This window comes from Protomyctophum parallelum (assembly GCF_964188405.1).
Source record: "Protomyctophum parallelum genome assembly, chromosome: 19".
NCBI classification, from domain to species: Eukaryota; Metazoa; Chordata; class Actinopteri; order Myctophiformes; family Myctophidae; genus Protomyctophum; species Protomyctophum parallelum.
In genome coordinates, this window is record NC_139717.1 from 8808664 (window position 1) to 8880752 (window position 72089).

Here is a 72089-nt window from a genome sequence, read left to right on the forward strand (position 1 = left end):
GGGTCTGCACCAGGTCACACCTGGGTCTGAGCTTCAGTAGGGGCTCACTGAGTCTGATGGAGCACAGTCCACCAGGACCTTCATAAGTACAGATACCTGCACATTGTGTCATTTTGTGGCTCCATTTCACCTCAATCCCGTTGAGTTTCCCCCAGAAGAACATGTCATTGAACGCCAGGAACATAGCTCGGATGTCAGGGTTGGGGTCCAGCATCTCCCACGTCTCGTCCACGATGGATAACGGCCTCTCTGGGTCTTCTGTGTTTGGTGGTGAGTGAGGTCCAGGGACACTGCTGTGACCAGCTCTTGACTGCACTGTGGGGTTCTTACTAAGGCTACTTTGACCGGAGTCAGTCGACGACTCTGCCTTGTGTTCAGCATCGAACTGCTCCTGAAGCTGGACGGCGAGGATATAATCTTCATCCATGTTCAACAGAACCGGAGGTGTATATGGGTGTGTTGTGTTGGAAATATGCAAAGTAGCCGTTAGCTAACTACAGTAGCTAGATTGTAGGGGTGGTTTAGTTTCAAACATTGAAAGACACCACATAACTAAATTAAACAAAACCAAACTACATAAAACACCTGAACCGACTAGCAGCACCTCTCTCCATTTGTGATCGAAACACAAACCCTGTCATTATCAGTGTTCTGATGTATCAGTATTGATGATGTAACTATTCCCAAATGTGGAGATGGCTTGTCTATAGCTCTCTTTCTCTCTTTTTCTCAAAAGGGGTACACAGTATTGTATTTTACTTGTATTATGTTTAATGATAAAACATTATGACAAACTTTATGTAAGTTTTAAATCAAATAAAGTACAATTATAAATTTACTAGCACAACAATGAATAGAGAACAGTATTTAATTATTGTTATACTGTTAGGTCGGACATCAAAACAAGACCTACTGAAATCTTATGTCACAGTTTAAAATAAATCTGCTCAGGGGGATCACTAATTGCAACTCTTTCACTACATTTTGAAGTTGTGATGTTATATTCTTCAAAATGTGGATTATAACTCATTCATCCATACAAACTATAGTTTCCTCCTGTGGTTTTCTAAACAAAAAGTTGTTGTCGGCTGAAGGGTATTAGGGGCACTTGGCTTCAGAACTCAGGGAAGGGCATACTGAAGCCAGAAAGGGTTTAGATTAGAACCACTGCTCTACTTACTGTACAGTATTACTGCAGAATATCAATGGCAACCAGTCTGTACAGTACAAAAGCATACCAGCATACCAGTAGATGCAGGATAAGGGGGCCTTCTACCATGGCTAACGCTAAAGCTGCAATCAATCCAAATCTTATTTTAACAAATACAATGATATTTCAACTGAGCTGTATGGTAGATTTAATATACAATAACATAATCTGCAGTGGTTGCATCTGATAACATTTCTCCCCATCTGATCACTCAACTGGTAACACCCTGTGTACTCACCTGATTTTAATCTGACCTAATAACGGATCCTTACCTCGCTCATATGTCGCCAGTCCCTCTTCCATCCGATAACAACTCCATCCATCGCTCACCTGCTGCCTTTCCTACTCCCCTCTTGTTAATCAGTGAGGTGTATTCCGTTACTTGTTCCTCCTCACCATTGTTGTCGTCCCACATCCTCCCTTCCCGTTCCACCTCTCCTCTGCCCACCCTCCCTCCATTGTTCCCCCACACCCCTTCTTCCTCTACTCTCATCATTCTTCCCTCTCTTCATACACTCCTCACCTCACCCCTTTATCCCCTCAAGGCCTATACCCAGCAAGCCAAATGATGTCATGATGACAGTTATGATGACGTCCTCCGATTCAGGATGTTCAGGACTAGGCCAGATCCCAGCTCATATGGCGATGATCTTTACATCATTTTCAGGGCCGTCTCCACCAGTTTAAATAATATAGTTTATTCTGGGACAGATTTGACTAGTTGACTAGTAGACCAGATTTGACTAGTATATGACTTAAGTTTATTTGTCCTCGTTAGGACTTTCTCTCATCCAGGACGTCCGTCTTAGTGGGCAGAACTTCTGTTGAAATCAGGTGATATTCTGGGCCAGATATGACTTGTCTTGGTTTCAATTGATCTGGCCCCCAGACACCACCAGGTCCTGACCGTGCTTGCTGGGTACTGCTACAGTAGAACATATGCCATAAGACTTCAATAGCAATTAGCAACCATGTAAATCACAATCATACAGGTGCACAAACTGCACATCCAGCTGGTTCCACAGCCCCTCTCTTTGCAAAGCTATACAATAATGGCTAAAGAATGCTTCTGCCACACACTCCCCCAACCCCCCCCCCCCACACACACACACACACACACACACACACACACCTGGCTCTGAGTGCTCTGCCTTAGAAGACCTGAGTGTTTCTCCAGAGAAGAAGCAACTCTTGGGGGAATGTTTTTCTTCACAGTGACTGCACAGCCGTGTGTGTGTGTGTGTGTGTGTGTGTGTGTGTGTGTGTGTGTGTGTGTGTGTGTGTGTGTGTGTGTGTGTGTGTGTGTGTGTGTGTGTGTGTATTGGGGGTGTGTATGAAAGAAGGAGGCATATTGAAAGAGGAACTGGGGGGCATCTGGGGAGAGAGAGAGACAGAGGGATTTTACTTGAGATGTGCGTGTGTGGGCGGCACTGTGGCTGTGTGCATTTTTGTGGATCTCAGTGCACCTATATGCACTCTAGTGACAGTGTGGGGGCGCCCTCCTGTTCAATGCATGCACCTCATGCATAATTCTCCAGTGTCCGCGTGGACGTATATATATATATATATATGGATATATATATATATGCATATATATGGCGGTATATATATATATATATATAATAATAATAATAAAACTTTATTTGTATAGCACCTTTCATGACATGAAATGCAGCTCAAAGTGCTTTACAGAACAATGGAGAATAAAAGAAAAGCAAGGCAACGACATTAAAAAACAAGCAGTAATGCAGTACAGTGAGGACATGAAAAATAAAAAATAAAAGATCAATTAAAGGCAATGTTGTAGAAGTGGGTCTTGAGCTGGGCTCTGATTCGTGCAATATTTCTAAGGTGAAAAAAGGCAATCTTGGTGACATGATTAATGTGTGAATTAAAGTTCAATTCAGAATCAATAATAACCCCCAGGTTCTTTACTGTACTGTTAGTTTCTACAGTTAGGTTGCCAAGTCTGCTTATTATTGATTATTGATTGATATATATATATATATATATATAGCCTACCTGTGTATATATTTATTTATATTAATATTATATTAGGGTGACCATATATTCAGCTTCTCAGACAGGACCCTTAATCATATTCAGACAGTAGTTCAAGGTTCAAATACAGAAACCTTGAACCACTGCATTTTCATGTTTTCTGATTGGTTAGGTGAGCATACATGAAAAGAACGTGATAAACGTCTATGCAACCACTAGAAAAATCACACTTGTGTGAAGTGAGTGGCACCCAGATGTTTTGGAGTATGATGACATTCTCACGTTCGTAAAAATGAAAAATTACATAAATGTATTAGCTACAAAAATATATCAGCCAGATGACGTCTTATGTTGTCCTTATGTTGCCCTAAACAAACATTGCAGTCCACAGACTTGGCTGGCCTATGACATCATTTTGGAAAGCCGTGCATTGGAGGGCTATAGTGCCCCTCAAAATAACGTATTATTTAAATTATGGCGAAAACCGGGACATTTGTGGGACATATTAGTGTTTTAAAAATAGTTTGTTGGGACTCGGGACATGTAAGAAAGCTTGACATTGGGACAATCTGGTCACTTTGGTCATTTACTTGACTTTTTGCAACAAAACATTTGTCATCATCCGTTATGCTCTCTTTTGTTTCACTTCAGGTAATGAAACTAATAAACTATGAATGTGTAAACAATTATTACAACACAGTGTTTTATTTGAAGAGCTGTTCCCAAAATGCTATACAGTGTACAAACCCATCCCCACTGAATATCTTCATGAGGAATAGCCCTTACGCTGTAATGAATCAATATGAAAAACCAAAATCAAATCAATTGTATTCATTTAATATCACAGAAAGCACAAGTGCAAACTTTAACAATGTATCTATGTCTACACTTATTTAATTTCAAAGACTCCTCTCACCTAATTGCCACCCAGACAGGTCAGTGTGGTGAACAATATCAACAGAGTCTGGAGAAACCTCTGCTATTATTCTGCTGAAAAAGTTCCCCCTCTATGCCCTCCTTAGAGTCAACAATGTAATGGGATTTGGCATGGCAAATAACTCTACCTAATCACTGTGGACAGATGCTATACCTCACGCTAATGCACAACGTGTGCAAGAGTGAGAGGACAGAGATTTTTTTTTTGTGTTTCTGTGTGTGGCCGAAGAATAAATCCCACCCTTTTCACATTGGCCTGTTATAGCGCCACCAGCAGGTGGATTCTTTCACAATACATTTTTGGAACAAAATGCTACAAATTGTGAATTTGAATGTCCAATTGCCATAAGAAGAAATGGCATACCCTTTTCACATTGGCCTATTATAGCACCACCAGGAGGCCACAATAACCTACACTACTAGTATACCTGACCTGGCGGAGACCTGCGCTCCGAGAAACACTTTCTCTAGTTTATGCTCTGTCGTACGACAGTGTCGCACACCGGAAATGGCAGATATGCAGGCACTCAACACATCGCATCTGTGATGCGTTGAGTGCTTGTAGATCTGCCATTTCAGATTAGACAGTGTTAAAGGGACAAAGGGAGAGTGAGCTTGCGTGTTGTGTGTTCCTGGCATCTACGGGTCGAAGAACAAAGTGAGATAGATAGGGTAAATTTTTGTCCTAGTGACATTTTAAGACACTTTGGTTTCACAATTTCCGTGGGCTTTGTTCAAGAGTGTGCTTGTGTTTTACCACTTAACCCCTATATGTGCTTGGATCCCAGCTTTTTTCCCCTCTACGAAAAATCTACAAGCCCACAAACAATGCACGTGTGACTTAAGCTTTTAGATCTGCTATTTTTCCCAGGATGTTTGCCAAGTTCTGTTGAATTTTCACCCATTACGACATGCCCAGCATAGTGACACTAGGGCTCATGTGGTTTTAAAGCACTTTCCCCATAAAGGATCAATGTTGTTGTATTGTATCTATGGTCTTGGTACTGTGGCTCTGGCGTGGCTTGCTTGTAATGCTGGCTTAGGAATTCACGGTGGACATCAACATAAGTCTTGATTTGATATCAGATGTAGCTTGTACATTACGTACATTGTAACTTGAGAATGAGAATTACAGCATATCCTTTGACAAATTGACATGTTTTTGGCGCTATAGTCTGTTGTGATATACAACATGCTGTGTACTGATAACAGGTACTTGTACGTGAATATGCAATGTACTTATAGTATATATGTATGGTGCACTGAACTGTAACATACTTTAAGAGCTGCGTTAGGGCACGCTGAAGGCCGCGTGCTGGCAGGCAGTGATTGTGATGTCTAGTCAGTGACGTCAGTAGGACATGAAGTATCCAAGCTATATAGTATATATGATCCTGTATGTGTAATAAACCTTGTGAATGAATTAATGTGACCAAGTCTCTGTGTCATGTTAATCTCGTTCTCCCGGAGCAGGCCTGCCCGAATGTCCGTCTGTCCGAACCATGGAAATGTCAACCGGGTCGTCACACACCAGAACCAGACGAGGGTCCAATACTTAGAACAGAGTTTTATAACATAGTCTTTTATCCAACCGCTGTAATGAATTACTCTGCACGGTACAATGATAATGATCTTTGGGCTGGCAGACAGGTGGAGAGATAATAGACTTTTAAAACGATGTCGCAGCTGGCTGGCTATATTAAATAGTCCTCAACTCAGCATGTGAGTGAGACCTTGATACAACACTAATGCAGACTATAAGCGTACAGGATACATTCTCAGTGCTAGAGAACAAATCATGAATTCAGTTTCAAAAAGTCAAATCATGTGGATCTCGATATCCACAGACCCTCAGACTCCTGCAGTGCCATGCCTTGAAAGGGAAAAAAGGGGGGAAATAGATGCTATGTATGATTCTAATATCGCTATTCATCATGCATAATGTATAGGGCATAAGTGGCTAACATGCACCAATGCTTAGGATTTACAATTGATTACAATTTAGTATTTCTGGTTGTTTTGCAGCACAGTGTTGTTCCTGTAGTGTATACAGTCCATTCGTTGAATCATCAGTGGGTATTTGCAAAAGACGTCAAGCTGGAAGGGGAACTCAATGACATGCAGATGCTGGTCAATTACATCCACTTTGCATCAACATCCCTGCTTGAATGTCACACAGCAAGATAATCAATGGCATCTTCCCACACAGTATAGCCACGTGGTGCACTGGGACAGTAGAGCAAGGTAACATTCATCTACTATCATGACATCCACAACGGCATTAGAGCTATTTCTCTGAGGTGACCCCAATTTATTACCTTTATGTCCCCCAGGCGGGCAAGCATTTCATCAGATAAACAAAGTCAAGAGAGAGAAGTGAGTCATGCAGCTGCACAGATGCACTTTCACAAAACTATACTTCACTATTTTGGAATTAGGTATAACTTGGATTATGGACAGTTCACATGTTGATACTGTATCATTTGTAGTGATACAGTAGCTACCAGATATGTATGCTATGTACTGTATAGTATGTTTGAAAGTTAATCAGACTGCTGCTACTGGGATCTTGGACTAATTTTGAGATTCATTACACAGTGAATATTTAAACAGAGTACTGATACAATACAGTATGAACAACAATTCCTTTCTTACAAGCACTGTCTGCTGCAGGGGCACAAGGGATTTCCAGAGCTTCCCTCAGCTGGGGTTGCTATGGCAATCAGTTCGCCTAGGGGGATCAGATCAACAGTTATATGCGTCCCTGATTGGCCAACCCAACCCATCATGTTAATATAGGAGGTACTGAGCAGTGTGCTCAGTGATCCCAACTTACAGTAGCACCTAGTAACAGATGTAAATGACTTTTTTATGTATTTGGAACTTTTTGCAACTTTTGACAAGTGACCAATACGCTAGAATTAATGCATTTCCGATGACATGGAAACTATTACTTCTCAGTCACAACACATGGTCTGTTGTATGCCTCGCTGCAAGAGCGCATTGTTAGTGATGGCTCAGGCACAGGCACCAGCAATCACTGCTGACATACTGCAGCACCAGTAAAAGATGAATGTATTGTTTTTTTCCCCCTGTTTTCTGTTCAGAGTACAATTGTTTGGTTAGGAAGTCACATGGTCAAAAAGATGTGGAGCTTGGAATCCACATGGGAACGGCATGGCTCTCAGACTTAATGTGGCCAGAATGTGACATATCAGCCATCCATGACTTTAGTCATCTATGACATTTATTATGATGTACTAGAAGCAGGGCCCATACATACACGCCTAGAAAACCCCCAAATCTGTACATATGACACTGAAATCCTCCCCATAGACGATGATGGAGGGGCGCCGTCACGGCAACGCTCGACACGGCAAGTTGTGGCCCTTTGGGGCCGCTCGGTGGTGTCTCCTGTGGGGTAGAGCCAACTCAGCCCTGTCCAAGTTGTGGCCCTTTGGGGCCGCTCGGTGGTGTCTCCTGTGGGGTAGAGCCAACTCAGCCCTGTCCAAGTTGTGGCCCTGTGGGGCCGCTCGGTGGTGTCTCCTGTGGGGTAGAGCCAACTCAGCCCTGTCCAAGTTGTGGCCCTGTGGGGCCGCTCGGTGGTGTCTCCTGTGGGGTAGAGCCAACTCAGCCCTGTCCAAGTTGTGGCCCTGTGGGGCCGCTCGGTGGTGTCTCCTGTGGGGTAGAGCCAACTCAGCCCTGTCCAAGTTGTAACCTGATATGACTCACTCAGCCTGATGCCTCCGTCACGGTCAAAACAGTAGTCATGTAATTGGTTGCTTTTAATGGCAGACCTATACCCAGCAATAAACAACTAAGAGACTCCAGCAACAACAGACAAGAGGAAGTGGTGAGAGCGAGAAAAAGTGGGGCAAATAATCGTTTTAGTCTTGTGTTGGGGCCGCAGTGTTTGACACATGAGACAAACTGCCAGCTCCACATTTTGCTTGTATTGCTTGCATTGTGCTTTGTATGAATGTTGCTTGATTGCTTCCGTTCGCTTCCTTCACCCTTGACCATAGCTCTTAATGTCTGTCTTTATAGGGTTTAATGGCAGTGGTTTGTGTTACATTACCGACTCTTCCTCCCCTGTTATCCTCTCCTGCGCTAATTATCTTTTTTAAAGTCACCTTTAGCTCCCACCTCGATCAGCTCATCCACCATGCCATCTGGTGTTGAAGTAGAGTTCATAATAGCATATTCCACAGACTCATCCTCCTGGCAATGATCACATAAACCTATAGGGTGTTTGCCAATCAAATTCAATGTTTTATTAATACACTTTCCCAGTCTTAACCTTGTTATGATGACCTCCTCTCTCCTACTTTCCATATTGTAGCCTACTTCCTGCTGTCAACTTGATTTCTTTGAAAATGCCTTCCTTCTCCTCCATCCCAACATTAATGCCATCACATTCAGTGCCCTGTTTTGGGTTATGAGCACTGAAAGCGTTACCTTGCCATAGGAAATTAATGACAAAATAACATCAGTGCTACTTTGCTATTTTGTGGACGGTAGTGTCACTAGTGTGGCACTGGTCCGACTGCTCATTAGTCGGACCCCAAACCCTAACCATAACCGCATGTGGACGCCACAGGGTGAGTCTTAACCAGCTTAACCGGAGATTGGGCAACGGTTGGTGACTTCACAGCTTGTGACATTAGAGGAAAGGCCGTGTTCAGCAAAATCAGTAGGCCTAAGGTTCGTCAGCAAATTTGCCAGATTGATTCTGACATAATGTTATGGTCTGTTCTATTAGTCATCCAAGAGTTACAATTTTTAATCCCTATTTAAGTGGATCAGATATAAGGTAGTTCAAAATCAAAAAACATAATTGGGATCATTTTGATATCTGATCTGTGATCGTAGAATTATCTCAGCAAACATTACATACTACTAAGTATGTCATAAGAAATCAGATAATATCGTTAACACCCAAAATTCTAATTTGACACACTCGCGAAGGGATTCAAAGTTTTTAACTCTTCGGCCCATGCATGGATCATAAAGGTGCACAGCAACCCAACTGTAGATTTCGAGTTTGGGACCAAAGTTTGGGACTTGCTTGCTGTAGGCATTTTTTTCACAACTAGTGAAGCACAACAAAAACAAAAGATTTTCCAACAATGAGGGAAAGTCTGCTGTTTTCAACAACACTTAGAGCAAATAGAAGAGGGCCACTCTATGTCCCAGCAAATACTACATATGAACAATCCATTTGCTTTTAAAGAGTGACTTGTTTGAGTGGCTGAATTTGAAACAGGCCAATTCATGACCCCTTTAGGATGATTTAAACTACTCAGAGTAGGCTAAAGTCTGATGAATTGCCATGCCATCTGCAATTTGAAAGATGTTTTTAAGAAGCAACGGAGGCGCAAAGTTGATTTACGACCTGACACGGCGACCTTAAGAGACTTGCGAATGGCCTGGGCATTGTCCTCAGGTGAAAGGCAACATGGCCAGTAAAAGCCTAGTCATTCATTCAGTGAAGTGATCTACAGGAGATCAAAACATGGATTGTGCCAGCCAGACAGACAGACAGTCATGGACAAACATTTGGCACACAAACGGAGGGAAATGTTGGTGTCTAGCTGTGTCTCTCTGATGGCTCTATATATCACTGTCTAAATCACTGTCCCATGCTTCTCTCTCTCTCTCTCTCTCTCTCTCTCTCGCTCTCTCTCTTATCTCTCTCTCTCTTGGACTATTGTATCACTTGTTTAATCTCACTATCTCACTCTCTCATCTCTCTGTCTCCCATGTTGCTTACAACACTCTTTCTGTTGCCATCACTCTCTTATCTCCATCAGTTTCTCTTTATTTGTCTCCTACTCATTTTCTTACTTCTCTCTCCCCCATTCTCTCTCTCTCGTGTTCTCAGTCTCTAGTAACCACCTGTCGCCAAAGAATCTGCGTGATTGATTTATGATTTATGAGTCTTCCCACTGTGTTGCTTTTAATGGCAGACTTATACCCAGCAATAAACAACTAAGGGACTCGAAGAGGAAGTGATGAGAGAGAGAAAAAGTGGGGCAAATAGTCGTTTTCGTCTTGTGTTGAGGCCGATCTTATTTTAATGCAAATATACAGAGGTTCAGGCCTCCGTTTATTCAGGTTTATGTAAATTGTATAATTAGGCAGGGGTCTCATCTCGACAGGATCAGCTATTTCCACATTGGGATGTAATGGATGTTATCAGAGGCTGCAGGTGCCTGATAGGATGGAGAGAAAGCCGCCCAGCCTTTATCCAGAGATGAAAAACTGTTGAAAATGAAAGAAGAAATCATTTCAAAAAGTGTTTACTCCTGATCTGGTCTAAACTATTAGCAGCAGTCCTGCGAGGAGATATCAAGGCAGAGAGAGAGAGAGAGAGAGAGAGAGAGAGAGAGAGAGAGAGAGATACTCCCATGACCATAATTATGGTCATACATCCATGCACCTACCTACAGATATGTCTATCTACTCGTCCGTCCAGAACAGACACAATGTCTTTTTAAGTTACGTTTTTTGTGCTTTTTCTGCCTTTATTGATAGGTTGAAAGTAATCTGACAGGAAATGGGGGGGGGGGGGGAAGACACGCAGCAAAGGCCGTCGGGATCGGGAGTCGAGCCTAGGTGCCCAGACGGTTGAGCTAACCGTCCGGGCCTCAATGTCCACTTCTGTACACAGTAGTAATATGTGATTACATTTCTCCCTTTCCCCATAGATATTGTTTTTGTGATGTCTTTGTAGAGTTTTCTTGCTAATACACTTGTGACACAGTTTGTTCACCTCTTTAGAGATTTCCAGTAGGCGTCTCCTCTGTGATCGATAATCTCACAGCTAATTAACATACCATTCAATAAGGGGTGATCAAGGTGTGCACTACTAACCCTATATAATATGGTCCTAATTATCGGCTTGGAAATACAGCACACTTTTAATTACCCCAAGCTGATGTTACTAAACTAATCGCCATTAATTGTGTGAGTGTTATTGTTTTGTCCGCATGGAGTTGCACCACTTACTTCACACGGGTGTGCTTTTTCTACTACTCGTGCAAAACACTTTTCTATAAGCCATATCTCAAAAACTAGTGGGTCAAACTGCACAACCAGTATATCAATTTGAAGCTATGATTCTCTGCTTTCATATGAAATTAGCCCTGGTCAATTGGTCACATACTGTATACAGTCATTGACAAAACCTGTAGTATGAAATATAGGTGGGGGAAACAGTGAAAGGCTGTCTTCCTTCCTACAATAAACCACTCATAAAGCAAGAAACATCCGGTTACCCTTCGACACTGACTCATACCCAGTCAACATATAGGCTATTTGAGGCTCCTACAAACCAACCATTGCACAGACCTGGAGGCTCTGTAAACACAGAAAACACATTAGCCTAAGCAGGCCCTACCTATACTGATTACGGCAGTGTCCCAGGCAGCTCCTCCTCATAAATTGCCACACTTGCCGAACTCTGTAAAGGGGATATAAAATCCCACAAAAAAGTAATCATGTTGCCAAAATGAATTACAAAAGCAATAACACTTCACACATTTCTTTACCCAGTACTATTATTAGACTGAATAATCCCAAGCCTCCAACTCATTCCCCAAACACAGGCTTTGGGCCAAAAGGAAGACTGCAAACTTGGTCAACCCTTTTATGCCCTTCTAGTGCTACATGGATTTGCTCTGTGAGGTGCAACAGTAAGGGCTGCTTCCATCAAGGTGTATTTTTTCCCTCAGTGTGTGGGAAACAGCAATAACGTGACACATTGACAATTCACTGAGCATCAATTCTGCCCTGTGTGTTCATGTCTGCCATTTTGATCTGGTTGCCGACAATGCTGAGTGTTAAATGTTCAACTGTGGATGTTTGTATGAGAGTTCAAGAAGTGTAGTGTTTTCAGTTGTTGTCTTAGCCCCTAAAGCATTAGCAAGCGTGAAGTAAGTAAATCAGGGGCCTGTGCAGTACCCATACCCATATGTGTTATTTGCTACGTACATTTTAAAATGAGTAGGCCTACATATCCCTAATGTATGCTCCGTCAAACAACAGTGTCACATGCCAACAATAGTAGCTTATAAGCTTTAAGCTTAAAGGACTATAACATAAAATTCAACTTTTTCAATTTATTTTTTTGGGGCTCCCATGTGTGTTTTCTATTCCACAAATAACCAATTTTGAACAATCAGGCTTTCATATCATAATTATGGGTGCTTTAATGGAAATTGCTCTCAGGAACAGCTCAACTGATTTTGTCCTCATCATGATGTCATCAATGTCACCCTACTTTGTATAATTCCTCCTCTTCTTCAGTCTTCAGTTCCGAATTTGCATTTCCACTTTGTTTACAATGTCCGCCATTGTTGATTTTCCAGGCTGGCATGTAATGGAAACAAGCCTGGTTTTATCTAGCATCAGTATAATAATGACTCAAATATTAAATAATCTGCATATCAGCACCCCCGCCACCAGGACATTGTGGTATTGCAGCTAAAACTGCTTTCAAAGTCCAGAAAGAAATGACAAGGACTGGTTATACCAGAGTGGTGATTGAGGGTCAAACCATTAGAAATAAGTTTGAGGGACATAGACAATATGATATTAAATATTAAAAGCAGTATTAAAATGCATGTTATTTGCGCTTTAAGTTCACAATACTATGCAAGTTGTCAGGTTTTTATGCAGTTGGCTGTGATGGAGCCATGCGGGTTAAGTGTAAATGCATTCTTTTAGAGCCCGACATGAATACAAAGACGTGATCTTAACAGATGTTGTTTTCTGCGACAGAAGCAGAACACAGCTTGTCTATTATGTCCTCTCTAGCACTCATTAAAAAGCAACATGCTGTGAGACATGCACTGACTCCATCCCACCAAGAGAATGCAGTGACGATCCCTGACTGCTTAGGTACGGTATAGTAGTTTCGTAAGACAGTAAGCGCCACCAAATTAGAAACAGTAAGAGAAAGAAAATATCAAGCTCAAAGCATCACTTGTACAACCTGCTTGATTGTACAACCTGTCAGAATGAAAAATTCAACAAGATGAATTGTATGTCTAGAAAACAAAAACAAAATTAATTGAAATAGCACTGACCGACGCAGAAGATCAAATTAATGAGGGAGTGAGAGAAAGTGTATGCATGTGTGTGCGGGTGTTTTGCAAGCTGCAGTGATTACTTCATGTCATTCAGAAGGGTACTTCGACATACTGTAACTTTATACTTGCCACTTCCACATAGCGTAGTAGCGCTCCTTTATCCCTCCTGTAATGAAATATAGCTACAATTTCAGTTTTTAACAAGGTATAATAGATTGAAAATGATTGAGCAATAGTAATTATATTTTTTCCAAACAGAAGGAAAGTGTGACATGTCACTTCCCTGTGCTTCCCTGGGCTTTTGTCCCAGTTCAAGCATCACATGAATTGCACAGTCTTTCGGAGATGCTCTAAAGCGGCCAGTGGATCCTTCTGCTTGCATCCGAATGCTCTTCAGACTTTTAAGTCTAATGAGACAAGAAGGGAAGAGTGCACTTTTAAGAAAGGGGCGAGACAATTATCAATAATGAGAAGGAAGCATTTGCTGTGATGGGATTGTTTGCCAGTGAGAATCTGCTCAATATTGATGATGGCTTTTGTTCTTGCACAGATGACACATCTTTTGATTTGACATTTTTGTTTTGTTTTTTTCTCTCCCCCCCTTTTTATTGCTTCATGAGATACAGTCCTATCTCCGGCTATAGTCTCCGGCCGGAGACTATAGGGCTGTATTTTTGTCTTAAGTACCAGGTCGGTCTTATTACTAAACGTAAGACCTGGAGGAGTGATCAATGACATTTGGCTATTCTGAGTGGCCAAAGAGCATTGACCACGCCTCCAGGTCTTAAGTTAAGTAATAAGATCTGGTACTTAAGACACGCAAAATACAGCCCTATAGCTGTTATTACCGGCATGTTTGTGCATGTGTGCGTGCGTGCATGCGTGCGGCAGACAGACAGAGAACCTGCCGCTTTTAAGGCGACCGTGCGACCGTGACCACCCGTTTCGGATGTTATCACCTGATAATCAAGAGAATGTTCATTATCAGCACCTTAGAAATACCCCCAGTATGTGATAATCAACATAGCCTACTGGGAAATCCGGAACTGAAACTATGGGAGCGTTTGCTTTTTGTGTCAATGACGGAGGTGCGCCGTGTCTGGTGGCCTTGAGCCACGTGAGGCACCGCCGAGCGAGGCACTAGCCGAGCGAGTCGCCGTGCCGAGCGTTGCGAAGGCCACCAGACCCGACTCAGCGCCGTCCGAGTTACGTCCCGATAGGCAGAGAATAGTAAATTTTAGTAGCCCTAGTTTCCATGCCCCGACAATAGAGTTGGAAATGACACGTTCAGCAGGGGGAGTCCTTGACCAGGCTATGCATGCGTGCAGTCCGGGTGAACACAGCCAAACACCACATTGTCCAGTATGCCAGTATGGCCATATTTGAGATTTACAAATGCTAGCACTTTTGACACACTGATGGAGTATAGTACATTGTGGGTTGTATATTGAGATGGCAGGTATGTGACATTGAAAAGGACAAATCAAACATATGGGACACTTTATTAGAGCACAAAATCTCTACAGCCTCAGTACCAGTGAAATGAGGGTATTTTATAGGGATTGCATTGACAGCTCCAGTACACCGTTCTAATGGATGCGAATGAAATGTGCAGTCTGGAAAGAGATGGAGAGACAGGGAGACCCCTGTTACTACACACTATAACAATGATTAGGCTACTATGAATATAGTGATTTAACTTTTTAACAAAAACCTTTTGTTTTAAGCAAAACATATCACTTAAGGCTCATACAATAGTCTGGATTTTCGGTGGTTAGGTGACCACCGAACTACACCATGACGTCACGAGCCGCGGTGAAGAGCAAACCACCGCCACCGCTCCAGCCCTTCTCTCTGTTTTTACTCACCACCGCTCAACGTTATTTCAGCTCCGGTGGTCAGCTCACCACCGGAGCGGTGGTCACCTCACCACCGAAAATCCAGACTATGAATAGGCCTTTACACTACCTTTAAGTAGCTCTATGCACCTTGGGATTCTATAGTAAAGACTAAGTCTTCAAAATGTATTCAGTGGATTCAGTATTCTCTCTCTCAGATTTCTGGTAGTCTGTGGATCAGCACATCCTCTAGATGGCTCTAGAGCCTCGCCTTCTTACTGTACAGGTATGTGTTCACCACCTTTGTAGTTGACTGACATAATAATGGTGCTTTTACAGACAGACCTCCTCACCTCTGTGTATGTGTAGGCTATAACTTCTCTTTGACTTTGTGGAGTAGAACAGTGATCTAACTTCAAAGAGCCTCAAACCTAATGGCTCATATCCAGGCAAGCTATAAAATGCAGAGGCAGGAAGGAAATAAGGCAATAAAACGTGAGGTCGGGGGAAGAGAAAAATAATTAGAAGATACTTCAAGATAGGGAAGATGATGAAAGGGGTGTCAAAGAGTACTGAAAATACAGAGGTGTCAGAGTGGCATATAAGGACATTTTTCCTAGGAAGAAAACTGAAGAGGAGCGCTTAGTTTTGTTATTTCAGCAATCCAGGTGTGACTTTTGTTACTTCGGCAAGGCAACAGCACAGCCCGGTCGAAGGCCTTCGAGTGGCCACATGGCCCACATCGAGCAGCCTATGTTCGTCTGGGTTGGCAAGCTGTGGTAGACAGAATCGTGTAGCACGGTATGCAAAATGAGACACTTGTTTCCCGGTTCAAATCTGCTGTCGAGCCAATCAAACAAAGCTATACTGTCGGAAAATGAACCGTAACAGGAAACGGGGGGGCTATATGGTTATGTACAGAACTTATTGATTCAGTTCCTTTAATAATGATTTAAAGTAGGGATGTGCCGATGAGACATTTTGGCCGATATCGATATCCGATATAATTAATTGCTGTTATGGCCGATAACCGATATTACCGATGCCGATATGATTTTACTTTAATACCTTGTTTAATCGTCCGATTGATTAATCGAAACGATGCTGATTCATCTAAAAACAACTAGAATTGGCCGATACCGATGTGTTTTCCGATCAATCTCCCATCACTAATATAAAGTGTCACCACAAAATGTTTTTTGAATAAACGATTAAAACTCGTAAGCATGAATGTCCATAACAACCTTGAAAAGATCGTCTCTTTTTGGTTAAGATTTTTGGTGTTGAGGCAAACGAGGACAGGACCGCAAGTATAGACCCCTGGGGGGCACCATTCAATGAAGTATACAACGTTTTAAGTGGTTTAAGAATGTATCGCATGTCTATGGAAGGAGGCATAGGGACAACTTGCCGACTCGAGTTGGCAGAGAATGCATTTGTATCCCACTATAATCCCATACCCTTGGATAAAGGTGGGTTGTTCCAGTGGCAGTGGCACACATGGATTTGTTGAGAATGACAAATCCGGTTTTCAGGTCACTAACTTGAAGCAATGCACTTCTTCCTTTATTCCACTGTACAATGGATGGAGACAAATCCAATGCTGGGTATGTCTCCTTCAGTTTGCAAAGAACTCGGCATATCCTTTTTTATCGTGGGTGTTAGCTGTCACATTTATATAAAACCAAGACTGAAATTAGCTCTGTGTGAGTGCAACATGAATGTATGGTGCTCTGTCATTAGTATTTCCATGATAGATGTTGCTTTTCCTCAATTGCTCACTAAAAGAACAAATTATTGTCACTCCTAAGTGCAATTATTTGTATTTCAAAAACCAAATTATCACAGCTGAGACTTTCGGCCTCATTCAGTGTCTAGGTTTCAGATTTCTATCTGTATAGTTCAGGTCTAGTTATCTGCATCATGATCTGTCTGATCTGTCTGATCATGAATAAACAGACACATGCCTGGCTGAGTCTGTTTATTTATGAGGGTTCCCGTCTTTGTTTACCTGTGTCACCTGCATAATGAAGAATTACTTATATCAGTCTAGCCAATGCTTATCATTATTTGTCTTTTCTGCAGCTGTTGTGTCCCATTATATTTAAATGTAATATTAATGTTTTTTTGATCTATGAAAAAGTAATTCATCTTAATTTATTTGTTTGCATATGTTTATTTTTTAAATCTATTAGACAATTGTGCACTTTTTCCAACAGAAACTTGGTATTTAATGGTCTAGCACAGTGGTTCTCAAAGGGGGGTCCTGGGAGCCCCAGGAATAGGCTACTTGAGGGGGTTCCAGCCGGTCACCACCAAAATTAGTTAATATTATATTCAAAATCAGTTTTACCACTTTAACCCCACATCAGCTATTTGAAAGATGTGTTGCATCAATCTTGTATGGGGGTCTCTGGCACAATATTTTCAGATGGGGGTTTGCGTCCAAACACATTAATGTGCCCCTAATCCTTGACCACTGGTCTGGCTGAGCAGCTTATTTTGCCCATATTGTACCAATAATGTAATTATTTATATTTGCACAGCATGCACTCTAGTTATTTGCACAGTATATTTGCACACAAAGGAAAAGCAGTCATGATGTTAATTGGTTTATTGGAAGTTTGTAAGCACACACACACACACACACACACACACACACACACACACACACACACACACACACACACACACACACACACACACACACACACACACACACACACACACACACACACACACACACACACATGCGTGACTTTAACTTGAAGCGTACTTGAAGCCGCACACTAGCATCATTACCATCCACGGTGATCCACCAGAAAGAGACGCCTGTTCTAGGTGTTTTTTTGACACCTCATGATGCTACTGTTTGGTCATATACCCTCAGTCTTAGTTCAGTGATTGGACATGGTGGAGCTGCACACTAACATGTCACCTTTTTGCTGCTTTTGCCATGTCATTTTTCCATGCCCGTAACCTTTGGGAATGAATCACGGTTTGGTTGCATTTTGCTCTGACTCAGCTGTGCTGATTTCCAGCCGGGCCAGCCTCGATCAGCATTGGACCCTGATCTGGCACCTCTAATTAAAACACATCCATGCAGTCTTGGGTTTTAACCACGCAGCTCCTGCCTCACTGTCCTGCATTTGGTTCCTCTCCACACCATGGCAACACTGAAGCCCAAATATGCCTCCTCACCTATAATGAGGGCTGCACAGTGCACACATTAATGTTTTGTACATCCACTGAGGTATCAGAGAGCATAGCCATTTCTTCATTCCATGGTCTCCTGCTAGGACGTTTCGGCCACTAACAGCGCCTGTGGTGTCTGACCTGATTCCTGTGATGTGTCACTAATCCACACGGAGATGGCATAGCATTCCCCAAGCTTTGACAGGACGTAATACAAAGCATGCCGTTGCCTAGCAACCGGCTCATGGGACCTGCAAAGTACCAAGCTGCTTCGCAAGCCTGTCACTGTTTTCTTCCTCCTTATTTTTTATTATTATTTTCTTTATTTTACACAGAAGATACAGAATACAGGAAATATATACTGTATGCCCAAATGAGAGTTAAATATTTAATTCATCAGTGTGCTCTCGCAATAATATAAAGGACGTATACAAAATCATATTGATATATGCCATAGTGAGAACAGAGCCACATGAGATTTACTTTTAATAGTTTGTTCAGGAAATGTCATTTGGATATCCACTCACAGAAACAAATATAGAAATACAGCCAAGAATGATGTGCTAATCATCTTTTAATCTTCCACTGCCTTGATACACACTGATATACAGTCTAACATTTTGCTTTGTGATATTAAAACTAAATTGTATTGCATTGTACAAAGGCTTCAGGATTTAACACATTGTGATGATAATAACGGTGATTTGTTTTGCCACTGTTTTTGGATGAATACATATTTATTGGAAAAATATGTCCAGCATCCACAATCTTTTTTCCCCCCAGTTTAGTTAAAGGGTAATTGAGTTTATTCAACACAGCAAAATACCAACCAGCTGCTAGTGTTGAATTACATTCTTGTAATTGTAAGTGAGGTAATTGTTGTTTATGTCTGTAGCAGCGTATTGTAGCACCATCTAGTGTTGTAAAACACATTGTTGTAAAACAAAAGCATTTCATGAGCTAATAAAAGCTTCAATATTATTTTGTAATGTAAGGGTAATGTAAGGGTCTTAACCTCAATTAGTAGTAGTAAGGCTTGGAAGGACTAAACCAAAATGATAAATGTGAACTTGAGGGGTCCATTTATTTTAGGCTACTGCTTCCAGAAACGACACAGAACTGACGACTGAATTGCTAGAGTTGTGAGCTGCTTGTGGTCATACCTGAATAATCGATCAACAATCAATGGAAGTGATGTGAAGACACATGTTGTAGTAACATGTCGATTTGCTCAGACACATATGACTTAAATTCTCCATTCATTGTCAATGGGAATTTCATCTTTATAGGATGAAAATAGCCGATCTGCTCGTCTACATGACGTAAATTCTCCCATTCAATGTCAATTGCATTTAATGTTTGTGTTAGGACACAAATCTACACTATAGCTGTATATAGGGAAATACTCAAGTAGGTCAAAGTGCCTCAAAACTTCACTCAAGTAGGCTACAGTATAGGCTACTTGAGTAAAGAGAAGTATTTAGATGCTTTCCACCACTGCTGAGGTGGAACAATGAGAATAGTCACTCCATTTTGCCACTTATGGCAAATGAGATTTGAGATTTGCTATGTGGCCAAACTACGGATGAGTCTCTGTTGATTAGCCAGGGTCCTCCTCAGCTGTCTCTTTCAGTCAGCGAAGCATGAAGACTGCGATTGCCAATGTGCCTGTCAGCCATGTTGCCAAGTCTGCTTAATATAAGCGACTTTGGGCTTGTTTTACTGTAGTCGCTTGACGCTTGTACTGTAAATATTGACAGTATGAGGCCAATGACCCCATACAAGATATATGTATTGAAAAGGTATATTAACAATTTGTCCTTCCTTGTCTTTTGAGGGGCGCTGGGCATAGGGGGGCTAGCGCAATGATTTGATTGGCTGAGCACCCCATATCAATGATTTGATTGGCTGAGCAAAGTGAGGACGCAAATTGTGATTGGCCAGAATGAGATGAGATGATGTACTGTATGATGATGTATGATGATAAAAGTGCCTCTCACTTCACACAGGTGTGATTTTTGAGGGTTGATAGTCCCTCCTATGTCACAAAAACACAAACGCAAACATTGAAGACAAAGGTGAGGCCGCAAATTCTGTTTGGCCGGAATGAGATGATGTATGATGATAAGATCGCCCCTCACTTCACACGGGTGTGATTTTTGTATATACAAGCGCACAACGCGTCGTAAAGCATCGTGTTGTGAGCTTGTAGATCGGCTACTTTCAAATAGCCGTTTGTGTGTGTGCTCATGTGGCCTATAGTTAATTGCTCCTTTTTACTTTTGGGCTTGTTTTCGTAGACCTGACCGCTTGTTTCCCTTACAAAATCTGGCAACACTGCCTGACAGTTTGTGATTACATATGCACTCACTCACTGAAGGAGCTTTACATGTGTTTAGTGCTGCTGTAAATCCCCTCGTTTACAGAGAATTGGGTCTGTGTGAATCTTATGGTGAAGTGGAGATATTTTACAAAACTTGCATTTTCTACCATTGCTTAGCGATACAATACGATACGATATGACGAGAGCTGACCACTAGTTGCAGTTAACTAGAAATGCACTCTGTCGAGGTGCCAACTTGCACCTTGCACACAAGTAGGCCATACATGGCCTACTTGTGCGCAAGCAGAGCGTGCAAGTACTGCTTCTAACTAATGTATATTACAACTGCTGTTCTAAATCCTTTAGACCCATTATTGACCTTTATGTCAGACCACCATTCTTACCCAGACATACATACATGGTGGGTCTTTCATTACCTTCATGGTGCTCAGTGACATCATAGAAGGTAGGTTTGTTTCCCTGCCCAGTGTTAAGGGGCACTAGCCCCTTCTATAAACAGCTTTTGTCCCCACACACCTCAAGATTTGCCATTGACAATGAAAGGGGAATTCCGGTCAAATGTCCGCTAAATCTTGTCCCTGCCAGTCTCAATATTTGCCCTTGACAATGAACAGAGAAATGGCGTCAGAATTCCGCCAAATATGACATAAATTAAACATCAAAACATTAAACACCATTGACATTGAAGTCGAGCAAATTATTAAACATTAAACGAGCAAATCAGCCAACCAATCACAGGCAACAAGCATTCTGATTGGCCAGTATGAGATGATGTATGATGATAAGAAATGATAATTCTGCAAAAAATAACGTCACGTATATGTAAACGAACAAATCAGCTAACCAATCACATGTTGGTTGGAGCGCTTGGCCAATAAGGGACCACCTTATGTAGCAATGTCAAATGTCCGCTAACATAAATTGATGTACGATGACAAGAGTGCCCCTCATTTCGGGTGTGATTTTTTTTCTACAGGCAGGTGTTCGGATACATGCCTATGATGTGTTTTTGGAGACACCTTCCCCTGTCCGTGGAGATACAAACAGCTTCCAACCAACTTGTACAAAAAGCGCAATCATAATACAAATTCATATACACTTGAAGGAACTTGGTTGACATCAAAGAAGCGCTCCTCCTGGTGTTTGTCTGGTGATGGCCTATACATGATCTCTCTAATACCCAGGCTACATGCCAAATCATTGCTGAAAATAAAGGACAAATGAAGGTCCTAGGATTAAAATACACTATTAGTCTATTATAGAGACATTTAAATGTAATTTATTGTATATAATTAATTGTTGTGTTTATAAATGTTGCAGCTGCGTGAAACACGAGTTGTTCATTCTATAAATAGATAGATATTGTGACAAGTCAAGGGCCCTAACTATCAAACCTTGTAGGAGAGACATAATAGCCGTCTCTCCTTTTAAAGGTATATTCAGTGATTTCACTTAATTCAAATATCACTTATTTTTTTGTTTTGTTGTGATAATCCTCTCTACTATAGAGTGTGCTGACCATATAAGGAGTTCCTCCCTGTCCCCTGTTAACCCCTGGGGGTCAAAAAACCTTAGGTTTCGTTTTTGGCTCTCTATCCTGATTGGATGAAAGGCTTAGGTCCCAGCCAAAAACGAAACCTAAGGTTTTTTGAGTGAAATCACTAAATATAAAGGTGGACTTCCTTGAGAAGAGAGGCTCCATAATGCCCTTAGATAAATAGTTAAACACACAAAATGCCTATTATTATGCACATTGTGTCTTAACCTGTCTTCTCATCAAAGAGTGATTTCTGCTAAATTTTCACGTTTTAGTTGTTCATTACAATTTTTATTCATACATTTTAATTGTAACAACTCGTCAAATAGCCTACGCCCACTTGGTCAAGTGTGACAAGTTGTGGTGAGAATACAACACACTGAGTACCAGACAGTAAGACGCCTGAGGGCGAGAAGCGACCTCGTCCTGAAGGGCGAGGGCGAGTTCCCGTGCACACATCCGCCTAGGTGACAGCAGACTATGGGTGGGTGCGCCCATAGTCGCCCCCGCTTTTGCATGGGGGGGTCAGATCAACACATGGAATGAATTCTGTACTGGCCACATATGGAGTGTGTCTTGAGTGTACAGGGTTTGATGAGGTCGGATCAACATATGGAATGTCATAACAGGTCAGCTCCATATATGGAGATCTAAGGGTGACAGCGGGGGCAGTGTCTTGAGTGTACAGGGTTTGATCAAAGATGGTCTATTTATGAAGATGGGCCAACTTCATTGGAGCCACTATAGGCGAAATGGTACACAAAGCCTACTGGTCTCCTAAATATAGTAGGCGTGGTTTGCTGACCATAAAGTTGCGTATGTTCTGAGAGGCGTGGCTACCGTTACAGTCTATGAATGGGAGCCACCCCCCGTTCAGTCAAAATAAAAACCAACGAAGAGTAAGGGGGAAAGTCCCGCCTCGTTGTCTGGGCCAGCCAATGGCCAGCTGGGCCCAAACGGAGCCAGCCAATGGCCAGCTGGGCCCAAACGGATCTAAAAATATGGCGACTTACGTACAGTGCAAGGAATTACAGGCTTCATTTTACGTCCATGTTAGACCCGGGGAACGCTTTGTCCATATTTTTACAGTCTTATGTTCCGGACTCATCTCAAATCTCGCGAAAGTTTGTTGCTGGGATAAAGAAAGGTCGATAACAAAGTAGATTTTCTCCTGATTTGTCTCGCTAAAAGAAGCCATTTTACTATGAATATCTTGTAAATATTGTGTGCCTTGTGATGATTGGGTCCAGTATTTAGTTCAGTGACCATGGAGTTAAGGAATGGTTCAGAAGCTGTGTTCACTTTCATTCTCCCATTGGAAATGAATAGACTCCAACATTCTTCCCATCTCCAATAATGTTACCATGTGCACCCACCTCACGCAGCAAAGTTGGCCCCTCTTGTTAATTTTCCTCTTGGGTTTGATGAGGGCCCAGCTAGGGTCGGGCCTTATGATGTCACTTGATGTCACGAGCCCTGGGCACCATGGGCTTTCCCATGTATGGGGATTTTGAGTGATACACTGACGGACAGGAAATGCACGATTAGTTAACTGCGAACTTTGGTTGCAATAATATAGCCATTCTAGAGCTAGGCTTGATGACTGACTTTGTGGGAACAATGATGGGTGTACCTGTATGTACAGTATGTTAGATATTGACTTTCCATTTTTGTATGTATTCCATGAGTGTGAATGGGTGTCCTCTATGAGGATGGTATCTGGAGTAATGAAAACCCACAGCTCTGGTCAACATTGCCCTCTACTGGCCGGTCATGTGAAGTGCAAGCTGATTGAGCTCTTCCAGTTACTTTGTTCTCAAACACATATCCAGGCTTATATGAACAAATATACAATTCAGATACACCTCAATATCGATCTATATATATTTTTGTTTTGTTTCATCAAACAATTTGCATGGCAATAAGTATGGGCAAATGGGCCTAATATGAATACAATTATTTAGAGAGTGCACTTTTCTCATTCTAGTGATTGACTCAGTCCACTGCTGGCGTGGTAGGTCCTCTCCTTCAACACCATCACCCGGGTCAAGGATGTAGTGGTGCATACGGATTACGGGAGGGCCCAGCAGACTCCCACTCCTGCTTACAAAATGCCGCCAGCCATGCACTGGTGGATGAGTCCTCCGGGATGGAAGTGGAACGTAACATCTCTTGTGCCGCCTTGTTGTAAGGGTGGCAGGACTTGAGTCTGTTTCCACTGTAGTGTTGTGTAGGATCAAGGATGTGCCAGTCGTGTATTTTGGCTTTCCTTGCTAGCTTGATGGTAGCAGCCTCTTGTCGGAGGCCGGCCGGGGCAATTCCTGCAAGAACTGGCAGGTAGGAAACAGGAGTGGGCTTCAGGCAGCCAGTTATGGTTCGGAGAGAGTTGTTACTGTGTCCACCTTTTGGACATGTGGGCTCCTACACCAGACTGGGGCACAGAGTATTCAGCTGCAGAGAAGACCAGGGCTTGGGTGGAAATCCGCAATGTGTTGGCGGAAGCTCCCCAGGTCGTACCAGCGAGGCGACGGATAAGTGAGACCCTTGATGTGACCTTTGCCCTCACGTCTTCAAGGTGTTGATTGAATGACAGAGTTCTGTCCAAGCGCACACCGAGGTATTTTGGGGCTTGTTGGAAGGTAGGAAGCCAAGATGTCCATGTCCTGGTCTCTGGAAGGTCGTTGATGTATGTCTGTTTTAAATAGACACTAGTGCTTTCTAAGGTGTGATTTGGGGCCCTACAGATGAATACAAAGTCAATATCAATATTGTAATACTGTCCAATACTTAGAGGGAGGGGGTGAAATTATGACAGGCAGTTGTTGTTAAAAAAAATATGACTCCCCAGTCAAAAAACATTTTGTGTTTGAAGTAGACACTCATGCTTTCTATAAGGTGTGATTTGGGGCGCTAAGGATGAATACAAAATTAATATCAACATCCTAATACTATCCAATAATTAGATAGGGAGGGGGGGTGAAATTATGACAGGCAGTTTCTGCTGCCAAAATATGAAAAAAGATGTCTGTCTGTCTGTCTGTCTGTCTGTCTGTCTGTCTGTCTGTCTGTCGACAGATTATGCAGATATATTTAAATTGGTTATCTGGCGCCACCTGCTGGCGGAACTGAAGAAACAAAAACAAAACAAAAAACATGCATGCGCGTTCAAGTGGATTCTGACGAGAGTCAGAAGAGATACAACACTGGCTTCTTCGGGGAAGAGAAAAGCGGGGAAGAGAAAAGAAAGGAGGGATATGCATTTATGGTAAATGGTAATGCAATGAACACACACACACACACACACACACACACACACACACACACACACACACACACACACACACACACACACACACACACGTACAGACAGTCTGACACTCACACACACACACATAAATAATTTAGACTGTACTATATAGTGCTATCACTGCTATGATTTGTTTTTGTTTGTTTTCCATCCTCTTTTTTTTAGAAGGGATTAGGGGAACGTCTGGCTTTGAGATTAGGCATACTCATATTGCAGCCAAGTCGACTTTATGTTTGTTTAGAGCACTTTTCAAACAGAGTGGCAGCCACTGCCAGTCTATATATGAACTTTTAATGTTTGTTTAGCACTTTTCAAGCGGTGGCAACCCACTGCATGCCAAAAGTAGCCTTGGTCCAGTGCTTGACTCCAGAGAGACTCGCTGTAAGCACTGGACCAGGGCTAGCCAAATATGGACTTTTTATTAGAGCATTTTTAACAGTTGCAGCCAAGTCTATGGACTTGATAGTAGGCTGGGGTTCATGCCTGGTCATTAAAATCCCTTTTATTCGAACGGATATCCTGTGACCACTCCAACACACGACACAATGCATGTTTATATTGTTTATTATGTCCATGCACTAACATGTCGTCTGTCGCCTATGGCCTATATGCCTATGCCTATCTAATCCAGAAATTGACAATGATCGCATAGCCGTCGACCACATCTGAATGGACCCGAATGGACCCACCACGTGACCACAGTCAATGTTCTGTCCAATGTTTTTGCAGCAGACATTTAATTTCACAGGATAGACCCCATGCAATAGTAAGATAATATTCAGAGGCCAGTCCGTGTTATTATATTGTGTTGTCTTTGTATTGATCGAGTTGTGCTTTCATGTGAAATGTACCCATTCTGCAATCAGTCAGCCATGTTTATTTTTGAACGGAACTCTTCCCCCAGGTGGCAGTCTTGTATCATATCACAACAGGGCATGCATGCACATCCCCAGAGGTCCCCAGCATAATGAGGAACAGTTTAAACACTTGTTTTTGCCCTGTTTTATGTTATGGCTATTTGAAACAAACTTGGAACATGAGATATGCTATTTTTATCTGTTATTTTAGGAAAATATTGACACATTTTGAAAGATGTTCTCTTATGGAGTCACCTGGCACAAAACATTTTCAAACGGGGGTCCACGGCTAAGAAATACACATCAATTTGGGATCCACAACGTGAACATGCTTGAGAACTGCTGCCCTAACCTGTGTGTGGGGAATCCGTCTTCTTGCCCCTTCCCCTCTGTGATAAGCTGGAGAGCATGAGCGGCACGCTCAGTTCAGCCTCAGACTATCTCTCCTCTTCACACCATGAAGCCACTTGGCCAGTCCTTCTGATGCCAGCAACCATCAGGCTCCACAAACAAACTTGAGCTCAGATTTGACTGCCAATGTTGGCTATTGACTAGTAGTCAGGCAGCCGAGGTGGACGGCTTTTAGTAGCATGTGACATGTAAAACTAGGGGATTTTCCTTATTCTGAATCCATTCCAAGCATTAGTTTTGCACAAAATACACTCCTGGGGCTAAAAACAGCCATAGCCACTTGCCCAAATGTGCAAAACTAATGCTTTGAATGGATTCAGAATCATGAAAACCCCTAGTTTGACATGTCACATGCTACTTAAATCATAAGGAATGTTTGACATTTTTGACAATTTTGCCTGCCATAGGATGTTAATGGTAGGGTCACAAGAAACCCCTATAACTGCCCAATACTGACAGCCGGTCAGCAAGTGGATTCACAAATGTATGTATATAGGCAATATTTTAGGCCAATAAAAAATACTATATACAAAATTTCCCACTTTAAACAAAAGAAGCCTGTCTGCTGCCGGACTATAGTTGCTCTTGTACATGGCCAGTTGACAATGCACAGTCAATGCTCACTTTATTGCACTACTCATTGCTGTTATATTCACTTTACAATTATGGTTCATACTGCTACTATCTATCTATCTATCTATCTATCTATCTATCTATCTATCTATCTATCTATCTATCTATCTATCTATCTATCTATCTATCTATCTATCTATCTATCTATCTATCTATCTATCTATACCCATTCATGATGCTGTTAACTTGCTAGGTTCTACATCTTTCATATATTAACATACCGGTACTTATTAAATATAACTGTATAATATTAATTTAGAGACCCATTGCAGATATGTATCTTATCTTATTTTATTCTGGCAGACAGCCAAGGAAGACCTAAGCGAGATGGGTGTCAGCTGGCATGAGCAAGAAGGGTCGCCAGGGACTGGAGCAAATGGAGGGAAATCGTCGTCCAGTGTTCCAATAGGAACGGGAGGAACTAAGTTTAAGTGTGGTAAGTAAGTGTGCCTTCACTGTATTTCAACCTCATGTTACCCTTGTTGTCAAGGTGTTAATCATTCCAATTCCACACACATCTCAGTCATCAGTGCCTGATTATAGGCATTGGTGACCAACTACCTAAAATGCCTGTGTGATTACAAAGCCAAAGCCTGCGTCTCAGAATAAATCAGCAGTCTAGTAATTCATCAAGGTTTAAAACATGGGTTGTGTTTTGTGACAGCATCACTGTCCATGGTGCTGTAGGGCACCGTGCACTAAAAACAGTACCTACAGAGAGGAAATGAAAGCCCTGATTCCACAAGACAATATGCTGTCAAACATCATAAAGCTTATTTCCACTGTGGTTCTGGAAGTGTTCAGAATCAGAGAATGACAGCTCTTCAGCAGGTGTCCATATGAACAATAATAATTTTAATGCAGTGGTATCTTTTGACAGACCAACAAATATGCTCTCCTAACATAACAAAAATGTTTTAACAGGTATGTCAGTATACCACTACTACTCAGGAAAAAAATATTTTAAAGAAAAACTTGAAATGAATAACTTCTTCTCCCTTGTATGGGAATAATACGGCGTGTTCCCCTGATTATGTCTCTGCCCAGGAGGGGAACTTCATGTAGTTGTAGGATTTCTTTCAGAAGCTAGGACTTCACTTGTAGATGTTGCACATCACTTTGAAGATGGATTGGAGCTGTAACTAAGGCTTAAGAGGCTAGAGAGTCCTCAAACTAAAGCCTAAAAGCATGATTGTGGTGGTGAATAATTTTGTACCTTGAACTGGTGATGCTGTGAGGTGTGTAGTCTTTTGGCCAAGAAACGGGATTACCTTCAAAGCAAACATTTCCCACACCGAATCCATAGTCCCACAGTTGGCATGGAAGTCACTGCTTAGATATGGCATTCTACGTCTCTGAGAGGTAACACAGATTTGTGAAAGTGTCACTGAGTGTCTTTTTCTTTTGCTTCAGAAGGCTGGCCTGGGTTCTCTGTGAGGTTCCCATGAGCAGTGTGGACATGCGTGTTGTAGTGCATAATCAACTTCAGCCTCAGATATTTCCTTCACTTGTTTGCTTGTTTGAGACATCTACGTGTCAAGTCGCTGAAGGTCAGACATGTACTAAAGGACATTGGATGCATAGTTAGTAGAGCTGGCAGATGGGATTGGGGCCTGACTGGCGATTTCTTCATTTTCAGCTGAGACAGGAAAATCTGTCCAGCAGTGTCAGCTACTTAAAGGAATTGATTAAGATGTTGATGGTTCTTCGGATGTAGTTATGTTGAGCCATAGCACTTAACATACAACATTATTCATTTAAATGATGATCATAGTTTTGGTTGGTAATGGCAATGTTCTGCCTTTATTGTCATATCACACAAGGGGTTGAAATTACTTTTTGTACAATCTGCCAACATTAAATACTCAAAGAAATAGAATAGGGGGAGAATATAGAAGGAAAAACTAAACAAAACAAAAATAATAGCAAATGGCAACGGATACATAGCGTATCACTATGGAAGGCAGAAATGCTTCTTATGCAGGTGAAACATATCCAGAACAGCAGCAGGTATATCCAATCACAGTAGGGCCTATCAGGTACATCGTTGAAGCGACATGGTTCATTTTGCACCCATAACCCCCTTCAGTTGGCATTCGACCAGACCACCCATGACGGCATTCGAGGCCTTGCATGTGGCTTGTGTTCTGACTTATATTTACTCAGGCTGGGCCCTGGAAAGTGAGAAAGCCTATCTATTTTGGGGAAATCAAAGAACATGATCTCATTCTCATCACCATTGTGCTTTTGCTTGTGTGTCCCAAAGGAGATGTTATAATAGGCAAACATTTGGGAAAAATCACAGATCTACATGCTCACAACTCTTCACATCAGCTATTCCGGCAGAGATGTGGTGCTCAGGGAAAGGGGAGGGGACTAGGTATAGCTATATCCCAGTCAATTGTAGTTTAAGACAAGCGGTTAATATACCTGAGCTTCTACACATTAGTATTAGTGATCACAAAATAAGAAATAATATAATATTTCTCTCTCTCTTACAAGCAATGACTTCAGTGAGTGTGTGTGTGTGTGTGTGTGTGTGTGTGTGTGTGTGTGTGTGTGTGTGTGTGTGTGTGTGTGTGTGTGTGTGTGTGTGTGTGTGTGTGTGTGTGTGTGTGTGTGCGCGCGCATATCAAATTAATGAAAACAATGAATTGAAAGAAAACAACACATGAGAAATATATTCATAGAAATGTGTTGAAGGAATGGTAATGGAAACATGGCAAATGTTGGAACACAGATCTGTATCTACTATGATTTATTTCCAGATTATTATTGTGTATAATCTAACCCAGGGGTGCCCAGAAGGTAGATTGCGATCTACCACTAGATCACAAAGGCTTTGCAGGTAGACCACATAACATGGCCCAAAATATATATCATTAAAAAAAACTACTTGAATTAAGGTGACTGATTGAACACAAATGCAATACAAATACAAAGTCATATACAAATAACTACGAATTCCATTTTCCTCTCTCTATTTCCCATTCCAAGTGTGTTTGTCTTATAGTATGTAACGCCAGTGCTGCTGTTTTCAGCAATGGGATAATACTTTTTTGGGTGAGTAGATCTTGTTGAGCTGGTCATTGTGAAAGTAGCTCTCAAATCCAAAAAGTGTGGGCAACCCTGACTAACCCATCATCCTGCATTACACTTTGTATTTACCAGAACTACTTGTACATGTTACAATTTGAGTGATTGTTGATGTGCTGGAGCAGTTGGTCACAGTAGAAACGGCTGCGATGTTTGTCCACCATCACTAGCACTTCCCTCTTCAGCAGAGCCGGGCAGACCAAACTGCCTTTCTTCAGAACCTCTAGCACTTGTTCCTGCACTGCGGTGTGTGGGTCATCCAGATGTAGGAGGAGTTGCTGGAAAAGAAACTCCAGGTGCTGGGGGTTGTACTCTTTAGTCAGGCTGGACAGCCACACGTCTAGGGTCCGCAGCGCCATGGCACGCACCTCCTCATTGCTGTCATCCAGACGCTTAAGCACCTCTGGGTAGATCTTATTGAGTGTATCCGGATGCAGACCAGGCCCTATTAGTCTTAGCATGGTGTAGAGGGAGCGACAAGCAAACAGTCTTGCCATGTGAGAGTCCTCATCCAGGGCAGACAACATCTGGGGAGTCAGCTTCTCTTCCACACACAATAACTGCGTGGGCGTGATGGCCCCTCCATGCAGTAGGGCTAGCAAACAGCAGAGAGCAGCAGTGCGGATGGCTCCTAGCGTGCGGCCTCCACGCCACACCAGGTTAGGGAGAAGCGTCTCGTGCAGAAATGTCTCTGCCTCAGCACTGAAACACTTATGTGAGTCCAGTGTGTTGGCTGCATCCAGCAACAGTTTGGCCAACATGGTGAAGATCACCAGTCTCATCTCTGGGTCTCTGTCTGGATGCAGACAGCTCTGGAGCAGTGGCATCAGCTGGGGGACAAACTCGCCTATCACTGGTCCTGACTGCGTGGCTATGACCTGCAGCTGTAGCCTCTGAGGGGAGTAACTGGACCAGTTGCTGACGGTGGCAGCAAGCCAGGCCAGCAGTCGGTCCATGTGACACTTGTACAGCTCTGGCACAGATGCCAGGTTCTGCACCTTACACAGACACTGAACACTCTCTAAGGCCTTATCACTAAGCAGTGGCTCAGTCGACAGGCTCTGTACTGTGACCAGTACCTGTAGCAGCTGTAGACTGACTGGGCCACAGTCTGGCCCACATTGATACAGCAACACATCCACACAGGACAACAACTGCTTCAAATGCTCCACCCGTTGATACACCTGGCAGACATTGGGTTGGGACAGTGTGTCAGCAATCTGTTGAAGGTGAGGTCTGAGGAGGGGTCCAGAACAGCCCCCCAGCACTGCAGACAGCACCGCCAGAGCGGCCCAAGTGCAGGAGAACGAATTGTTCTCCACCTGCTCCAGCAGTAGCTTAAGGAAGGCCTCGGGAGGTATGAAGGTGCCCAGCAGCTTAGCAGCTTCCAGGCAGTTGGTGGCCACCTCTCTCTCTGTGTGGGAGCAGGCCTGGTACAGGGTGGCAAGGAGGCGCTGGAGGTGCTCGGTGCATCGGTCCTCAGCATGGAGCAGCACCACGGACAGCAGCTGGGAGGCCTTGATTTGCGGGCCTACCAGCCAGTCGGTCATGTCGCGGGTGATCCCTGCCACCATCCAGCTCATGTTCCTGACTACCAGCTCCCTGCAGCCCAACCCTGGACGCTCCACACCTGCAGGGTAGAGGGGAGGAGGGGAGAGGAGGAAGTCCATCTTGTCCTTAATATTGTCTTCGTTCTCCTTCTCCCACTGAGCACCTGTCTGTCTCCAAAGGTCAGCTGCCAGCAGTCTTATCTCTGGGATCTCATCGCTGAGACCGCACAGCAGGAGGGGGAGGAGTTTGTTGAAGTATGAGTATCTGTCGCCCATGTGCAGCAACCAATCACCAACCACTACGGTCACTGCTTTTCTCACTTGTGGTGAGTCATCAAGTAGTCTCTCTGCCAGGCAAGGCAGCACATCATCCAGGCTCTTTGCAGGGCCATACTGAATCACAGTCCCGGTGGCTTCAATGACAGACACCCGCACTGTAAAGCGTTGATGATTAATCGTTTGCATAAGGGGCTTAACTAGACTGTCGGCCTGTGTGTGGAAATTCTCCGGTACGCACTTTGCTAAGTTAACAGTGCATTTGCAACTTTCCCTTTTGACGTCCGGGAAAGGGTCGACAATTGTTCTCTGCAAGATGTTGATCATGTCATCCAAATATGGCACTAGATGGCTCCCGCATACCTCCACAGTTAGAGTCAGAACGTCCATGATAGATAAACGGAGTTCCTCTGCTGGCTCCACAGTCTCTTCTCTCCCAAGTCGTTGTGCTAAACAGGGAATAATATATGGTAACGATTCTTCTGGGCGAGGAACACAACAAATAAACTCTCCTAGTAGGCGAATAGCAGTCTCCCTGCATCTTTCCATTGGGTCTGAAAGGCATTTCAGCAAAGACTTAAGAACACAAGAGAAAACCTCCTGCAACACTGCACTGGAAAGCCCTTTATCAATAGTTTCCTTTTTGATGGCTTCAAGGGCCATTTTTCTTTTAGTCTTGGTGTCTTCATTGAGACAATTGAAATGTCTAGCTAGACTTTTCAAAACTTCAGCAGAGACACATTCGTCAGGTGTCATCGCTTCCATTGAGGCCATCTCTCTCTCTTTTCTATTTAGAAGGATAAATAACCTGTTATGTTGATTTCAACAAATCAATTAGGTCATTCAAAAGACACTGATTATATACTGTATGGTGTTGAACGATTACGTCACCAAGAGTGCTACGACAGTTTTATTGAATCCCAATGCTCGTGTTATAAATGACTCAGTTTCTAACAATCAGGAAGCCCACACATGCTACAGATGAGTTGACTTGGTCTCAATCAAATATGGACAAAGCGTTCCCCGGGTCTAACATGAACGTAAAATGAAGCCTGTCAGTCCTTGAATTGTAAATCGCCATCTTTCTAGATCCGTTTTGGCCCAGCTGGCCATTGGCTGGCCCCGACAACGAGGCGGGACTTCCCCCTTCTTCTTAGTTGGTTTTTATTTTGACTCGAGTGGGTGGGGAATCCCGATCATGGACTTTTTTAAATAAATGGGACCATAATTTTGCAAAAAGAATATTATGACATTAGAAATGAGACTTTAAACTAGTGACTGGAAGCAGAAAGTATTCATGACCATGTTTATTAAGGTAATACAGTCTAGGTGAAGTTGGGCCCAAATACATGGACTTCTATGGGGCTATGGGTTTTTTTGGGCCCAATGACAGCGCCACAACAGCCACAACATATGAACTTTCAGGAAATCCCGATTTCCTTAGTGGCTTCACAAAATATCTGTCTGACTGCCCCCCTCGTCTCAATGAGGTAATGGAAAGTATGTCCAGCGCAGTCACTGGGACGATATTATGTAAGAGCCCATGAGCAGAAAGTTACAGACTGTGTTGCATCACAACACAAGAGCTTGTAGATGGCTATATTCACCATTGTACAGCAAACAAAGTATAATCTCAGTTTAGAGTTAAGTGGTTAATCCGATTCATATTTATTTCGTGTCAATGACCATCGATGATGCTAGACAGGAGGTGTGCAGGACAGCAATCCAGGAGTTCCGAATATGTGTTGTGTTCCACACATGGGATTTCAGAATGTCTGTCCCTTTTATGCACATATCTCAATGGGGATATACTGATGTCATCAATGTGACATCATGTCATAATTAACGTCATACACTGGCCTCCAAGTTCTGAAAATGTCTGGGTCTGTCTGTCTGTCTGTACGTACGTACTAGCAGGAGGTTCCTACAGAGCCAGATACTGCACAGCTAGAACTGCACATACCCTAATTCTAACCTCACGTCACCAGGTTTCCACCACAGAGAGAAAGAAGCCTGGTTTACATTCTAAAACTGGAGCCGTGTGATCCGGTTTGGAAAAATTAAAAACAAATTTGTTTCGGGTCGTAGGCTACTAGGCTGCACATTGCATTATATTGGTTCCCCACCAGTGGTGTAAATATTGACGGTGCACTGCAACCGATGCGCTGCACCAGGGCCCAGACTCTGTGGGGGCCCATGTAGCTCTGGTCCATAGCCTTACTGCTGCAGTAAGGCTCTGCTACTTTCGCTTTTAAATCTCACATGGAACTCAGACCAGCCTCTCCTCTTTAGCGTAAATAAAAATAACTGCTATACTCACCAAAACAAAGGCGGGTTGTGTCATTAGAAAGCCTACTTTCATTAGTGGGAGCACTCTGCCCCCCACCACACGTATAAACGATACTTTTTGGCCAAAAAGGGATTTTGTTTCCACCGGAAAAAAATTACTTTTAGTTACTCCAATGCGCCCTCTACCGATATTGCCCAGAGAATTGCCTCATAGAGAAGATCTTTCCTCCAGTGAATAAAAATCCCTTTCTGGCCAAAAAGTACCATTTATACGTGTGGTGGGGGGCTCAGAGTGCATCCACTAAGGAAATTAGGCTTTCTAATGACACAACCCGTCTTTGTATTGGTGAGTAGGTCAAACGTTCTTGAGATTTCCACTAAAGAGAGGAGTTCCATGTGAGATTTAAAAGCGAAAGTAGCAGAGCCTTACTGCAGCAGGCTGTGGACCAGAGCTAGGGCCCATGAAGGAATAAGTCAAGGCGATCCAATTTTCTCAGATGAAAACCTGTGTGCGTCCTGGAGTTGCATCATGCGTGCCCATGTGGATCTGCTCATGCAGCCCCTCCTCACCGCCCCTTCTGGCAGTGAGTTTAAGTGTTATTTAGCACCAACATTAGGACAAATCAAACGGCGAAAGTAGCCAATCTACATGAAACGCACTCTTCCGTCCCACGATACACTATTTGCGAGCTCACACGCGAGTCACTTTGTGCCTTCGGAGGAATGCGACTCAATTAGTTTAGTTTTGCTGGTCAAGCTAAGACGCTCTTAGGTTCCGCCGTGGGCTATATCCACTCTAGACTGGATCAGAAGAACAAAAAAGGAGTAGATCCCAGCCTGGCCTACCCTAAACCTAATCCTTAACTTCAACGTTAACTCTGACCCGAATGCCTAACCCTAAACCCTGAGCCCAACCTAATCCTAATTTCAAACATGAATTAAACTACATTGCTGTGCAGATTCAGGCATCAATTGCAGTTCTCCGGCTCTGCAGGTACTGCTCTGTATGGCTCTTGTCTCCAGTGCTGGATTCACAGGAGTTGAGGCCCCTGGGCTAGAGTAATTTATTAGCCCCACAAGCCCCTTACGGCTGTACGGCATTGCTGCGTGGGCGTCCTTTTTTGCCGAAAAGGTTTGGGGGGAGCGGCAGTCTAAACACTAACTGACTAAACACAAATCTCACTTGAATTGGATTGCAATCATTCATTCATTCCTTCCTTCCTTCCTTCCTTCCTTCCTTCCTTCCTTCCTTCCTTCCTTCCTTCCTTCCTTCCTTCCTTCCTTCATTCATTCATTCCTTCCTTCCCCTGGCCTGCAGCACACCCTAGCCCAGTGGTAAATCTGTCCCTGTTTGTCTCCATGTGCATGCATGTGTCAGGCGGCAACAGGAAGGGGTAGGCGGAGGATGATGAGAGAGGAAATAAGAGGAGGGGATTTGTAGTCAAAACTATTAGGGAGACAGAAGTAGTATAACAAGTAATAAGGAGTGGGTGTGGAGTGACTGTCTATTTAATCCATTTCCTGTGAAAAAGAAAAACAAACACAACACACTAAGCCATTACAGATCAATTTGTTTCGCATTGAAGCAGTATCTGATTTTTGAATTGCTTAAAAGCACTGGTAAATTGGTAATGTATTTCTCTTTTTCAAAAACACTGCAATCTTTTTCACAGTAGCCATATTGGCATATTAATCTGACAGGGAAATGTAATGTTACTTATCCTTCAATCCGTTCAGGTCAAACAGTCATTTTTGCATAGCAACTTCCTTGTTTGTGCAGGCAGTGCACTTTCTTATTATTTGTTTAGCTAGGGATTCCATGGGGTATTTACTATTTAGCTGAACTAAAATCACTGTAAACCACGGCTTCTTGTGGCTTATTACTTTTATTTCTTTCTGTTGTGCCTACACAACAGTGGTTCTTTTCATGTCAAGATATTTGGCCGCGGAACCACATCTGAAAATATTTAGTGCCAGTGACCCCCTTTCAAGATTTCATTTAGGCTATCAATCATTTAGCTGGGGACCCCCTGGAATCCCCTCAAGGATCTCTTGAGGGTCTCCGGACCCCACTTGGTGGTGTTGTAAATGAATCCTCCGGGTAATTACTCAATGGGCATATACATATATCCTTTATATAAACAGTTATCTGTTTCCTGCCCGGTGGAAGCCTGGCCTTGTGGTCTTCTGATGCGGACTCTTGATGTGGGACAAAATGACATTTGAAAACTGTAGCCTGGCAACCAGGTGCATAACTGAAATGACACAGGAACTGTAGGTTTGTTAGTTTGCTAGTCTGGTCTCCATATGAAAGTGACTCTTATGCAAGGGAGCTAGTATTGATTGTCTGTCAAACTGAAAGGTTTGGATACACAGAACACACACACACACACACACACACACACACACACACACACACACACACACACACACACACACACACACACACACACACACACACACACACACACACACACACACACACACACACACACACAGTATATTACTACACTTGTGAGGACATCAACATTTTAGGATTCATTTTATTAATGCCATTTGTTTTCCTGACGCTCAAACCTGAGTTGGATTGCAGGCTCGTGTCGCACAGGTCCACGAGCTCACTGCATGTTGTGGCGCATGTCTACTATTTTGTCTCTAAATCTAGCATTTTTATAAGCATTTATTTGTCTTCTGAGGACCAGGGAAATGGTTCTCCCAATATTTTTGTGGGGGGAAAAAAGAGAAAAGGAATTTTCATATGTTAATTTGGTCCTCACGAGTCACAAGTATAGTAATACGCACACACACAATTAATTTCCCCATGTTTTGCTCACATTTCCTCTATTCCCCTACTCCTCTGACAAGAGGCATGTCATGCTTCTCAGTCTAAAGGGAACTTTGTGTTTGTAGTGTCAGACGGCAACACAGGGAGGTGTGCTGTTTGCCTTCGTCTGGCAATGTAAGCAACTGTGTAGTGTAGTGTGACTGTACCTTCATGCACATACGGTATGCAATATAGCTGTACCAAAAAACTAGTGTTGATGGGTACATTGATAGATGAATAGATAGTACTGCTGATTAACGCAAGTGAAATGGACCACGTTTGGAGCACCAGTATTTTAAACGTTTGTATCATATGCCGTTTTTGTTTGTTTTGTCATATTGAATTTCAGCAGGAAAGTAAATAATAGTAAATAATATGAACAAAAAAGGATATGCATTCATGAAACACATTTCATAACTAGATGATGTTACATTATCACCTGCAGGTGGCAGTAGACACCAACATCTAAAGGCTAACTGGCAGTCATAGCTCTCTCTCTGTGTGTGTGTGTGTGTGTGTGTGTGTGTGTGTGTGTGTGTGTGTGTGTGTGTGTGTGTGTGTGTGTGTGTGTGTGTGTGTGTGTGTGTGTGTGTGTGTGTGTGTGTGTGTGTGCGTGTGTGCGTGCGTGCGCGTGCGCGCGCGTCCGCTTGACTGTCTGTCTCTCACTCACGATGCACAATTATACATAATATCTTAAGGGCTTCTTATTTTTGTAATATGCATGTTTAACCTTGGTTGCTCAGCTATGGAAAGTAACGCCTCTGTCATAGTCACGCATCATGTGGGGTGCGTGAGTGGTGAACCGTGAATATTTGACACACATTTGAATAGTTTGCATACGCCCACCACAGCATGGTACATGACCCTCCCCCTAGCACTCCTCCACCCACTCCATCTCTGAGGATATAAAACCACCATGAAGTCGTCCTCCTCTGGTGGGTTTTATAGCTGCTCAGCGCTGTGAGGCAGAGGTGTGTGTGTGTGTGTGTGTGTGTGTGTGTGTGTGTGTGTGTGTGGCTATACTTGTGCGGGCCAAACGTCTCCACGTTACAAGTATACTGAAATTTGAGAAGCATTGTAGAAGACATTGTGAGTGCTATTTTCCTGGTCATCATAAGATAAATGATGGTTTAATGGTCGAGACAATTCTTTTTAGAGTTTGTTTCACCGATTAGGAAAGATTCAGGTTGGGGTTAATAGGATTAGGCATTTAGAAGTTAGGTTTCAGGGTTTGGGATGGGATTTTGCCTCATATATATTTAGTTGCCTGCCAGTGAAAATAGGTTACAAGTTCACTTGAAACTTGAAAATGACTCGATACCACTTTCATCCATATTTAACATCAACCCTGAAGCTAAAAATGTCAGATTAATAAATAGGCATTCATAAAAATACCATCCTAAAAAAAACATTATGTTGATGTCCTCCTGTAGTATAGCAATTCATTGAATACAAACTGTGTGTGTGTGTGTGTGTGTGTGTGTGTGTGTGTGTGTGTGTGTGTGTGTGTGTGTGTGTGTGTGTGTGTTAGTGGCGTTCATGAGTAAAAGTAGGCCGAACGGCACTCAGTGAGGCGTGCTGCCACGGTGTCTGACATGCAGCATGTGTGTTCTCAGCTGGAACGATGATGCTCACGTGTATCCCACTCCTAAAGGCCAGTGGTGATTGTGGTTGGCATTGAATCAGGAGCGGCGGAGTGGGGTTGGGGGACATATCTTACAACCATCTTCCCTCGCTATAGTTTTCTCTCCGCTTTGGTTCAAATCTATGCTAAGCAAGGAGAACTGGTCCCTGAGGGATGATGGGCTAATCAATGATCACTTTGAAGCCCTGGACATAACGTAATATATTCACATAAATTTGACATGTTTTACTCCTTTTGCCCCATGTGGATTTGTAAACCTTGGTCAGTAGAGGATGGAATTAACACTTGAAGCGTTAGAGGTTGATTCCCGCTGAGGCCATCTGTATTTTGCAAAGGAATGCGTTTTAGTCCTGTGCGTATGGCCTCTTGGATAACGTATACCAGATGGCTTATAATATAGTCGTGAATATGCACATGCCTTGACTGTTTTGGCATCTGAAACATATCCATTTCAGTTAACTTCGGTGGGGCTATAATAGCAGGGCACCATCAACGCCATTACACATGCAACACTTGCAAATGGATTCATATGTGCAAAAAAAAAGAAGAAAAAAAACCCCATACTTGTTTATTTCACAGATAATAGGTTGGAAGCCAGGGCAATGGTTGTGCTTTACTTAATGTCCAGTCCTCATCATGCAAACACTATTCACCACGGATGAATATGCATGGTTAGTCTACTACACATCATAATGTCTCAGCCTAAGCCATTTGGCTGTTTGCTACGTCAATAAAGAGGTCTACCCGCCCACCAGTTATGAATACTTATAAACCAGCTGATTAATGAGCAGAACTCTTGCCGTACTGTGTCTTTAACCCATTCTGACCGGGCACCCATTTTGGTGTCAGCATCATGTCGTGCTTTAGCTATTGAAAAATAGCAGATCTACAAGCTCATATCGCGCCACCGAGTGGCGCGATACGAGCTTGTAGGTCTGCTATTTTTGAAAAGTCGAAGAGCGACTGACATTTTTAGAATCTGATCTCAGGTCAGAATGGGTTTAATCAGACCAGTGTGTGTCCATGTGGAAACCTCGCATGAATCTGATCTCAGGTCAGAATGGGTTAACTTTGACTTAAACCAGGCAATGCGTTCAGAGTTGATAGCCTTCTGCATTCAGCACTGGAATGCTAGTCAGAATGATTACATAATCACCCAAACATAATAATTTGAGCTAATCCCAATTGTTTTTGCATAATTGTTTCCATTCATCCATTGAAAACAGCTGGATGAAATTAACAGAAATGTCATATTTGCATTATTCATCCCACATTGTCCCCGCTCTTTTAACCACTTTCAACCTGCCATCCCTATATGTTTAATTATTTGTCATCAAACAGGCGAAGGGCGCACACCAGCTTACAAATTACGATGTTTACAAAGCCTAAAAGGCAAACCGAAACATCATGTTATTTATATGTTCCAGTGTTCTATGCCAAAAACAAGTTGCATACTCTGATTTACCCAGTCTGCCACGGATTCAACATTCAGTTTCCGAAACTTTTCACTTTCGACAGACGGCAACAACTGCATTTCAACAACTGCCTACAGCTCCGGGACTACGGCGGATTTATCAGTATCTCACTCTCCAGAGAACCACCAGAAAGTACAAGAACAGCGCAATACCATAACCAGGAGTGTGAGGAGTGTTTGCCGGGGTTTACCGACGATAACAGATTTTAGAGAGAGAACCATGCTGTGTAGAGAGCCCCTCTACTTCTCTCTCAGGTCAGCTGAATACCATTTATTTGGATGGTTTGAGGTAAACAGACTCACCAAAGGGAGATCTAGGCCCGCCACTAAATAGCTGATGTGTACATAGCCTTCAAGCGGGTGAAGATCTGTAAGGCTGCATTGCCCCGATTCCAAGGCCATGTCCTCAGAGCATACGCGGACCAGCTGGCGGGTATGTTTGCGTTTTAAACCTGTTCTTCTCTCAGGTTGCTGTTCCTGCAGGCTTCAAGATGTCTACTATTGTGAGTGTCGTGAGTGTCGTAACATGTCTGAATTGTCTCCCTCGCCTATCTTGTCACTAAAGTGCTTTGAGAGATTACTTGGGGGACTTAATTTGTTTCGTGTTACCTGCCTCGCTGGACCCATGGTGGTTTGCATATCATTAAAACATAATCTACTGACGATGTGATTGCCGTGGCTCATCACAACTGCCATTTCTCGCCTGGATGGGGGATAACTGTTGTGCAAACGCTATTGATGAACTGCAGCTCGGTGTTCAACACAAGAACTCCTGCCAAGCTGGACACCTCGCTCATGGATCTGGACTTTCACCTGACCAGGTGAGGCAGGATGCTGACCAGGTGGTGACACTGAGCGGCGTCCCATGTACAGTATACTGGCCGGAAAGAGGGGCGAACCGGTGACCATCGGACTCCCAGAGTCCCAGTTGGTCGCTCCACCCTCTCCTCTATGCGGCCTCCCTACACAGTTGTCATGAGAACAACATAGTGCTCAATGTCAGGATGACCTGCAGGAATGTCAAAATGGCAGATGAATTATCTGTCTATTTAAAATAGACAAGAGCTATATAAAAATGGGGCTTGGCCCAGACGGTTAGCTCAACCGTCTGGGCACCTAGGCTGCTGAGCTCAGAGTTTTATACATTTGAAAACTTGTGAAATGGGGCATTCTGCATATTGATACCAATACCTTTATACTTTTACTCAAGTACACCGCAGAGCACTGACACTATACAGTGGCCGGTGGGACGTCATGTCCTCACAGGCATGTCATCTGAGGTCAGCTTCCCTCCATTACGTCTTACAGTATGTGGCAATCGGTGCATGGCCAAGGCCAAGTGGATCGTCAAAGCAAAACGCCACTTTCCATGCAGCAGGTGATACGGATACTGCCGTATCAAATGGTCGTACGAGCAGACTACGTTTCCACAGTCAGGCCATCACGCTGCTGAATGAATGAATGAATGGGCGCCGAGGAGGTCTGCTGCCGTGTCATTCATATTATATACAGTCTCCTGTTAGTACATTGGTACTATCGCTTCGTGTACACAGTCTATGTATGACTCTACATACGATCCCTTTCCGCTAACATTGTGATGCACAGTGTTGCATTTGATGTCTATACAATTTTAACTAAACAATATAATATACAGTATACTGGTTGACTCACTTGACAAGAAGTGTTTTTCTTTCTCTCTCTCTCTCTCTCTCTCTCTCTCTCTCTCTCTTTCCCAGAGCTCACACAGTAATTGCTCTTTGGGCTTCGTTGATTAAGACTCCAACTCTTCTGAATCAACATTTTCATAAATTGGCATAATGAGAAAATGATGTGGTGGTGAGAAAATATATTCTATTAGTCTATAATTATGTGTAATTTCTTGGTAATGTCATGCATGCAAATAAGAGCGGACGAAGTGTGAATGACTCTGGTGTGTGTGTGTGTGTGTGTGTGTGTGTGTGTGTGTGTGTGTGTGTGTGTGTGTGTGTGTGTGTGTGTGTGTGTGTGTGTGTGTGTGTGTGTGTGTGTGTGTGTGTGTGTGTGTGTGTGTGTGTGTGTGTGTGTGTGTGTGTGTGTGTGTGTGTGACGCGACGCAGCCTGTTGTAGCGCCACCATGACACTGATTTGAAAACTGTCAAGTGGCATTTCTTCCTCAACCTATAGTGGGAATATGCATGCACAGTTTCACCGCAATCGGACGCTGCATTGAGGAGTTGTGGCGATTTGTACAAAGCGGGCTACTCCTGAAAACTTTAGAAGCAAATCGTAGCCAATCCGGATGGATTATGAGAAATCAAACAAACCCGTCTTGATCACATGACTATGGAGCGCATGTGTACCGATTTGCATGAAATGTGGATAAATAAGGAGTAATATTAGCAAAAGTGTTTTAAATATGTCGACCTCCTGGTGGCGCTATAAAGAGCAGATGTGAAAAATTCCAGGAAAAGGTTTTTCCTTGGCCTCTATATAGGGAGTGTGCTAGAGACTGACACGGGAGTGTATTTTCACTCCTGTCCTGTCCCACAGAAAAAATCCTGTCCTGTCCCAATGCTGGGCCAGAGTTTAAAAAAAAATCCCATCCTGTCCCACTCCTGTAGAATGACTCCTGATCCCATCCCGCTCCCACTCGAAATTACTCCCGCTCCTGTTTTTTTTTCCATCTATCTCTCTATAGGCCTATCACATCTGGCTTCTCAAGACAGATCCAATAAAATTTAAATAAATAAAGTGGGCAATGTTGGATTTAACTTTGACTACCAAATACAGTTCTGACACTTAATTTAAGTCCTATGACACGGTTTTTCCCTGAACAGAACTTAAAGCTTAACAGCTAACAAATGCTTTGTCAATTAAGATTACAAAAAAGAAAGTGTGCATACAAAGTTTTACACAGATCAGTGCAATTGGAGGTGAAAACACTAATCTGTCAGTTATAGCGCCACCATGAGGCTGAGTTGAAAATGTTCCAGTGGTATTTCTTCCTCTGCCTAGTGGCAATTTCACGGAAATCACACAATGTGTTCATGATTTGCGGCATTTTGTTTGAAACTGAGCACTCCTGCGAACTTTGGAAGCCAATATTAGCCAATCAGGATGGAGTCTGAAAAATCTGAAAGACCTATTTCGTTGAATGGCTCTAGAGAGACTGTGTACCAATTTGCGTAATGTTTGGACAAAATCTGTAGGTGTACTGTCCAATTTTTTTTTGCACAAAGCGGCCTCCTGGTGGCGCTACAAGAGGCCAATGTGAAAACCTTGGGGCAGAGGTTCAGCTGTGGCATCCAGGGAGTGTGTGTGCAGAGTATGGCTGCGATCAAGCCAACGGTGCCAGAGATTAGCTGTCCACAGACGGACACATGGACACACACACAAACGGACGGACGGACGGACGGAGTGCAAAACATACTCTCTCCCCATGCCTTCGGCCTGGTGGAGACAAAAAAGGATGCTTGGACAATGTAATGTAACTTATAGCCCTGCCTGTAGCCCAGAAATATTTTTCTCAGGGGTATTGAGTAGCTGTTTTGGTTTCCCATGAGTGAGACTTTGTTGAAACAATGTCTAATGAGAATGAAGTGCATTATACCTACATTAATTTTGCTAAAAGGGAAAGATACTTTTCTTCCGCATTCAATGCATTTTTATTTCGTTACTGATTTACAAAGTATCTGGATGTAGGCCTTCTTAGAAGCTTTTTGGAATGAAAATATTAAGTTGGTAGTACAGCGACTTTAACCTGTCAAGCAATCAGAAACCGTGAAAATTGCATTTGAGAGGATATTGATCCCGGGGAATTAAGAAGGAATACGGTAATGCTGAGAAGGATTCATACCTGCATGGGATGTTGCAAACTTGCAATTAGACAGTGTTAAAAACACACACCAATTTATTCAGTTTTCAGTATGTCCCTCTGTGAGAATTTACTGGGTGAAAATATAAAATATAAAAAAGTGTGATTAAGAGACTGCTGCAAAACTTTCAGATTAATTTCACACAACTTATGATGCCATCAATGGCATCCATTGAGCTACACAGGAAGTGAAACACCTCTTTGTGGCCTTGGATGTATTATTATTAATAATAATAATAATAAAACTTTATTTGTATAACACCTTTCATGACATGAAATGCAGCTCAAAGTGCTTTAAAGAACAATGGAGAATAAAAGAAAAGCAAGGCAACGACAAAAAACAAGCAGTAATGCAATACAGTGAGGACAAAAAATAAAAGATCAATTAAAAGCATTGTTGTAGAAGTGGGTCTTGAGCTGAGCTTTAAAAATGTCTACAGAGGCTGCCTGACGAAGGTACAGTGGGAGCTTGTTCCATGCCGACGGCCCGTAGAAACAAAAAGCTGCTTCCCCGTATTTTTTAGTTGCCATTTTTTTAGGCAAAGCGAGCAGGCCAGCAGTGGAAGACCTTAGGGGGCGGTTTGGGACATATTTAGGCAGGCAGTCATGTAGGTAGGAAGGTGCGAGACCATTGAGAGCTTTATAGACAAGTAAAATAAATTTAAAATCAATCCTAAAAACAACCGGAAGCCAGTGCAGTGATGCCAAAACTGGAGTAATATGTTCTATCATCTTAGTTCTAGTTAAAACTCTGGCTGCTGCATTTTGGACAAGTTGTAATCTGTCAGTTGTTTTCTTAGGCAGTCCTGAAAAAAGTGCATTGCAGTAATCAAGCCGAGAAAAAACAAAGGCGTGGATTAGCGTTTTTGCATCGTCCAAGGACACATAGGCTCTGATTCGTGCAATATTTCTAAGGTGAAAAAAGGCAATCTTGGTAACATGATTAATGTGTGAATTAAAATTCAATTCAGAATCAATAATAACCCCCAGGTTATTTACTGTACTGTTACTTTCTACAGTCAGGTTGCCAAGTCTGCTTAATATTGATTTTTTCTGTTCACTAGAACCGATTATGAGAACTTCTGTCTTATCCTCATTTAGCTTGAGAAAGTTATTTGATGCTAGACAGACAGGTAAGGTAACCAGCGCGTCTAAAGCACAGGGATCATCTGGAGCAACAGAAAGATATAGTTGGGTATCATCAGCATAGAAAAGAAAATTGACTCCGTGATTGGCAATGAGTTCGCCCAATGGCAGTATGTACAAGGAGAAAAGCGGAGGGCCAAGAATCGAGCCCTGTGGAATACCAGAACTGATGTCGTGTTTGTCTGAGTCAAACTCGGCTAGATTGACAAAGTAACTTCTATTTGATAGGTAGGAGGAAAACCAGGACAGGGCCGTACCAGACAGGCCTATCCAGTGCTCCAGACGCTGTATTAAAATTGAATGATCAATCGTGTCAAATGCAGCTGTTAGATCTAGAAGTAAGAGAACGGATACATGTTTCTTGTCAGCAGACACCCTAAGATCATTCATTACTTTTACAAGTGCTGTTTCTGTACTGTGACCTTTCCTAAAGCCAGATTGGAATTTGTTGTGCACATTATTGTTCTGTAGAAACACATCCAATTGATGAAAGATGGATTTTTCTAAAACCTTGCCCAGAAAGGGTAGATTTGAAATGGGTCGATATTGCCAATTAACTCTTCTACGTGCTGATCCAAACCCCATAATGAACTGGTAGTGGCAGTGCCATGCTCTTCCTGCTGAGACATGCAGGACTGTCGGTTCTTGACCCCATCGACGACTGTAAACAGATGCCCCCATTCCCTCACAGGCAAGCTGAGACTTAATGGTCATAATCACTTGTAGACAGCTGCTTTTTCTAGCTCTAGTCACCACATCCTGTAGCCACGCTCTGTGGTGTGGTGCAGATGCAGCTACAGTACATCTGCCCCCAGCCCCTTGCAGCCCCTTGTTAGGCTGATTTATACTTTGTCATAATGATGGTGTTTGCACGGAAATGTTGTGCATGTTGTGTCCACTATGTGTCTTGAGTGTGTTTGGTGTGCGACACCATCGTATGACGCAACATAGATTTGACCTTTGCAAGAGTCACATTACAAGCAGTTGAGTAAGAAAAGTGATCCACAATATACCACACTTATTTTTCCACATAAATCAAATAAAAAAATTCTATCTGAGAGAATATTATTTTGTACATGAACGAGCCCACTAATGAGTGAAAGTCAAGACTTTATGAGCTCTTGCTCCATTGGAGATTTGATCTTTAGAAATCCATGCGTTTTAATGAGCCCGGGATCTTGAACCATAGACCATTAGTGTTAGTGTTAGGGATGCAAAAGGCTGCAAAGACCTAAAACAATGACACATAGCCCTGCTCGGTAAAGGCCAAAGTTTTGGAAAGGAAGGTGTCGAGATTTAATCTACATCAAATAAATCTTTGATATCTGAGGGAAAATCACACCTGTGTGAAGTGTGCGGTGCAACTGTACCATGTGGGGGACGCCCCGCGTCCGAAACCGTTGAGAAATGACAGAGTTACCGTGTGGGGGTCCCCGGAACATGCATACATACATACATACATTGCTATGTAATGGAGCGGTTAGGCACCGCTCAAAAAGAAGGATGGAAAAGAATTGTAGGTTTGTTTACTGCCTGGCCTGCCATGTCCCCTCCCTCCCATCAGTGGCTAGATGCGTCTATCCTTCTCTCCTTGTTTTGCATGATGCTACTATTGCCACATTTTAACATGGGGTATTGCCACATTTTAACATGGGGTATTGCCACATTTTAACATGGGGTATTGCCACATTTTAACATGGGGTATTGCCACATTTTAACATGGGGTATTGCCACATTTTAACATGGGTGGTATTGTCACATTTTAACATGGGGTATTGTCACATTTTAACATGGGGTATTGCCACATTCTAACATTGGGTATTGTCACATTTTAACATGGGGTATTGCCACATTTTAACATGGGGTATTGCCACATTTTAACATGGGGTATTGTCACATTTTAACATGGGGTATTGCCACATTTTAACATGGGGTATTGTCACATTTTAACATGGGGTATTGCCACATTTTAACATGGGGTATTGCCACATTTTAACATGGGGTATTGTGACATTGTAACATGGGGTATTGTCACATTTTAACATGGGGTATTGCCACATTCTAACATTGGGTATTGTCACATTTTAACATGGGGTATTGCCACATTTTAACATGGGGTATTGCCACATTTTAACATGGGGTATTGTCACATTTTAACATGGGGTATTGCCACATTTTAACATGGGGTATTGTCACATTTTAACATGGGGTATTGCCACATTTTAACATGGGGTATTGCCACATTTTAACATGGGGTATTGTGACATTGTAACATGGGGTATTGTCACATTTTAACATGGGGTATTGCCACATTTTAACATGGGGTATTGCCACATTTTAACATGGGGTATTGTCACATTTTAACATGGGGTATTGCCACATTTTAACATGGGGTATTGTCACATTTTAACATGGGGTATTGCCACATTTTAACATGGGGTATTGTCACATTTTAACATGGGGTATTGCCACATTTTAACATGGGGTATTGCCACATTTTAACATGGGGTATTGTGACATTGTAACATGGGGTATTGTCACATTTTAACATGGGGTATTGCCACATTTTAACATGGGGTATTGCCACATTTTAACATGGGGTATTGTCACATTTTAACATGGGGTATTGTCACATTTTAACATGGGGTATTGTCACATTTTAACATGGGGTATTGTCACATTTTAACATGGGGTATTGCCACATTTTAACATGGTGTATTGCCACATTTTAACATGGGGTATTGTGACATTGTAACATGGGGTATTGTCACATTTTAACATGGGGTATTGTCACATTTTAACATGGGGTATTGTCACATTTTATATTATATAACGATTATAATATCAAGAACAAGAACAATCTTTATTTTTAAATGACCTATGTATTTGAGTTCAGAAGAGTACTGTTCCTTCTAGACTGACACATGTGTAGCTATTCTTTAATCAAATGTATGCAGTCAGAATAAGCCTAAAAACACCATGAGTTGCTTTAATTAATTTAAAATTAGTTTGTCTTTTATTTGAATAGCAGCCTAATCATAGCTAAATAAGTGTCATAATCCGATTCATCGTTTAAATAATCGGCAGATGAATCGAAAATAATCGTTAGTTGCAGCCCTAATGCAAACCAGTAGCTACGCCCAGAATCCAGACACTTGAATCTGAATATGGCATGGCTGAATACGGCTGTTGAACACTCTCTCTCTCTCTCTCTCTCTCTCTATCTCTCTCTCTCACGTGACTCATTAGTATGAATCAATTTAGTTGACCGGAGTCCCCCAGGGGTCTATAATAGGCACCCTCCTTTTTTCCCTCCCTTTACAATAAATATCTTCGCATATTTTCTGTGCGTATATTATGACATACTGAGAATTGTGATGCTAGGGATCATGTGGTTAAATTTGCATCAACATGTGGGTTTTCACAAACTGAACTGGATAGGCAAGTTAACTCTCTCTCTCTCTCTCTCTCTCTCTCTCTCTCTCTCTCTCTCTCTCTCTCTCTCTCTCCCCCTCAACCCCTCATTAGTATTAATCTGAACATGGCTTTGGAGCTATGCTTCCGGGCCACCCTTTGTGTGCTCATATGCTGTCTGTCTGACTGACTCAGCCTTGGATGTCTAAATCAATTTCATTAAGGCCACTAATTGGTGAAACTTATAGCTCGACCCTTCATAAATTATCTCTTTATTTTACTTGGCTGAATATCTTTAGCCAGCATCATCTGTCAATGTGTCAACTGTCAACGTGGAGTCCATTTTTTTTGGCAGGTTGGACAGGTGAAAATAAATATATATTGTTATTCATCGTATAATGAACTATTCGGGCTCATGTGCTTAGATCATGGCAGCTATAGGATAGAGTGTAATTACAACACGTCCTCGCCTTGGTTGGCACGTGCTTGGATTTGCTTTGAAATTTGCATGGTTTCTGTTTGCAATTTTGTGTATGCATTTCCTTTGTGTTGGTCGCAGACTGGGTAGAGAGAGGGATCACCAGTTTGCCTGGGCAGTGTCCTGGGCAAGCCACCCAAGCCCTCACAGCTCCCCCCGAGCACTCAGGCCTTCCTTTCCATTCCATTCCATTCCATTCCATTCCTTTCCTTTCCTTTCCTTTCCTTTCCTTTCCTTTCCTTTCCTTTCCTTTCCTTTCCTGTCCTGTTTATGAAAGTTGCTGTCCAAACAGGACAAGGCAAGCTAGACTTGACTTACTGTACAGCAGTGTTTCTCAAACCTTTTCATGTCAAGGACCCCCAAAGGAATGTGCCATGGACCCACCATCTGATTTTGTGCCCCCCCCCCCATACAAGATTTGTGTTAAAATGTTTCAAAAATATTATATATTATAATAACTTTTTAAATAATATAGCTTTATAATATAACTGTAGCTTTTTAAATAGCAGAGCTTATAGTTTATATTCTCAAATAGCTGATGTGTAGGTTTAAAGTGGTAAAGCATTTGAGAACCAGTTCTGCAGTACCTTCACCTATAAAGAGTTCAACCTCTTTATGGATCCCAGAGGGACCATGCATGCAGATTTACAGTGGATACAACAATGCAGTGCTAAAGTATTGTTGCTGTCAGGCAGAAACCTTGTATCATCATATTTCAACTGTTTATGAGTTTTCGTAAATTAATGCTCTACTTTGTTGTATGACAGTGTTTTGCAAAACTACTGTAGCTGACCTACAGAACTGCAAAAAGCTCACAAACCGTCGTTCGGGTTAGGAATAGACATTTACTGTAGATGTTAGGTTTACTGGGGTGATGGTTAAGCCAGTTTTTTGTGCTCAAAATAACTTGTACATCTGCTATTGTCAGCTGTAGGGTAAAGATGGGATTTCTATCGTGACCCATAAAAACTGGTCCGTGACGTGACCCACACATGGGTCCCGAGCCTACCCGCTGTTTGGGAAACAGTGCACCTTACCTCTTATCCCTAAACTTATTTGCCATTTTTTACTGTTTTGAAAAACGTTTTTAAATAGTTCAAATAGCCGATCTACAAGGTCACAACCTGTCGATGTAGATCGGCTAGTTGAACAATGTTTTTCAAAATAGTAATAAATGGCAAAGAAGTTTAGGGATAAGATGTTACAGTAAGGGGGTGGCGCAAGATAAGGCCCAGAGTAGTACACTAGCTTTCGATACAGTATCTCTGCTGTGGCAGATTCATATCTGCTTAACCCATTCTGACCGGGCACCCATTTTGGTGTCAGCATCATGTTATGCTTTAGCCATTTAAAAATAGCAGATCTACAAGCTCATATCGCGCCACCGAGTGGCGCGATACGAGCTTGTAGGTCTGCTATTTTTGAAAAGATCGAAGAACGACTGACATTTTTAGAATCTGATCTCAGGTCAGAATGGGTTCGTCAGGACCAGTGTGTGTCCGGCGGAAACCTCGTATGAATCTGATCTCGGGTCAGAATGGGTTAATTGTTGACGAGCCCACACACTCTCCTGCCTCATGTTAACTTCTCACCAGTTGTGCCGTACGTACGGTAGAGATTCACAGCTCTCCTCGCTCCAGATGCCAGGAGAGGCTCTCTGTCATTCCCTGCGGCTGCTATACCATTATGAAAGGATGTCTAGGCCTCTGCCAGGATACCTCTACCCACACTGTCAGCTAACTGTAGCTCACTGGAGTCTCAATGTTGGCAGTCGTGTAAAGTAACTAAGTACATTTACTCAAGTACACTTTGGAGATATTTACTTTACTTTACCCAGAGTATTTCCACTTTTCAGTATACTTTTACTCCAAAATCGAAATATTGTACACTCTACTTAATGGGATTTATTTCTGCTTATTTAAATACATGAACTGTATGGCTCTTTTGTTTCCACTTGTACACTCTCAGTGTTACAGACCTGTAAGGGGTCTATTTCGACCCCTGGTGGTCCCCGGACCCGACTTGAGAACCAGTGAGCCCCCCCACCACACACACACACACACACACACATACACACACACATCTACCCTGATAGCCGGTGTGTTGACTCTCCATTCATCTGCCTTCATGCTGCTGCATTGGCGCAATGGAGAGCGGGGGCAAAGCAGACAGAAGCCAAGAGGAGGCCCTGCTGACACACACACACACACACACACACACACACACACACACACACGCACACTCACACACGCACGCGTCTGTGCCATTTTAGATTTGAGTTAGAAAAAGCATTATTTCATACTTTGGCTATTCAAAGATGGCATGTCTACAAGCTCATAGCATGTCACTTTGTGCATTGTAGAGCTTGTAGACATGTTATTTTTGAAAGATCGTAAAAATGAGTCTATAATCTTTGAATATTTATATTATTTTACAGTGAACATTTTTAACTAAAATGTGTGCTTTTGGGGGGTTCCCTGGAATAAAATATTTTGAGATATTGAGGCGGCCAAATGCATATCATTTTGGGTGTCCTTGACAAAGTTTGAGCACCACTGATGGTGCATAGGCCTACTGTACATACGTTTTTCAGAAAACCGTTAGGATTTAGAAGACATTTGTAGAATCTGCATCGGCTCTTAAGAGTTGGCAGTTGGCAGCCGTCACCCGTCAGGCCCCGGTAAGATACTCATTGGTATTAGTAACGGTGATTACCGGGAGCTGTGTCTGTGAGAGATCCATTTTCAAAAGGTGGTGCTCAGCGCACCTAGGCTGATTTATATTCCAGAGTTTGGATCCTGAAACTCGGGTTTCTTTGATCAAAGGCCAAACGGAGTTAGACCTTATTAGCACTGTTCATTTCACTCCGATCTGAGAATTTCTTTTTTTTTCTTTTTTTTCACTGCTAAGATGTAGTTGCGGAAAGAAATCACACCACCTCTTAAAATAACTCTATAGTTGTAGCAATCATAATTTATGGTTGTGACATAATCCCATGGGACACCTGCATGGGCTTGTCTCACAGGCACACTGTTTGGGATCCACTTTCCTCAAAGAACAACTCAAGAAATGTGTCTAAATGCCTACTGTGTACAAACGGTATGTACACGCAGATTAGACACACCAACGGACCGACATGTGGAAACAACGGTCGGACATGCGGTTGAATATGCGCTGCTCCCGTGTTTGCGGTTAGAGTTAGGTTAGGGTAGGTTGTCGGTCTAATGACAGTCGGACCAATAGTATGTCTAAACTAAAGCCTGTACAAAGTAGTAAGTACAAACGTGGGCTATCACAAGCTATCTTAACTAGGGATGCACCGAAAATTCGGCCACCGAAAATATTCGGCCGAAAATGGCTAAAAATGTATTTTCGGCCTATTCGGTTTCGGCTCAAATAAGCCGAAAAATATCACCGAATAGTAGTAGTGGTCCTAAAGTTGTGAATCGATATAATTCAACTAAACTGCGGGAAAAACACAGATGTACAAGCCCAAAGTGCTGTGCATTGCGACGGGTAGATAACTTGTAGATCTGCTACTTCCAGCGCAGGAAGGGCGCATGCTTATGACGCTCTTTAAGACAGTCACTCACACAACACACGCAGCAGTCAGCAGACGGAATGCACAGACAGATCCGAGTCCGACACAACTTTACTGCACACATCTGTGCTTTCAATTTCATTCACGCTTCCATAGTCTTTTAAATCTTATTTCCCATCCACGGGCACAAGCAAAGTGATATCAGCAGCTGCCTTCCACCCGATCTGGATGGTGGTGGTGTTGTCTGACGAGGGTAGCTACTAGCTAGCATGGGAGCTAACATTAGTTTAGCTCTGGTCCATATCGTTAGAAGGAGTCCTCCTTAATAACACTATAGTAGCCTACTTTCCATCCGTTCCCCAACTAAACCCCTCACACTCGATGCGTTTACACGGGCAGACACAAAGACGAATGGGAATATCATTTGGAGCAGCTACACGTCTTTGCATCAACATGTTGCTGGTTTCCATTATAAATGAATGATAGACTATCCTTGCGTCTGCCCGTGTTTAGTTTCAGTGTCAAACCCACCTCTTGAATATTACTTTCCCCAGCTATCTCATTCCACTTTCATTTATTTTATTCCATAGTCTTAGTTTTTCCCTAATAAAGTTGTTTTTATTTGTTTTCTCATGTTCCCCTTGAAAAGCATCTTTAAGTACTCAGAGAAGCATTATATAAATAATATTATTATCACTATTATTATTACTACTTGTTTTATTGCCTATGATTATGTAGAAAAAAAAGCTCACTGCTCAGGTCAAATAGGCCTATTGATATGCGATTAAAATGTGATTAATTGAGATTAATTCATCACAAAGCCTCCAATTAATTAGATGTTTTTTTAATGGACCCATAAGTGTTTATTATTTAAGTTAGGTTTTGCCATAATCATGTATTTTGCCATAATCAGGTAGCTGATTATGGCAAAATAGCTGCCAAATTCGGTATTCGGTTTTCGGCCAACTGTTTCCTATATTCGGTATTCGGTTTCGGCCAAGAATTTCCCTTTCGGTGCATCCCTATTCTTAACCCTTTCATGTTAGCATCTCTCACATCCTCAGAACGTGCAGGTGGAAGAGAAACGGATGCATGTGTTGAATGTTCCCTGATATGGAATCATAATTGTACATATGAGTGAGCTATACTCATTTATATGCGCGGCCATCATGTTAAATATTCCGTCAGCTGTAGCAAGGAGTGTGTTTTATCTGTAGATCCATAATGCTACTGCCAGGTACCTCTGGTAAGGTAATTATAGTATCATTAGTTTTCTCCATTTCTCCACCTGGAATGGACATCGATTGCTACAGTAGGTGTATGATCTCTCTCTCTCTCTCTCTCTCTCTCTCTCTCTCTCTCTCTCTCTCTCTTTCTCTGACTTATATTATAAAAATATATTTTCTGTTTACTAAACAGATTTAGAGACATCGAATTTATGTTACTGAACAAACAGATTGCTATTTGAATATAGAGATATTTAACATGTACGTACTGTACAGTATACACTCCCTTTAAGAAACTATTGCTTTGTCAATGTAGTAACTTAGCAACACACACCTGGCCTATGGGGTGTGCTTTTGTCCAACCCCCTCTGTGAAGTCTCATCATTGATTTAAGACCCGCAGTCAGAGAGGTGAGTGTGGCATGCCATAGCATAATGATATGCAAAGAAGACCAGGCTCTGGTGGGATTTGATTCTGGGCCAGTCAACCGTGTAGCCATGTACTGTACGTACATGTGGGTTCAGAGATCTACTGCATGGGTCTGAAAATCAGACCTGTCTGCACACTGCACTACTGTACAAGCCCCCCTCCCTGGTGCGTGCGTGCGTGCGTGTGTGTGTGTGCGTGCGTGCGTGCGAGAGAGAGACGTAATGGCTGCTAAAAACTCAGCTTTCCATCATGCACCTGTGCATAGTGTGAAGCTCAACTGTGCCAACTGTTGGTACCCTAAACAGACAGACGGACAGACATAGGGAGCCTAAACAGACACGTACGTATGTATAGGGACACACATTCCTGTGCATTGGAGTGGCTGCACCACTCGAAAACCCAGCTCTCCCACCTGGTGACCTAATTTACACTTTGTTGTAGGTTGTGTGACCATGTCGCCCGCCAAAAATTAGCATTTGATAAGGAAACAAAGTGCATCAAAGCTGAACACACTTCATCAATATCGGGTAATAAAGTTAAACTCCGGATTATGATTTTCATCAACTTTCAATTAAGCACAAGCAACACTTCCACACAAAGCTGCCGACTAGACACATAAACCCAGTTTAAACCTCCCACAACGTGTTGAAAGCCTGCACATTGGCAATTTGCACTACTCTTTTTTTTTTTCTTTTTTTTTTTTATATATTTTAATTGGTTTTTGAATTTTTTTCACATACAGTTACAAACCTTTACAAAGGACATACTTTTGCACTATTCTTGCGGAACACTGTTGTACCTTTTTGAAACAGCTACTGTAGTGCTTAAGTGGTTAAAGTCCAGTTCAAGCAGTGTGTCACTTTAGTGTGACATTGCTCCATTGCTCCATCAGTTTGCCCAGGTCAGCTTTGAGAAGGAGCGCTTCATGCTTGCGACTTAGTGACTGGTAGTGTGAGGTACTGACTGTTTGCAGAGGAAACATATTGTTTCTCTTCGCTGTTGATTGAGTGTCTGAGCTGAACTCTCTCCTTCACTAAGCCCAGCGAGCTCACTGGAGTGGGTTATTTATTTCGGAGGTTGGCTGCCAATGTTTGCGTGTGTAACATTAGCAGCTCATCGTTGGTAACGATCGCTTCTGCCAGCAGCTGGCTGGAAGTAGCAGCAGGCTTGAATTATCCAGTATAGTTTACAAATATCTAATTGGTTATATTTAAGGAAAAGTTAGTGTTCTGTCTCTGGGATTTTCCTATCTTTGATCCACTATTAACTTCCACTTTTGTTATCTTCTAACATAGCTTCAGATTGCACCCTGTGCTCACTAACCCTCGTGCCAGCAACCCATTTTGAATGCTGTTTTATTGGACCAGTGGTTTTCTTAAAAGGGCATGTAAAAATGTCAAGGCACACCTCTATTCATATCCATACAATATATAATATTTCGACTGTATGTAGTACGCTATATTACTCAAGAAATAAGTATTAACAAAATAATTCAAGAATTGGTTTGAACGTTGCAAAATTACATAAAGCTAATTTGAACTAGACGGGTCACAAATACCTCTGTATCAGGGAATTAGTGTGCACAAAGACTGATATATTAGCCTATGTAGTAATAATTCATAATGTTTTAATACTGGTACTTGCAATAATGATGTGCGGTAGTCACAAAATCCCAAGGCATTCCTGGACTAGTCTCACGGCACACCATTTAGGAGCTACTCCATAAGCCCCATTCTGACCTGAGATCAGATTCATACGAGGTTTCCGCCGGACACACACTGGTCTGATGAACCCATTCTGACCTGAGATCAGATTCTAAATAGTCAGTCGCTCTTCGATTTTTCAAAAATAGCAGACCTACAAGCTCGTATCGCGCCTCTCGGTGGCGCGATATGAGCTTGTAGATCTGCTATTTTTCAATAGCTAAAGCATAACATGATGCCGACACCAAAATGGGTGCCCGGTCAGAATGGGTTAACAACCAAAATAATCATAATAAAAACAAACAGATCAAGCAGATCCAGACATTCATTCTGGATGTTTGGTTGAGGAGATTAGATTACTCGGGTTTAGTTTTTATAATTATTTACTCAATATCTATATATATTTTTACATGTAGTTTTTGGGCACAGAGAGGGCCCCAGCTTGTGTTTTTAAGTATATATTAATTACTTTGTTTACCCATCTATTTATGAGGAGGACAATGTGGGGCCCCTGTGAATGGGGGCCCCTGGGCTTCGGCCCAGGCGAGCCTTGCATTAATCCACTGTGTCAGCTAGAGAGTTAATTTCAGTAGCATGGTTCACAGGGCAGTAACGATCTTCTCAAGCGCACCTTACATACAGCACACCCATTACTCACTGCCACTAGAGCACCGCTACACTGTTGTTTTGGGGTCATATTTATACCAAGCAACAAGCATACACAATTAAACATTATATCAACACACGGAATGAACACAATTCATTTGGAATAAAGTTTGTTTTTGTTATAAGGTTACAGCTCATTCTGATAGTGTGACACTGACAGCATTATTTTACTGACTTCAATCAAGTGAGGAGGCCCAAAACTTGAAACACATTGTGCTGAATGATATTAAACCTGGATGAATTTGCTAGACACAAGATGCTGACTTCTTTTTATTTTTATCCTGGCTTCCCTATTTCGATCGTATTACGTTGTCTAATGTAAAAACCATAAAACAATGCCATGCTATACACTATGACATGTCCAGTGCAAATAACCCAAAAACTAAAACATTTTAAAACAAATGCCACGCTACAGTACACACTATGTCGTCCAATGTGAAAACTAAAACTATTTAAAAATGCCGTGCAACACTACACTGTATAGGTGAAAATGACACGGCCAAAATAGGCCGATGCAATGCGTTTGTGAGCTTTTCGCTTTTTTGCCATAATACTGTAGTAGGACTTTTAAGTGGCTGAGTCAACAGTGTTAAATGGTAAATGGTGCATTTATATAGCGCCTTTATCCAAGGCGCTTTACAGAGATTGTGCATTACATTCACCCATTCACACACACATTCATACACCGATGGCAGCGGAAACCATGCAAGGCACCAACTAGCACATCGGGAGCAATTTGGGGTTTAGTGTCTTGCTCAAGGACACTTCGACAGTAACTCTGGGGGAGCCCGGGTTCGAACTGGCAACCTTACGGTTACCATCCAGGCACTCTACCCCTGAGCCACCGCCGCCGCCGCCAGTGTTCAGTCACTCCTGCTCTGCCACCATGCTATAGTGGAAGAAGCTGTTGACTTCACATGTCACTGTGTAGAGTAGATGCTACAGTACAGTGTGCCCACCAAGTATAGGCGGACAACATGCTGTGGGTGCCACTGTACGGGAAACATCTCTCCACAGCCTTCAATATTAAATATGAAGCAAGAGCATAGTACGCATTTGAAAACCCATCCCAGGGCTCGACATTAACTTTTTGAGGCACTTGTCAAGTACATTTCCCATTCATTTGTCCAGGCATAAAAGTCACTTGTTCGGAGCACAAGCATACACAAATTCATTTTAAATCAACTCACTGTAAATTGTTTTTGGTGAATAGTAATACATGTTTGAAGATTAGATGAATATTCAAGTTAATAGCCCTAGAATGTCTGTGATCTTACATACGTTTCATGTACGTTTCATGACCTCGTCAGCATTTAAACTTGCGTTTTACTGGGTGTGCAACTGTGCACTCACCCAGTAATTAATTCCTAAGACTTGGAGTCGTTTTGAGGACTAGTTTCATATTCATTTGAAGGTTCTGGCAGAAAATGTGTATTTAGTCAAATATCTCCACTTTTCCACATCTGAGATCACAAACCCCCTGAAGCAGAGCCTATGAGACAAAGTTATTACATGGACATAACATGGAGCCCAGAAATCTATACAGTTAACATACTGACACAGTGAATATCTAAATGCCACAAGGAGAAGGAAATGCCAGGAGGTCGCAAGGAGGACGCAAGGAGGTCACAGCACTCCAGAAGAGTGCTGTGACCTATTCTGAGCATGTAGTATGAAGATTGAATCCGACGCCATTCTGCTTAAAAACACCAACTCGATTGAACCATTAGGGTTGAGGGCGTATGAGTTAGCAAATGAGATTGGAGGGTGACTGAGTGTGGGGAACAGCTTGCCTGCCTGCCGTGTCTGCCTGAACCATTGCGATGGTCGATTCGGTGTGGCATATTTTTAATCTTCTGTAGTTTTTAACCTTTACAGGGGAGCAAACTCACAAAATTGGCCTATTGATCCGCTCCCCTTTAACAACACCATCTTTCAGTGATTGTTGAAAGTAAATTTGTGTTGACAGGACAACATAAATCTGTGTCCCGACCAGAACAGATTGTTCTCTATACGTGGTGGATCCAACTTTGTCGAGCTTTTGAAAATGGCATATCTACAAAGCTCACAATCCGTCACATGGCGACACATTGTGAGCTTGTAGATCGGCTATTTTCAAATGGCCTAAATGTATGTACTGTAGTGCTGAAGTGGTTAATCTATGTTTTGTAATCATATAAATCACATCTACAGTAACTAGCAACAAAAAATCCTCAAAGTTGTACTTAACTACTGTAAATGTATACTTAGTTACTATACACCATTGTTGTCTCTATCCCCCGTAACTGCAAAGAGTGCCGTAGGGCAGTATTTCACCCACTTTACTTGTAAGTTGACACATAACGCTGATTCTGAACAATTTGCACAACGAAAAAGAGCAACATCAAACGAATTTATAACCCCAATATATTCTATAAACTGGTAAAACTACTGCTAAAGTGTTGACCATGTTCGTGGAATCTTACCACTTATGCCCAATATAAATTTGCAGAAAGCTAAAATTGCTTATTTACAAGCTCACACAGCGTGTCGCAATGCAGTATGTTGTGCTTCTATAATCATGTTTCGAATGTGGCATTTCCCCACTTATAATTCCATGTCCAAAATAGGGGTGCCATGGTTAAAGTGGTTGATTCACATAAATTAGCATGAATTAATACATCATATCAGGCAGACAAACAATGTGCAGTGCGCTCCACTCGGAGCTGCAGTAGACCGTAGACGTGTTGGCATTCAGCACACTGACAGCGAAGGCAAAGTTGAAGCATGATAATGATGAAGAAGGCATCATTAAGTCCAGCTCTAAAATGCCTTCAACAGAAGTTGTCTGTATTCAGATCCAACCCTTGAGCCACTTATCCTCAGCAGAAAAGTCAAAGTCAGCCCCGGCCGTGTAGATGTTCTCTGGAGAATAGCCCAAATCTGCCAGCCATAGTAGCATAAACCAGGTCTTAAGGCCACTTTATATCGACGCTAATTAAGTTGCTGCTGTATGTGTGCCCACTTGTTAATAATTAGAAAATATTATTTTAGCCAGAAATGTCATGGAGAGCACATCGATATCTGCGTAGTATGACTACTGAGGAGCAACCGAGGAGGATTTATGTTCTCATTACAGGAATAAAGCCCAGTGTGCCTTTTGACGCCTATTTTCATAATATGTGCATTGTCGGCCGAGAGAGAGGAGGAGGGGGGGGGGGGGGGGGGAGGGAGGGAGAGAGGGAGAGAGGGAGTGAGAGAGAGAGAGAGAGAGGGAGTGAGAGAGAGAGTGTCTCGGCAGCTAGTTTGTTGGAGTAGAGTGTGGGTCCCTGTGTCTCAGCACCCAGGAGGATGTGGTAGATACAGTATTCAGACAGGCAGTGTGTAGGCCCTCACTGTGAATCCTAAATGCATCTCACTGTATCACTGCCTTGTCTTATAACAAGGAGAAAAGGAGAAGACAACGCCTTAACAAAGAGAGCACTTAGGGCTATATCTTGCGCCACCCCTTAACCCTTTTCCCTAAACTTTACCATTTAAAAAATAGCCGATTTATTACAAATAGCCGATCTACAAGCTCACAATGTCTCGATGTAGATTGGCTAGTTGAACTATTTTAAAAGCTTTTTTTAAATAGTAAAAAAATGGCAAATCAGTTTAGGGATAAGGGATAAGGATGGCGCAAGACGGAGCCCATACTCTCTGCCCCTCCCACTCTCAAGTGGTAATATAGTGACAAGCGATAAGTGAGAGAACCTGACCATGTGTCACCGGTTTAACGCAACGGAATTGACCCACTCTACGATCCCGCCAATATTCCGTCAACAACGGAACATGGAAGTGCTGTTCTCACTCCCAACTCGTTATACATGAACCTGTCCGCTATAAAAAAAACAAGGCAAACGTGCCGTGACAGACACTTACTTCAACAGAGAGCCTATTTCACATGCATTAACGTCGCAAATGCTTGTATCGAAATGTCAGTCTGCTTGTTTTCCATATGCTTGTAATTGTCTGATTGTCAGACGGTCTGTTAATGCGTCTATGGAAGACTCTCTTAATGCACTTCTGTACCCACCCAGCACTATTAACTTCATGGAAGTGACATGGATGTGGGAAAAAGGCGGCAGTGAACGGTTAGGCAAGAAGGTCTTGTCAGTTTAAACTCCCGTTCTGAATGTACTACATAATATGAATTCAATACGCAGCCTATACAGTACGTTTAGAAAGCCAGCTGCATTGCTCACATAACTATCTGCACATCACGGATATGTCATTCTGTAAGCTTTCATAAAACATACACAAAGATGGGCAAAATGAACAGAGAATGGACAGAAATGTGGGCACGTATTTAACATTGAGCACTGTAAATGGGCAAGTGGTTTGCTGTACCAGCAAAATCTGTGAAAAATAATAATAACCCCAGCACTGTCTTCATGCTTTATGGGCAATGGGTAATGGATCTCCATCCTCTCGTTTGAGTGTTGCATCTGTGATTTGCTGCCATTTACTGTACATTACTGTACATCATGACCCCTATATAGCATTCCTCAACGACAAAATAAAGATATTATTAATAATAGTAGTAGTAGTAGTAGTAGTAGTAATAATAAAAACAAATTTAACTCCTCATTTAATGATACTCCAGAAACAGATTAATTCATTATAACCATTTACACTGGTGTGCCAGAAGTGTACCTCCCAGCCCTGGCAGAGTAGTTCTGGAGTAGTTCCAACGGATTGTGTGCCCCTGGTTTTTCCCTAATGGGACTGATTGAGGGTAGCTACTATAGGACTTGATCACTCCCGGCTGGGTCGCCTGAGTGAGGGGTATGATGTTTGCGAGACCCGAAACCCCGTTGACCTCAGGATACATCACTGAGGATACGTCCCAGATGCATCCATGCAATGTTTTTTTTTGTTGTAGTATTTGTCTCATATTATTATTGCCCTCTCCTCATGGTGTCCACTTAACAGTGAGGTATGGTGACACTTTTAGAAGTGGTTTGCTGTACCAGCTAAATCTGTGAAAAATAATAATAAAGAAAACAGTTGTGAGTAGAACCCTCCCCAGTGCTGTGTCTTCATGCTTTATGGGCAATCTTCTTGTTTCGCAGCAGGATGTGAGAATGTACATGTTCTAGTGTAGTAGGGTCAATACAGCCCATGGGGGGAACTTATGAATCACTCTTGCAACTCTGGGGAAAGGTGTTATTCTTTCCCTTATTCTCTTCACTTTTCTGTGCCACGTACTTATTTATTTAGTTAGGATTCCGTTGGGGTAATTATTTTCCCACAAGTGATGACTGTTTGACATACCGCCCACAGTATGATCCTGTGTGTTAAGTTTCACTCTGGGATTGTACACATGTAAATGTCAGTGTCCAGTTGTTTACATTACAATTAGGCCTGTCAAAAAAATCGATTCGAGTTAGAATCGCGATTCTAATGCCGTCCGATTCAGAATCGATTCTCATTTTCCAAAAATCGATTTCTTTTTTTTTCTTTTTTTGCACAAATGTACCTGTGCATGCAATGCATTATGGCCTGGGTTTCTGCATAGTGCATTCACTACCAGCTAAGCTAAGCCTGCCAATTGTATTTATTTTACACCTGTTTTAATACTAATGTATTGTTCTGGTATTGAGTGAGAAGAGATTTTGTAACTTTTGTACTGGTTCAAATTTGTGCAAGCTAAATAAATGAGACATGTTTTTACTCTTGGATTTAACCTTTGTGTGTTTAAATCATTCAGTTGATAAAACCTTTACAATTATACAAGCTTTTTACTAAATGTACTCTGCTTTCATGCCAGAAGACTGGAGTAGATCATGCTAAAATTCTATTTAATTGTTTTAAAAAAGAAAAGAAAAAAGAACTGCTTTAGAATCGAAAAAATCGAAAAGATCGTTTTTGAATCGAATCGTCACCCCAAGAATCGGAATCGAATCGAATCGTGGGACACCTAAAGATTCGCAGCCCTAATTACAATCTCAGAGGGACAAATGGATAAATTCAGTTCACTGTGAACTGAGAATACAAATAAATTGTTTTTTCTACAAGCATCCAAAACCCTTTCCTCAGAGGAATTAATTACCAACTGAATGCTTGTGGTGTACTCTGTGGTCCCGAAATAGCCCCTTTCTATAAACCAGACTCTCCTCCCTGTATAGAACCATGGTCTGTTGGTTACAGAAACAGAAAACCATGTTTCATTAGTATAATAATGTCTGACACATTGTGTGAACACTGAACAGTGCCAGCCAGAGCATTGCTGTGAAAAAGCATGCATACTATTCAGATTTTCTTGAAAATCAATCAATTAGCTGAAATAGTAACCATCCCATTATAATTCGCTAGGTTACTCAAAAATGTTGAACATTTTGGAAAGGTTCACCTAATGACCAAAATTGGGGCTCAAGGTAGTGATTAAACTACCTTGATTAAAAGTAGGGTAGTACTCATTGATATAGAGTGTTTGTTCACTAAAAGGAGTTTTGTTAGTAAACAAAAGATAATGCATTTTCAGGTCGGGATACCTATTTTATCCAACCAGCTGAGAGAACTCGCACAGGATACAGATTAAACGAGTGAAATTGGAAGTGATGACACAAAGAAATGAGCACATAAAATTGGGACAGGATAGGAACACTATTAAAACTGAAGCTGATAAATTGGTACTCTTTCCTGATTGGCTGCAACCCACCTGAAAATGTATTTTCTGCTTATAAAAGAGCTGGAGAGACGAGACCCCTGTTACTGAACAAACACTTTCATTGGTTCAAAATATTGAACCAATGAAAAAGTATCGAACCAATGAAAAGTAGTAAAACGTACTCCATTGGACTGTTTGCTAAAGCAAGCTAACACCACCTCTCCCCCTCTCATGCATGTAATTGACAAAGGTTTTCTTAATTTCTTGAATAATGAACATTTTGGAGTTAGGTGGTTTCTTCCCGACAGCTGAGATATAGTGCTTTTATGGTTTTTTTTTTTAAATCACACCTGTGTGAAGTGAGTGGTGCAACTCCATGTGGGGGTCCCCAGGGGGTCCCCGGAACTTCCAGACCCACAGGAACATGCCCAGGGTGCAGGATTCGGACGCGGGCCGGCCGGTTCTGACGAGCCGCCCTGTGTCCGAATCCCCAGGGGGTCCTTCTACTGTACTGTCACGACCAAATCATCATCCGTTAATATATGTGTGTGTGTGTGTATTAGGCTGCACAACAGTGACACTTGATGATGAAAACCAACCAAACGCTATTTCCGTGCTCGGACACAGCTAGGGACATAGCCAGGGACACAGGGACCCAGGGACACAGCCAGAGACACACAACGCTTCATATAGGAGTGGTTGCACCACTCAAAAATGAAGAAGACGAAGAAGGTTTTGTTTTAACCCATTCTGACCGGGCACCCATTTTGGTGTCAGCATCATGTTATGCTTTAGCTATTTAAAAATAGCAGATCTACAAGCTCATATCGCGCCACCGAGTGGCGCGATACGAGCTTGTAGGTCTGCTATTTTTGAAAAATCAAAGAACGATTTTTTTTTTTTTAGAATCTGATCTCAGGTCAGATTGGGTTCATCAGACCAGCGTGTGTCCGGCGGAAATCTCGTATGAATCTGATCTCAGGTCAGAATGGGTTAACCAAACAATATCACTTGCCCTACCTTTTTAAGGATGCCAATGTACCTTCATGGTCGCTAGCTGATGGCCCGTAGTGATTTCGTGACCCCATTACCTTTCTCTAGTGCATTTATGCCAAAGATTCCACTTCATTGCACACAACATATCTCAAGATCTAACAAGCAGTTTGCCATTAAGGTTGTTTAGTCCATTGGAGGAATGAAAGACCCAACTTTCCCTCCCATGCATGCCCATGGATGTCACTACATGGGGCCGCATTGGGGAATATTACACTTCACTTGTACACACACACGTCCAAACATAAATAGCCTAATATATTGCAAGATAAAGGCGGTGCACAATGCACATGTTTGAATTTGTACAACAGGCTTATTGGAAGGCCTATAAGAGATTCAACCCATGATGGCTGTGCACACTTAATTCAAGCATGGGAAGCTTAAAACATGTGGAAAGCCTTGCCATTCAGGAACTCAATTAGCATTTTGGAGGCTTCTGAAAGGCCATACTGTAGGTTACCAGATTTAATAAAATTAAACTATGAGGCTATTATCTGTACACTCGTGTGTGACATGCCACGTTTAACATTTATAGTAGGTCAGTGCTACTACTAGCTTAGTAAGAGATTATTGGTGTAATACTGGCTAAGTGTGCTGGCTGTAATGTCTCCATGATGTCACCTGTCAGTGGTGGAAACTAAGTGCATGTACTTGCATACTGTGCTTCAGTACACTTTAGGTAGTTTTTGCTTTACTGGAGTATTTCAATACTATATATAATATATTTCAATACTTAATAAGTTTCAATTATTGTACTTCTACTTTCTCAAAGGCTTTTACTTTATTTGAAACCTTTAGTTACTAGTTACTTTTTCATTAATATTACAAAACATACATAAACCACTTCAGCCCTATGGACATTTTGCCGATCTACAAGCTAACAGTGCATCACAATGCGACGCCTCGTAAGCTATTTTCTAAAGAATTTAATATATTTTGAAAACGTATAAATAACATAATTAGTAGTTTTACTTTTGGTACTTATATTTTGATGCCAATAGTTTTGTATTTTTCCATTTTGATAATACCACACTTTTACTTAATAGTAGAGTATTTCTACATAGTGGTATTTAAACTGGTGACCACCACACCAACACTAGCAGACTTTGGCTAGAGGAAAAGAGTGTGAGGGATTTCTGAGTGGACCATGTTACCAAACTTTGTGTATAGATGGAATCAGAACCCTGAAAATGAGAAAATTATGACCCAAAATAGGGATGTCAGATTGTTGCAAACGGTCGCAACAATAACCTGCATTTTCCGTCAGTCGGTCGGTCGGTCGGCATGCCGCCTCATGACATCATGCCTCCATACTGTATGGTACCATACATGGAGAAGACTGCAGGATCATCACCTAGATCTGCATATATGGAGCCGGCCAGCAACTCTACATCTGACCTCAAACCCTTAGATCTCCATATTTGGAGCTGATCTGTTCTGACATCTATATGTTGATCCTTCCCCACCCTTCCTTCCTCTTTGATGTCTCCCTTTTGACTGATACCTGTCCATTCAAACTCTAGACGGGCCCGCCCCAAAAGTTATTAAAAAACTAGACTAAAACTCAACAGGCCCGAAAATTACGGCCTGGCCCAACCTGGGCCCTCACAAACCCTGTACACTCAAGACACTGCCCCCGCTGCCACCCATAGATCTCCATATATGGAGCTGACCTGTTCTGACATTCAATATGTTGATCATCAAACCCTGTCCACTCAAGACATGCTCCATATATGTCCAGCACAGAATTCATTCCATATGTTGATCTGACCACCCATGCCAAAGCGCCATCAAAGGGTGAGGTCGCTTCTCGCCCTCAGGGCGTCTTATACTGTTATAATTCGATGATAGGTTTGCATATGGATCAGATATTCTACTTTTTTATTTTTTTTTATTTAAAAAGTATAATAGTTATGTTGATTGCTTCAATTCACATGTGACCTCTCTGATTCCATACACAGTTTAATGATTATTAATGTTGGGGAATTATACGTATCACTGCTCATTTTGTATAGTGCTTATGCAGAAAATCCTCTGGGGCATACAGTACACCTATGTACACCTATGTACAGTACACCGTCGCCTATGGCTGCATATCACAGAGTGGCAGACCGTACATGACCACACAGTACGTAAACCACTCTGTCCCTCTACTAAGGCCTGTAGACAATCCATGACCACACAGTACGCAAACCACTCTGTCCCTCTACTGGGGCCTGGAGACAGTCCATGACCACACAGTACGTAAACCACTCTGTCCCTCTACTAAGGCCTGTAGGTCTTGCTAATTACCACCATTGCCGCCGGATGATGCTAATAGTAATGACATGTGCACGTAGTGGCTGCTAATCCTCGCAACCAGCCCTGAAACGGGGGTTCTCGGGGGGCGTTCTCCATTACTGTAGGTCTCTTTCACTGAGAGGATTGAGGGAGAGAGAGGAAAATGGAAAGGTGGGGATGGCGAATACACTGCAGACTGGAGCTGAGCGGCATTAAAGGATCATTTGGTATAAGCTCTCAGACTGTGTGTGTGTGTATGTGTGTGTGTGTGTGTGTGTGTGTGTGCGTGCGTGCGTGCGTGCGTGTGCGTGCGTGCGTGTGCGCGGATATAGGATATAGCCAATCTGCAAGTTTGCAATGCATCACAATTCAACGTGTGCTATCCATGGTGCTGAATTCTGACAGCTTTCTCTGTGACCTCTTTACACTGCCAATACAATAGCCTCATTGGTAAAAAAATAAAAATACATTAAAGGCTGTTTAGGCCTGAACCAGTGCCTGCCATTACTGCAATCACTCCAACCACGTTTACCGGGGACGAAGAGCAAACAATGCAGTCAGAGATAAGGAAACGAGTACACCGTACAGCACACAGTATCATCCTCTGTGTTCATTCACTGTTAATTCACAATAGTGAGGGCATAAAAATGGATGGAAATCCTTTCCCCATTTAACCTTGGGTTCTGCTTTTTTATCTGTTTTTATAGTCTCTGACTTAACACTGAGTATTTTACTATGCAGCTTTCACCAATGACTAAGGAGCATGACGATGCATAGTTTTGAGGTATATAATTCAGAAATAACTGCTTTGCCCAGTGTAATTCTCTACATTACGGCTCCAGGCGCAGATGGACCGTATGAAAAGGCTTAGCTGAACTTGTACTACTGTATAACTTCTGCTCTAACTTAGAGGACTCTTTGTGATATTTCTGCAGGATGGCTGCATGTTTTTTTTTCCAGCAGCTTCCACTGTATGGCATATAGAAGAGAAGGACAGAATGTCCAGTACTGTTGCTCCAAAATCGCAAGTAAATCCATAATTTACATCTAGTGAGGGTGTTGAGGGTTGGGAAACGGAGACGGGTAACTTTCATATGAATTTATACATACTTGGCCATATATCGACAACAATGTCAGTTGAGTTGTTGAATAATTATAATGGAATTGACGTAATTTGAGAAGTTTTGAAATGGCAGCTGTATTGGTAGCAGAATGCAGATTAGGCCTAATGAAATGATGGGTGTATAAATTAGTTGTACATGCTGTATTAATTGGTACAATATTGGCCTATGAATGTACAAGATATCTAGCATTCAAAGCCAGATCTATTCACAAAGCTCTGGAAGCGTTTACTACTACGACAATATAAGTAATGCATCCTTGAATTTGTTTGTACTGTATCATGGGTGAGTTTACCGGGGTGGACTTGAGTATAGGAAAGGTGCATGATTTCCAACATGTATGTGTTGTTTCACATTATTTGAATTTCCAGTGTTTACAATTATCCGTTGTCTTGTCTTTCATTTGTTACTACTATTCTCTACTACCAATAATTTAATTCAATTCCATTACATTTTATTGAATCACAACAAGTTGTCTCAAGACAAATAGCAGAGAATAAACCACTCACTTCAGACGGGTTTGATTATAATCAGACCCGTTAGTAATAATTTATAATACTCTAGTCACTAAAGTACACACTAGTCTAGTGTTACTCTAGTGTGTACGACTTATCTCTGTATTACTACTGTGTTTACTACTACCACTACCCATGTCATGTCCATGTGTTTTTTATGGACAGCAAAGTGTGTCCCTGGCTGTGTCTGTCCCTGTGTCCGTCCGAGTACGGAGATAACATTTGTTGACCACCAAGTGTCACTGTTGCGCAGCCTAACACACACACACACACACACAGGCCAGGGAGGAGGGCTTGTACAGTACAGTACAGTACAGTACAGTACGGTACTACAGCATGAGTACAGTACAGCAACACTCAGTTCAGACGGGTCTGATTTTCTTCTATAACCAATCCAATACTTCTACTACTAGGCTACTTAACTACAAGTAGACTACATTCAAATGTTGTTTCAAGTATGAAATATCCAAACTGTGTTCTGCACCAGTCCTCAGAATGGTTCTCTAAATACGTTTTATTAAGAACAAGTTATACATTATTATACAATTGGTACAGTATACATAATTATTTTTCATTTTTATGAAAAACAAAGAAAGAAAGAAAAAACAGACAAAAAGAAAACCCTCAATCCCTCCCAGCCATACTGCTTATGTGACAGTGACACAGCATAGAATAAAATAGTATGATGATGAACATTTTCATTACATTTACATTGATTGGAAATCATAAAAAGTGTAAGTCACTGCAGCAAGTATATAAAGCAACTTTGTCATTTTTACATCTATATCTTCCCAGGATTATCCATTGGTGAAGCTTTGGGCCATGCTGCTATTCTGTAGTAATACTACACAGAATAAATGTTCTTTCAGGACAAATGCTTACAACTTCAAGGTGATTTGTAATTTTAGGTGGCCTAAAAAGAAATGAAGTGAGTCTAAGACTCTATGTAGCACATGGGAATTAGTGTGGGCATGATGCCAGACAAACTAATTAGCCTGTCCATTAAAATAAATGCTAGGTTTTTAGAAAAGTGCTAAAAAGTGCCATAAAATCCTGTGAATTGTTGAATGATATTAGGTACGTGCATCGGCATGATATACGGCCAAATCTTGTCCATAACCTTTATCTGTTGCTTACAGTATGCACTGTACTGTGAAAAATCTGAAGTTTAGCAGATCTCAAAATTATGCTTTTAGTACATAAGTAATTGTATAAACAAGTGTGAATCAGCGGATTCTGTCAATGAGAGAAACAAGCCTGGTTTTTATTTTCAGGAAAGAGAAATTGCTGTATGCATAGATAACTCGAATGACTGATACTGGAGTCTGAAACATTCCAAAGAGGTGTGTTATGATCCTGGGGCGTCATCGGCAAACCTTTTGCAATGTTTTATACTTTAAAACATGAATTGACTGGATTTCAAACCGCGTTTGGATTGGGCTCAAAATAATACCCCAAAGACTAGTTTCAATATGTACGCAAAGATATTGTTCCTATTTCACCTCTGCAATAATCCAGGCAACATTGGGTACCCTGCTGTCTAATTAAAATAGTACCTGAATATCTATGAAACTTTTAGCACTTATCCAGCAATTATATGAAATATCCTTTCATGTGGGTTACATGGCTTTGCCTGCCAACCGTTCAAGGCTTAAAGGTCATGTTATAAATATTGTAAACATAATGAAATTCAGATATCCTCTGAATTAATGATGATTTGCCAAAAGGTCACTTCTGGGGAGTTGGGGTGAGTGCAGGATATGTAGGACACGTAGTAAACCTTGGCTCTGACAGACGTTGGAACCAGCCTTAAGCATATAGGTCATAATCTCTTTACATGGGTTGCACTCATCCAAGATGCACGTCAACTTTCTTTGAAAAAATGTATACACCCTTGACCCTTCGTAGGGGTGCAACATCCATGCATCCATCCATCTTCAACCGCTTATCCGTAGTCTGTGGCGGAGGGACAACAGCTCCACCAGAGAACTCCAGACTTCCCTCTCCAGAGCAACATTAGTAACTTCATTCTGGAGGATCCCAAGGAGTTCCAAGGCCATTTTGGAGATAATATAATCCCTCCATCTCATCCTTGGTCTGCCTGGGAGTCTCCATGCAGTGGTATGCACATCGAGGACCTCCCTATAGGGAGACACTCGAGAGGCATCCTTACCAGATGCCCGAACCACCTAAGCTGGCTCCTTTCCAAGGGAAGAAGCAGCGATACTCTGAGTCTCTCTCGTGTGACTGCACTTCTTACCCCATCTCTAAGGGAGATGCCAGCCACCCGTCTGAGAAAACTCATTTCGGCCGCTTGTATCCACGTCCACAACCTTATTCTTTCGGTCATGACCCACACTTCATGACCATAGATGAGAGTAGGGACAAAGGTTGCTCGGTAGACGGAGAGCTTTGCCTTCTAGCTCAGCTCTCTTCTCTTCACAACAGTGCTGTACAGAGACTGCAATACCGCCCCAGCCACTCCGATTCTCCGGCTGATCTCCTTCTCAGTCCACCCCTCACTCGTGAACAAGCTCTGAGATACCTCCTTCACCTGCAGGGCAATATTTCCATTGGCGATTCTGATCCTCATCCCAGCCGCTATAAACTCGACTGCGAACCAGTCCAGTGATGGTGCAACAGTTAATCGAACAAATACATTTATTCAGTTACAAAAATAATTGATAGATTTGTTGGGGAATGTCTTTTTTCTTTATCTTCAAAAACTGCGGAAATAGCAGATCTGCAGGCTCACACCGAGTCAACAAACTTTCACTTGTTTTCAGTTTTTTTTTATATGTAACAGTTTTGACGTACGTGGGCATTGCACATTGGGTTTAACATCCAACATGCGTACCAGTTGGCTTTTCCCCCCCCTCTCCTGTCCCTCAGGGGGCATATTTATGCACGGCTGCACTCGTTCCCTCCCCCTCTCCTATATGGTCATAATCATGGATCACAGACATGCTACATAATAACATCAGCCACTGTGACTGAATCACTGATGCCTATGTTTCTTGCGAGATGGATTGAGGCCCCGTGCTTTGGTACTCAACCAAAGAGCACATCATGGGTGACGTGAAGCGGCACAGAGAAATTCACAGATACATTCATGAGGACATGACTTCTTCTGTGTGACCGGGAGGACGAGAGGGATCAAGAGAAAGTATGCGAGAGCTAGACACACCGGTCCATCCTGAATCAGAGAATGAGCAGCAGGGCAGTGAGTGGGATCGTAGCGGTGCTATTGGAGGATTGCTTCTGCAGCTCTTCAGTTTGCCTCCAGGGGAAGATAATATATTTTTGAATACTGCTGCCTAACAAAAGGCCAGACAACCCAGATAGACAGTCATAAAATAGAAAAAGGTAATATATGGTTACCTTGGTTTATATGTTGGGAGAGGGGAGTTGCACCACTCAGTTCACACAGGTGTGATTTTTTAATATACGCTGAAGCACCATCACACCGCAATTGACTTCCATTATAAAATATAACTGACGGGAAGTGTGCA

General features: G+C 42.2%; 1 protein-coding gene across 1 annotated transcript; it reads right to left on the reverse strand.

The window, feature by feature from the left end:
- Positions 1-24202: 24202 nt before the first annotated feature.
- LOC310876343 (dynein axonemal assembly factor 5-like) lies at positions 24203-33042 on the reverse strand (the record flags this gene model as incomplete). The annotated part of the gene is made up of 2 exons (XM_083789867.1): positions 24203-24558; positions 30555-33042. The coding sequence occupies 2 exons, from the start codon at positions 33040-33042 to the stop codon at positions 24203-24205; spliced, it is 2844 nt and encodes a 947-aa protein (XP_083645993.1).
- Positions 33043-72089: the final 39047 nt, after the last annotated feature.